We start from the raw sequence: 61,230 nt of genomic DNA on the forward strand, positions 1-61,230 counted from the left end.
GGACCCCTAGCCGTCACACCCGCGCATTCCCGCGCATTTCGAACGCGCGTTCACACTCGGTGTAGGTGAAACGCTCGCTCCACCGGGCAGGCAGACGCGGCTTCCGTGGCAATCCAGGCGCTCACCCAACGCGCGTCTCGGGGTTAGTCGGCGTTCCGCTGTAGCCATGCCGTTGTCTTCCCCCACGACGAAGGCTTCTAGTGGTTGTATTAAAATGACCAAGTATTCAACCAAGGAAAGCCATGTATTACCAAGCCTAGCCACTAATATGCTTCGCATTCCCCAGGCTTAGCCAAGCTGAGCCTCAGCAATTTTTTTTCATAACCTCTTCCTCTATTGAATCAGGGTCAAATATTGTCCACAAAAGCATTCCCTGACTTAGAAAGCTATCGTGACCTTTATCTCAAAATTATTCATGAAGCCTTGTCTCCATAATTGCCTACAGAAGGCGTTGGATGTGATCACTTCAGAAAGGGAAGTTCCGTGCCCCAGTACAGTGGTGAGCAGCCTTGTCTAGAGTGCTCGGGCGGTGCACTTCCTTGCAAACAAATCCAGATTTTGTGGCAGCCTCTAGGGTCCAGCTGCAACGCTTGCACGGAAGTAGCTCCAGATAGCCTCGTAAACAAAGCAGGCACGAAAACTTTGCCCTGTAATGAGGGGCTTCTCTCTAATTTCGGTTTTTGTTACCAAGTGCGCACTGCTCAAGCGCTCTAGACAAGGCTGCTCACCACTGTACAGGTCACCGATGACTCCCTTGTAATGGTGCAGAAATTACTGCATCTGATGCGGTGACTCAGTGGATTTGGCGTTCGGCGCCTCAGCCCGATGTCGTCAGTTTGATCCCGTGCACGGCGGCTGCATTTTCGTCGGAAGCGATTTGCACAAACGCCCGTGTGCTAAGATTTCTGCGCACGCTGAAGAGCCCGAAACCAATCGGAGCCCTCCACTGCGGCGTGCATCAACCAGTCAGAATACGTAGCGATTTAAGGGTTCTGGCGTAACATAGCTGAGGAGTGCAACTGATTGTGGAGTGAGACGTTAGAAATGGTCTCTTCCTGCACCACTGTTGAATAACGAAAAAAAAAGGGGAAATGCCAATTTAAAATATATGACAACGGTTTAGTACCCAAGAAGTTACCGTTGAAAACAAAACCAATTTATAGGATTCATAGAAAGAGGTAGGGGAAAGGAGGAAAGGAAGATATTACCAGCGGCTCAGCAGCCAAGGGAATGGGTCGGCTATCAGGGGCATTTCAAATTCAAATTCTTTATTTACATTAAAAAGTACACAAAGATGTGTCCAACACTGTCTGGACCCGTAGCCGTAGGCTAGTCATGGGTCCAAAAAATGAAATACAATCATACAGACACTCCAGTACAATGCAATTAGAACTTGTAACAGCGGGGTAGATACATGTGTATGAATACAAGTGCAGAAATGGGGGAAAAAAAAAAACATTATACGGAACAACTCTATAATATGAAAAACATCGTCTATGTCCAAAAAAGAAATAATAATAATAATAAAAACGAATGCGCGCAGCAGGTTGAGTAAGCATTAGTTCTTAGTATGTATGTGCCGAAAGAATTTTTTTGCTGTAGGAGTGAAATTTTGAGCGCATTTTACTTCGTGGGGAAGGGTATTCCATATTTTTGCACCAATAAAAGCGAGCTGTCGTTCTCCATACCTCTATCATTATTTTGTTTATCGAAAATTAAGAAATTAAAGAAATAAATTAATGCAAAATAATATCTTGGATTACCTTCATCTTCAATCCGGCTTGGTCTTCCGGTCCGAATCGTCTTGTTGTATAGTAACCGGCCCATGGCCTGAGTTGATATGCAGGCTGATGATGGTAATATGAGAAATCGAAACCGGATCCTTTCCGCCACTTTATTGATTTGAACGTCCCTCCTCCCGGCCAGCTTGCCATTGGTGGGTTCTGGATGGGGCTAAATATGTCTTTAAGAGGCCTTGTTTCCTTCCGCCATGGGGTGCTCCTATTTTAGGATATGCTTAACCTGTTTCTTCGTCTGTGATATTTCTTGGAATGGGTGGTTTGTGCTTCTATGTAGTGTGTGTTTGGAAATATTGCCTTCTTTGAGCTTGTTATGTTTGTAACCTTGAAACCCAAGAAACCTTTGTGCCTCCCGCCCTCTGACCGCGGAGAATGAGGAGCGCAGTGCAAACTAAGACGAGGGCCGTATACATTAGCGGGAGCATATATCCGAACACTAATATACACGAGACGTACTCGAGCGTTGTCGATAGATTTCATCTCTGCAGCCCTCGTTATTGACAGCGCTCTTTTACTCAGTTATGCGCACTCGGAGAAAGGCGGGAGGAACGGCGGAACTGGCAACAATATGACTTGCATCGTATCCGGAGTGAGCCAACTGAGGTTTCCACTTTATAGTAAACCAATTCGCTTTCATGCAAACTTGCATTAACATTGTGTGCTTTGTTCCTTGTACTGACTGATAAATGCGTAAATTTTCACCACCACTGAGCTCGCACTGCTTCAAAAACTGAGCCCCGATAGCTCATGTTGAGCGCGTTAATTAGTACACGTCAAGGAGCGGCGCGTGATACAGCGATTTCATCGCATTAACATATGGGCTGCGCCTTCGATGACACGGGTGTTCTAGTGGTCTGCGATTCTAAGCACTAATAGTGCAGCCGGGCAGGGCAAAACGTTGTCAACAATTTGTAGTCTGTGTGCAGCAGCTTCTGCTCTAAAGTATTGCTAAAGTATTTTGGCTTATTTTCATTACAAGAAGTCTCCTTTTGTGATTAAAAAAGAAACAACCATGGCTCAAATGCTGAAGCCCGACGAAACAAAGGTTCCCCCGGGTAGTTGTTTTTTTTTTTTTGTCGCTCGTTAAGTAGAGCAACCTGTCCATGCAAATTAGAGAGGCAGAATATGATAAATGCCAGACGCGAGTCATGGGTAGAACATGAGGAACAATTTTCTTACAGCGCGGCGTTATGATAGTTTTTCTGGACATGTTTACATATGCGAAGGCACGAACGAAGTTGAGAGACGGTTACAGTCACTTTGCATATCTTGAGATTGCGTAAACATTGATGAAGCCAGTAATGTTCGTGTTCTTGTGGATAGAGGCGTGACGCACCGATATCGAGTAGTCTTCCGATCGCTAATCACTGCGAAACAACGTAAGTACTATCTTTTGTCACATCCCGGGATAATATTAAAACTGCATGGAAGGTTCGCGCCAGAAACAATTCCTTACATCGCATTTTTCATACAAGCCCACGAATACAAAGTTTATGCTATCTCATATGATATCTTCTCCCTGATACAAGCAGATGTCCAAGTTACGGTGTCTTCGTATCACTGACAGCTGGGCGTTTCCACACAGGTAATCCTTATCGATTCACAAGCCTCGCAGTGTAAAGGACGCCAGCGTGAACAGAAACCAAAAGGAAATACATTTCTTACAAAGCGCATGAAAGTCAACACAATGGCCTGGGAACTAAATTTTATTTCACTCTGTCCAATTACCATCGGCTTTCTAGGAAATGCAGTGCTCGATACTAGATAAGAAGATAAGAAGTTTATTTAGACAGGTACAAATATCTGGGAGAATGGCGAAAAGGCAGTGAGATTCCTGACAAAGCGCCATCCCCCCCTTCCCCACAACTCCCGGAAGTTGACACTTGTTCAAACAATGCAGTAAGAGCACCGGCACACCACACAGAGAAAGCTCCAAAGACAACTTTAACGTCTTACTTAAAAGAGCACAATATACAAGTAAAAAGGCATTCTGAAAAAAAAAAGGCAAACTTCTTTAACATGTTTCTTAAAACGACATAAAGCACGAGTCTAAGAACTTAAAAGACAAGCAAATATGCACAACAGAATTTAAATCATTCAAAAAACGCTATCAGTCTAAGTTTGCAATGACAGTAAATAATCAAGGAGAGTGTTCTTAAAAGCAATGGTTGCAGTACTCACTTCTAGGATTTGTCTGATAAAAGGATGTTTGTTTAAGAACTCTGGTATACGATAAGATAGTATTTGGGTACCGTAATTTGTTCGCAGCTTTGTTTTTCTGCATGTATTATTTCGTAAGTTGTGAGAGTGATTTTTCTCCAGGTATTTCTTTGAAAAGGCGGCAGGGTTGGTCTTTCTTTTGACTATAGATTGTGAGGGCTAGTTTTTGATACAATATATTTCGAATGGTTAGGAGCTTATGTTTCCTGAATAGCGGTGCTGAATGACAGAGCCCGGATGTTCGCTGAATGAGCCTTAAAGCCCTTTTCCTTAGCACATGGATGCTGTCCAAGCTAGTTTTGGTTGTAGTTCCCCCTACGAGCAGGCAGTAATGAATATGTGATTGAATTAATGAGTAGTAAAGTTGTTTTAAACGCCAGATCAGCCAATAGAACGCGATAGTTTAGTCCGCACATGGTTTGTATGAATATACCAATCAAAATTTTCATGGAAATAAACTCCAAGAAATTTATGCGACAGAACTCGATCAATAACTTGTCCGTCGAAGTGATAGGTGTTTCACCTATAATTAGCTTGTTGCGAGGTCTAAATATAATGTACTTTGTTTTATTTGTATTTAATTCTAATTTGTTTGCTGTCAGCCAGTGAGATAAATTACCTAACCATTTTTTCACGCGTATGGATCATGAAATAAATACGGGCGCCAAACTTCCACCAAAGTACCTGGTTATCCAGGAATTTCAGGTTTCAGAACGCACAGTAATATTCAGCTTCTTCAGTTATATCAGAAGATGAGTTTTAATACATTTCTGCCTATGCTAGCCATTACATATGACTATTGGTTGGCTTATATAATGTATTTCGCTCGCATACGTGGGCATGAAGCGTAACGCCCGCGCTATATACAGTATATCTCACAGAAGAAGGAAACACCGAGCACTCTGTCTTGTGAAAGTCTTAACATACCCCACATCGACATACGCAAACAAAATGGCGACAGAAGGGTGCAGTGTTTGAAAAACCGCTAAGGCGAGACCATCGAATGTTCTTGGTGCTCTCAATAAGCTTATCAGCGTAACGCTTTTCGGGCGTTTTCAACATTTACAGATATGGTTAACGGGCAGATCGGTTTCTGCGTGCCAAAACATTATGTTTTTGTCCCCTGCAGTTCTTTAACGTGCAACGGAATCTCTGTAAGCAGGTGTTTTTGCACTGGGCACCTTTAAATGCGGCATCCGTGGTCGGAATCGAACCGGTGAACTTGTGTTTAGCAGCTAAGCAACAAAGGCTCGTGTGAGCACTTATGTGTGTGATGACCCAGCATGCGCTCGACAGAAAGTCCCGCGCACGCACGGAGCGACGAAAACAGATTCTATATGCGCGTTTCCTTTAGCATGAAATGAGTTTTCGTCACTACAGCATACCCCAGTTGAGCGAGGACACCATCACTGACCGCTCTCGGCTCTCCGGCACAATACTCTTCTAAAGAAAATACCAATGGAGTAGATTGCGACCACCAAAGGATGCCACAAATCCTTTCACAAAGCAAAGAATGTTCTACCAGCGAGCGACGATGTGATAACAGGCATTGACATGCTACGGTTCCAGGTCAGTGTCAAATAGTAAAAGTGATATTTCGTTGTGACGCAATAGTTGAGCGTCTGTAGTTGTGACTTTGGCCTGCCAAAAGCCGCTTTCCGAGTCCAGTGGATGAGTTTTTATTCTCAAGACTTTTTCGCCTCGTGAACTCGCCCACGGGTTTCAAAGCCTTTTGTTATGTATCGCTCCACACGCTTACCTGCGGAGCAAGCCTTGAGTAATCTCTCTTTTCGACCTCGACGCTAATGTTTCGGTTTTGCTACACGTGCGCATATGCCGGTGAAGAAAAAAGGCAAGAAACTGGATGATTATATATACGCGGGCAAAGAAACGCGGTGCACCGAGACAAACGAAGAGACAAATATAAAAAGCCGCAACAGGAAGAGACGGTCTTTTAAATTCAAAGAGACGGCCGTTTTCCACGCATGAAACAGCTCTTTAGAAGAGCGAGGCTCAACGCGATGCACCGCGCGCGTTGAAAACAGGCAGAGGAGAAACTTGAGGTGATGGAGAGGGGGAAAGAAAAAATAAGGTGAGGGAGAAACGAAAGAGCGCTCACAGCGCGACGACGACGATTTGCGAAGCTTGTTGAAGCGCAAGCCCGTGGGTGCAATGGCTGCTCGGAAATGTCGCAGGCACGCTCGCGCCAAGGGAGAACAAAGAGCTGCTAGAGGAAAGGGTCTCTGCCGGGCCACAGGGCAGACACGCCGGATTCCGATACGGGTCCGTCTGCCGCCGCATAACAAAGGCTCCGGAAGTGCGCGCCACGTAAACAGCCCCGCGGACAGCGATGGGCGGCGACTCCGGCGACGCGTCGGTCGCCAGGAAAGTGAGCGCCGCTGGTCGCCGAGCGGGGATGCCCTTAGCCGCGAAGGTGCGTTTGCGCCGGGGCCTCCCGCTGACCACGAATGACACAAATCAGCGGATGCGGTTCGACGAACTTTCTCGAATGACCGGCGGGACCCGGCGGCCGGACGCCGCCCTCAGGCGGAACAATACGGTCACGCTCGGCGGAACCGCCCCCGGCGAACCACCAACGGAGACATCCGAGACACCCCGCGGCCGTTTCAGATATGCGCTCGGATCGAGCGCGCTTGGGCGCCGCAGCCGCTTCCGCTTGGAGCCCCGGCGATGCCGTCGCGAGGCGACGCTGCTGATGGACGGAACATTGCACGTTTGCCTTTTCAACGCGCAAATCAGCTTGGTGGATGGCACAGCGTGAACGCGTCTCTGCATGTCATGGCAGCGGCCAGTGGTAGGTGTAACCGAGGGCCAAGATGTTTTAACCGCCTCCTTCCCGAGAGGTTGACTTGGATCAGAACTGTTTTGCCTCAAGCCAAGGAGACGCTTCCACTCGTGTGTGAACCGCGAGAGCAGGGCAGTGGCCGACGCCGCATTTGCGCCTCGAGCCGAAACTGCGCCGACAGCCAGCCGCGTGCCCTTCGACCTGTCCGGCGTTTGTCTCGAGAAAGCAGTGCCGTGATTGTAGACATTTCAGTGAAACAATGCAGGGAAAACCTCTCGCTCGGCGACACACTTCTCTCGCGGAAGAGTAAATAAAACAATGGTCGGTGCGTAAGACAATCAGCCGCGCCGGCGAGAGTGGCTCCGGGAGCGACGTTCGCTCTCGCCCACGTCTAGGCGCCATCCCAACGCCGCTTCCTGGCTACTGCTCGATCCACGCGTTCTCAGGTGGGCGCCCGACGCCTCTGTTCGGCCACCACCGCGCCGCGTGATAAATAGGCTCCGCCAGCGAGCGAAAGCCGGACACGAGACAAAAGCCTCCCCACCGCGCACAGGCGCGAGACGCGCTTGTCGCCGAAGCTGCCATGCATCGGCGCACTCTTGCATGGCCTGCACACGCACACTCGCTGCTGAATCACGACGCCCTCGCGCGGCGCTTGGCGCGGCGCCACTTGCGCAGACTCCTGACCCACTCCGACTCGAGCGCAGTGCATCAGCGCTGCACGGATGCAGTCGCAACGGGCGCGCGCGCACGACGCGGATCCGAAGGAGCCACAGCCCGCGCCACAACTTGCAAGAACCTGAGTGGGCTGGCTCCGGCTGTGGGCTCGCAGCCGGCGCCGCCACGCGGTAAACGGTCCTGAGCGTGTATTCCAGAAAGGTGCAGTCATGGAGGAAAGTTTGCGGGATGTCGGATCGCGGGAAAAAAAAAAAATCTCTACGCTCTCAGGCAAGTGAGGTCAATGAAAAGCAGACAGGGCTGATGGGGCATATGCGCGCTCCATCAGCTAGAACAGATACCAACTGATTGGCTCGCGAGGCAACGTAGGAAGAAATTATTTTCCGCGAATCCGCATCCCCTAAATTTTGTCCATAACTGTACACCGGCAGCCGAAGACGAAAGCAGTTTGGTTCGCACATTTCGTAAGCTGGCTCTACTTGACTCTATGCTCAAAGAGCTCCCGTGCCCCCCATACGCCCCACTCGATTCAAGCATGCCCAAGCGAGCGCGTAATGCGACGTCTCAAGCATACTAAATTAGTGCTCCCGAAACTCCGATTCCAGTAAGGATGAACGACCTCTGCCGCCATGAAGCGCATCTGCAGATTTCTTACTTTCAGACATCATTCGACACTTCGCGAGTGGAGGATTGTAAGATGCTGCGTCTGCGTGAGCCAGTTCGGTCGTATTCTTTATGAAGACGAAGGACAGACGGACGAAAAGACGCAACATACCAGGATGCGTTCAAGCTGGCTTTCCAAGAAAACGTCAACCAACCAGTTCAATCGGAAGCAATCCTTCTATGTCGCGGCGCACTAGCATGCTAACCGAGATAATATGAGAGCTTTCGCTACAACACCCCTCGTAGACACATTAGAACGTTTATGGCGCTGTCGGCGTAATGCCTCCGTTTGCGGAAAGTTCTGCAGTGACCAAGAAATGTCTGCCGCACATTGATATTCACTCATGAGGTGATAACATGTTCCCCTGGAATTCGTAGCAGCAGCAAGACAGGGTGACGTTAACTGTAAAAAAGTAAAGCAAGAAACAAATTCATTGATTAGAAAATCCGGAGAGTGTTTGCGGTGAGAGCTGGGCAGCACGCTTGAAAGTGGTTAATTGGCAAATAAAGTTGGTGGAAATGGGCCTTGTAATTTCTCGTGAAATGGGCGTCCTGGAAACGGTTCCATGACGTACTAGGAACGTCTCCATCGCTCAATGTAATGTTTGTTTGATCAATAATATTCATGTATTAAGCTGTTATTCCATGCCCTGCGGATGTTATGCAAATGGGAGGGTATATAAAGACGTCTCTGTTGTTTTGTTACTTCACAAGGTTCCAGTTCTTAAAGCAAATTCGCTTCTGTATCTGTTATGCTGCTTTGATGTGTTTACTATCACTTAATGGACATCCAGCAGTTGTAGCACCCTGCCTGCTGCTCTCGCCTTCTACAGCTTAGATGTGGCTCCTGCGCAGCGGGACCCCCCTTATTCGTGAAGAGATTTAGCAAAGGACCATGGGATTTGTTTTGCGTTCAGAAATAAATCCAAAAGTTTCAGGTACATATACGATGTAGCGATATGACAACTATCACCACATAGATTCAAAGATAATGCAAAGTTCAATATCCTCCATCCGTCCGGCGCAACATCACAGATTAATAAAAATCAGCACGCGCACATACAGGGGTTGCGAGGAAACCCTATATACGGACCCCCCGGCCACCCCTCAAATCCCCAGCGGGCTCTGCATTCAGTGTATACATGATGTCGGAGTTCCGCCGAACGAGTCCGCTAATATCCAGTATTTTGCTGCACCTTAAACCCCTACGCCCTACCTTTTGAAAGAGCTGGACTGTGCTACTAAATAATGTTCAACATCGCTTACTGCCTCTTCTCTCCAATCAAGCGTAGTGGTAGACAACGTTATAGATGTGGTAGACGAATTCCCGGGCCGTTATTCAGAGAAATTTTCCCTCTCTCCCTCTCCGGATGGCTCCTTCCTGGATGCCTTCTCCAGTGTCTGCGCTTCATGAGATTAGCGTCTCGCGACAGCGCTGCTGGATGCCAGCACGCACTCGCTCTTATCCTTGGCTGTGATCCAGTATACGGGGCCCTGACGAACGGACCAGCAGAAATACAGGCCTTCGCGAGATGGCAACGAAATGGAAGGGCTATTTGATCTGTCCACGAAGTATGCTTCTTCGAAAGCTATAAATAGCGTCCGTGTGCCACCGCCGCGCTGGCGTCGTTCCGCGCGTAATGAGAGCGCTCGAGAGGAACCACCGGAGAAGTCGGGAAGTCGTCCGTCACGAAACGACGCGACCGGGTTGTCTTCAGGCCACTCAGTTCAGGGCTCGGCAGGACCTTAATGATGAAGCGCACAGCTCGCGCTCGGCACAATCGCCCGCGTATAAGCTGCGCGAAATGCAAGTGGGGACCTAACAACGGCACGCATAAAATGCGGGTAATGCCGAGGCCACGTTTTCACCTCGCTCCCTTCTCAAGCCGGCGCGCGGCTTGGAGACCGCTCGTTGTTGGACGAATGCCTGGGGAATGCGCACCTCTTGCCATGTCCCCTCTCCCTCCTTCTTTTGAGATCAGGTAACCGCGCTGCCTCGCCGACCGGACGCCGCAAATTTCGCTGATTTGCTCGCTCCGAGACACGACTTGTGTAGTCGTCATCGCCATCAGTCAATACCTCGTTCATCTCCAATTAGCTTGTCCTACGCCAGCTGCGGTCATCCGATCCGCGCAAACCTCCTCATCTCACCTCCCCACATGACTCCCTGCAGCCCACTGCTGCGCTTGCCTTCTCTTGGAATCCACTGTGCCACCCTAAATTTCCCCGCATTACGTGCCCTGCCCACCTCCATTTCCGGTTGATTTCCACCTGCTGAAAATGATATTGCCGGAAGAGGGTCGCAATGGCGAGAACATTGCTAACGTACTGAGCACGCGTTCAGAATCTTGGCGCCAGTAACGTAGGGGATCATAAAGTTTCTTGTTGTGGCCAGAAACGTCCTGTGAAAATGCCAATGACTGAAACAATCAGCAGGTGAATTACTGTTAATACGGTACGACGCACTCCATTTTTCGTGATTTTTGCGCCACATTTCGCGCGTAACATAGGTATAAAGTAGGACAGTCAATTTGTATCGGCGCACGAGCAAGGGCTCAGGAGTCGCAGCCTGAAGCTCTCATGGCTTCGTTGTATAGAACCCCGTGAAGTTCTTTTCACAGACGTAAGCCTACAACCGCTGTGTAGTCACCCTTCCGTCAACAAATGCTTTATTCGTCGAGCGGTTAAATTTCTTGCCAGAGTTTTCCCATGTGATCTTCAGGCATGGCAACACTGGTGCCAGTACTGCAAGTTCCCTGCAAGTACGCTCCAGGCACATTAAAATGAAATCACCCTATGAGCTACTGTGTAGCTTTATTTACAAGCCCCGCAATTATGACAACTGATGAAATGGATTGCGGCGTTTTACTTTTTGCCGCGCCGCGTTTGCCACATCGTTTGATACCGGTTCAAACGGCTTGAGGATTACTGCACTTGAGCAGATAAAGAGATGGCCGTCGGCCTCGCAAGTACATTTTATGTTTTATAAAAGTTCAGCCACCGAACTACTAGCGGCAGATGGTGTAATCGATCAGTTATTGGGGATCTAAATCAATCTGCGCCGTCCACTTAGGCGTGTCGCATAGCCGATTGGGTTGCTTTGAATGTCAATGAAAATAAAACTCTAATATGATGTGATTTTTGTGCGTGATTGAAAGTTGACCAAAGAAAAGTGCAGAATGACAGCAGTACAGGGCAACTTATGCATGCAGTCGCGGCTAATTTGTTGTTTTGACGGAGAGAGAGAATGGAATAAAGAGAGAGGGAAAAAAGGAGCACTATTTCTGTGCCCTGTCCGGCACATCAGTTAAGGTTTTTAGCCGTGCTCAGTGTGGTTGATTGAATTTTTAAATTAGGGAGGTTAGTGCATTGACAGTGGACATTCAGGAGTGCGGGTAGATGATAGAGCAAAAAACGCCTTCTTCTTCATATTTTTAGCACAGCTTATTAGCAACCTGGTCAATTTTTCACCTTTCCGTAACAGCTTGCCAGTAAGAACCCTTGTACTGTGACGCTAGCTTACACCTGTATCACCTGACATCACGAGCTAAGATGGGTGCACGCAGTTTATCTGCAGGGAATCTTTCATAGCAGCCTGAAGGTACCTTTTACATTTTGGTCTTTCTGATGACAGTCACTGCACTGTCAATTTCTTGCCTTGCTTTTCGCTTTTTCTCAACTTTAGTAGACCAGTTTTCCTCCCAGTACCGACGTAATGTGCTAGCATTAGAGGCCGGAACATGGCTGCCACGGGAAGAACAAAACAAAAAGACTAAATTGGTAAAGGCTAAGAATGACTCAGCAAAAATTACAATGACTGGCGCAGCAAAGAGCAAAATGATTAAGCCGAAAATGTACCACCTACAACGGTTGCCGAGCAGAAAGAAATTGGAGGGGACATTTAAGATCCGCCGTAAGGGTGCGACGCGATACCTTATTTGGTTGATTCCCATATATGCAGAAGGTTATTCTCTACTTTACATTCACAGATTCCTGGCTGCCCTCATACCCTCCTGGCACAGTGGTGCAGCGGTTAAGCGGTGCACCACTGCACTGAGATGCCAGGTGCTCCCAGCGCTGGGCCTTGTTCCGCCCAGGTTGCTCTTCCTAAGCGACCAATCATTAATTTAACTGCCACCTGCCACGGTGGACAGTTTGCTCACTATCCGGCGGCCAAATTGTGAAAAAGCAATAATAGCAAGGAAAATACCTCATGCTAATGAACTTTCATCGCGTAATGATAATTGAGCACCCCCGAACGTTTTAGTACAGCGCATATTAGGCTTCACGTAGAGGCGCTGCACGGAGCTTTGAGCAATTACAGAGTGCAATGCTCGCCACTGGTCTCTGCTGCAGTCCAGAGGGGAGAAAGAAGGTCCGTTGACACGCCCACTGGCGGGCGTTGCTGCACACGCGTCAAATACGCTCGGTCTTCGGAAGACACCCGATGCGGACAAAATTTTTTGAGCCACAGCGCCAAGGATAATCGCGTTTTTGAAATTCTAAAAGCCAATAAGCTATCGCTAATGAACAGCTACAAATAGCCAATTACAGCCAGGCGCCTAACGATATATAACTAAAAACTGGCGACTAGAATTAGTTAACTAGCTTGCTATAGTTGGATACAACTCAAGAACGAAGCGGAAAATGCCCCTCAAAGGATACCTTCCAGTCATTGGCGTCGACCGATTGTCATGAAGTCTTCGCTAAATCCTTCGTACCTGCTATAGCGTGTGGTCGCAGGGAGCAGCAGGTGAAAGGGGATTAGCCACGGCTTAATAGGGTTAACCGCGGCGTCATGAAAATCGCTCGACGCCATTGGATGGAGGGTCCCCTTGGATGGGGGCATCTGCCGCTTCGTTCTTGAGTTGTATCCGACTATAGTTCCTATCACCCCCCCTTTTTTCTGGTAGCCGCCAACACAGGTGTAACTATATTCCGCAAAAGCCATCTTTATAACTCTAAAAGCCCTTAAAGCATGGTGGAGGGGTTCATTGATACCCGCTATTCTTACCTGCTGAGTGATCTAACAAATATCAGCTGTGCATACATTGGTTGACATCTTGAGAGCGAGACGTGGAAATGAAAAATTAGTGCTCGTTGCATTGTTGCACAGGGTGCCTTCATCGTCAGGGTAAAATCACATCTGAGAAGCCTTTTGTGTACGTGGAATATGGTTGCTATTGGAAAAAATAACCTTGCATGCCCTTGAAGTTTGCTTCTTTAATAATGCTCCACATGCAGAAGTGAGCATGACAGTTTCATGTGAGCTAGAATAAAGGAACGAGTCAATGAGAATATTCCAAGAGAAGATGAAGAGAACACGGAAAAAGAAGATCGAGAGAAATATTAAGACATAAAGACTGGGACCAAAGACAGGTGGAACTAATATGGGTGCCGGCACACTCGGGGAACAGGGGAAACGAGTTGGCTCACAGTATCGCTCGAGGTTATGTCAGCCGAGCAGTGAGCCGGGTTGAGTCCCCAAATTTCACGAGAGATGCATTCATATCATTTCACGAATACACCGATCAGTTTAAACTGGAAAGGAGGATCTATCCGCCACCAGACAAAAAGCTCGACAAAAGCCAGGAGGTAACGTGGCGTCGGCTCCAGACGCGAGCCTTCTTTAGCCCGTCGAGACTAGCACACATGTATCCAACACAATACAACGCTACTCGCAAACAATGCGGCGAGATAGCCGGATATGACCACATTTTATGGAGCTGCAAAAAGGCGCCGCCACCGGCGGACCTACTACCAGTCCCTTCTCTAGAGCGGTGGGAGGCTATACTGGCCAGCTCAGACCCGTTGACGCAAGTCCGGGCCACTGAGTGGGCTCACAAGGTCGCCAAGAGCCATGGGCTCGAAGCCACCTAGTATAATGCCCACTAGGGCTCAGTGCTGACAATAAACGTTTTCCAATCCAATCCAAAGGCAACCTGCAAGAGAATATTGAAAGAAAAAGAAGTTAAGAAAAGATGGATCGTGTAAACGAGCGCACAGAAACGGTGTAGTTGTTCTTCCAGTTTATTCGCTCTCACAGTTCTCAATCATGTCGGTACCTGTCAGTATCCCATCCTCTTGGGGTGTGGACGTCCTTATTGAAAGCGTGTGTTGTGATCTAGTTTCCATCGAAAGCTCAGTACAGTGTGCTCCGCGCGATGTGTACTTTTGACGTCAGGTGTCGTTCACACTATAGACATTGACACGAAAAGTTTTTGTTGTTGATAGGTTAGTTAATGGCCACCTGGGCGTGTTAGCTCCTCTACTGTGTTAGCAATACTCTCTTAATTCTTAATGTAGTTCGCTGCTTTTCTAGACGTCCCTCTCAGTATAGCTAGCGTTTTGTAACAAAATAATGTACCCCCTTTGCCAAAAGTAACCGAGCAACAGGTTCCTGCTTCTCAAACGTATAACGGAGCATTTACAGCAGCCCTAAAGACCGAACGGTGCCATAATGTACGGACAAGGTCTCGCCTTTCTTTACACAGAATCAGAGCTTAAGGGCTGCCATGAGTGCTTCGCTACGCGGCTTATTAACAAACCACCTGTGCCGGGTTACTTTTGGCAAAGACTGTACATTCGAATAGCATTGAAATAATTATTTCTGATACTGTTACGCTGTAAGGGCGCCAATGATATCTGCGTTACGGAAGCTAGTTTCGATGCTACGAAACTGTCACCAGTACAGGAGCTCTCTAAGCCCAATGAAGTGTTTCTCTTTCTTTTATTTTGTTCGCAGCTCCGTCTACCTCTTTTCTCTGCATCACAATCCCGGTGCAAAACGTGAGCACGGCCATGCTTTCACTTCACGGGTTGCTCACTTCACGCGCGTCGATGTCAAGTGCGCGCGCCAGCTCTGGTGCCGAGCCCGCTACCTTGCCCGGCGGGCGGACGCGAAGCTCCCCGGCGATTCCCACGATGGCAGCGGAGAAAACGAAGAACCGCAGTCAAAATACGGCACACCGCACGGACGCTTAAGCGCGCGGGGGGGACAGCAGGCGAAGTCGGGCGCCCCGCCCTTTTGATGGAGCGTGGGTCCTTTCTTCTTGCGGCAGGTTCGCTTGGCTTCATTCTGGGGCGTCTGGCAAGAAGGAGCCGAGAGCGCGAAGGCTCCGCCGCCATTGGCTGGCGAGGAGGCCCGAGTGGTCCCGCGGTGGGGGGGGTCCTTTGTACGCGCGGGAGAGATCGTCCACCTTGAACGGGGTCTGCCTCGGCAGATGGTGCAGTCTCTCTCGGGAGTTCCGCTCGGTCACAGGCGCCAGGTGCGCGCGGGCCTCCTCCTCCGCCGGAAGTGCAGCTAGCGTGACCGCGGTCGGAACCCCCCGGCATGGCTCGCACGGGAACGCGCCGTGGACGCCGCTCGACGCCCTTCTGACGCACCGGACTGGGGCCTCTGACAGCGCGGTCGGCCGCAATATGACGGCCTCATCGGAGTCCAACGAGTCCGAGACCGGCTCGGACACGGGCTTCGAGACCGGCTCCGATCCTCCCTCGGTGGGCAACCGGGACACTCCGCGCACCTCGCCGTCTCCCGAGGTCGTCAAGGATGATGTGCCGCTCACAGGACAAGTGCTTGATCTGCGCCACCGAAACCTCGAGAGCCTCGTTGTTCGCGGGGCTTTCACCGAGACTCTGGAGCGCCTCAACGTGGCCGACTGCGGGCTACGCAAGGCACCCGAAAGCGTTTGGGATGCCATCAGCCTCGTTGTGTTCAACGCGGCTTCCAACTACCTGCAGGAGATTCCCCCGGAGGTGTCCCGTCTGCACAGGTGAGCTCACGTGCCTCCGGCTCGGTTATGCACTGCTCCGGCGGGCTCCCAAGTCGAAAGCAAACACCTTCCGGACGAGACGTCATCCTTTCGACAGGCGGAACACGTCAGGGCCTTGAGGAAGACGGTCCTCCTGCCGAAAGTTTTACAGGTTGTCACGTATGCGTGTTTGCACTGCTTGGAGAGAGATAGAGTATGAAAGAGAGAAGTACCTTGGCTCTCAATGCCGACAATATGGGTCCGAATTCCGTTATTGCTTACGCTCTGATGCGTGGGACACAGTCTGAACACGGTTTTGAAAGCACCTGCGTGTCAGAGCGTCAGCCATGTGTCAACTTACATTTTCAAATGCGACCACCAAAGGTCCGCCTTGTCTGCCCCCCCCCCCCCCCCCCCCCCCCCCCGTTATCTTTACCGTTTAATCAACTAGGCCGCCACCGTAGCGTGTAGTCCCATTTCGAGAGAGAGAAAAAAAAGAAAATCAACAGCGCATACATAAAGATGTGAGTGCAGTGACTGCGTGCATGTTCTTTTTCTACACTGCTTGAACAGCAGACTCTGTGCTGCGAGACCTGTTCTGCACTTTTCCCTTCACTTGCGTTATCATTCCAGCGTTTGCCATACTAGTACCACACCTCGATGATTTCCCTTTTAAATAATCTTTTTTTATTTTGATGCAGAACAGGCGGGGCGATGTGGATCAGAATTTCACTCTGTACCTAAGTCCAAATCTCACTTGAACGTTTCGTCCATTTTCGTTAAATTTGCACATGCAAATTTCGAGCGCCAGGCCGTGCTGAGTTACTAGAGAGTGCGCCACTGTCGGAAAACTGCAGCCACTTCCTCGGCTGTGTACGCGCACTGTGACTTCTAAGAGGGTTTCTGTTCCTGCTAGATGTACTGATCTCAAAAGCGAAAAGTGTGCGGTATTTGTCGAATGCATTTCACTCGCTCTTTGTTTCATTTTCCCCATTGAATTTAACACACGCTACAGGTTTTGCTTTGTCTTTTGTCTCGTCATCCACGAGCACAAGGCACTCACAAAGCCGATTCGCAGGGACATCGCAGGTGTAGCCATAACGCACACATGACAGACCACAATGAAGAGGGGATCATTTTAGTGGGGTCCGTATACGGCACAGCCCGCGTAGTGGTAAACATAAGTGTGCGTTAATGAACTTCGGTATTGCTAAAATATTTAACCGCCACTGCGAACATGAAGCTTAAACAGCAGCCTTAAGTACGACGAAAAACTTCAGCTTGTGTTCGTAATGGTCCACCTGTGGCTATTCAGGCTAAAATTCGTTTGCGGACACCACGTTATTTCGGGACCGGATTGCGTCACTGCATTAACGCCCTAGCACGTCGCCGTCGTCGCTCGGCATGCGAACACACACTCCTTACATATGGCATGTAACATAAGACTCCAAGACATGAGCCTCCAGGATCGTTAAAGTATAGTCGACGCTTTGGGTCAAAACATCATGGAACTAATAGCGAAAGGCACTCAAGAAGCCTGTTCGCATAAGATGTGTTTGCATTGTTTCTGTAAGCCTGTACCTTCAGCTGTAACAACAAAAAATGTATATAACACCCACACAACTGCGGGCCCACTCTGGGTTCTGTCCCGGACTCGGTGTAGACATATCGTGTAGACACGATAGGGACGGCAGTGGTGTACCAGACCGTGGCTATGAAAAACTTGAGTTTCTCTACCGGTGTGTAGTGCGAAACTGACTTATTTGTATACTTGGGTCCACTAGGAGCTTGATGCGCAAAAGCGAACGTTTGCATTTTGCCTTCACGGATGTGAAAAACCGCTCGATGGCCGTACCTCCCGGCAGCCACCGCATAACGAATGCGACCCCGTCTTCCCGCTCGGACCTTCGCGGACAGGTTATGCAAAACAACCGTTGAAACCGAGCATTCTCGAGGTCATCGCGATATGGGGGGAAGACAGGCGAGCTGAGCATAAATGGGACTATAATTCGCGGCCGTGTGACGGGACGCCTAACCCGAGGTCAGGAAAGGCACCAAACACTGTCGCCGGTGCGTTCATTCCGATTCACAAATGTGCCTCGATCGCACCTGCCGTGTGGTGTCTGAGCTGCGACTCACGAGCGAGCGCACCTCTAGCGTCTTGCAGGCCCCCTCGATGCCACTTCCTACAGGGCTATTCAAATATCCGAACAACTCTGCGGGCTCGCCTTTGGCGCGCCGAGTCACGGCGCCGACCGACCCGTGCAGCTGCCCGTCTTTGGCTACGGTTCACAGGAGGCGGTGGAGGATGAGGAGGAACTCTTGCGGTATTCCGCCTCAAGAGCCGTGAACGCTCTTCGGGCGGAATACGCCGAGAAGAACCCCTCTTTCCGCCGGGAACCGAGGGAAAGCAAACACAGGAGGGAAAAGCAAGCCGAGGAAGAAAAACGTACGCAGGACGCGGGAGACGTAGGACGACCGAAAATAAACAAGGAAAAAAGATGGCGGGGGGGGGAGAGGGGGGGGGGGGGGCTTTGCCGCCGGTAAAAATGACCTTCAAATTGCTTCCACAAGAGTGCAGCGCACGCTGAGGCGCAGTATGCGTACAAACAAACCCGGCGTGCATCGGCGTGTGCCGTAGCGCGTAATGGACTCTCGCGGGCCGCAGACATGCGGGGAGGGGGACCCGGCGCGCGCGCAGGCCGTGCCGAGTTGTGGTCACGCAGCAGGATTCACGGTTCGCGGCGGCGGCCGGCGACAACTGCGCGGCGTGGTGCTGTGCTTCTTTTTCTGCCCCTCGGCCTGTCCACATGTCCCAGTCTTCCTGCCTCTTCTTTCTCTCGTTTCTTTCCGCGCTTCCCGTGCTTCTTTTCCCCTCTGCCCTTCGCTCCTTGGAAGCACAAGAGTCACGACGATGGAGACGACGTCAACTGCGCGCTGCATGCGCCGTGCGTGCAATAGCGGGGGAGGATGCGAAAGCACGCCGCTGCTCGATTCCCAGCTTTGGGCCGTAAATAATCGCTCGAGGCCTTGCGTGTCGCCTGTATGCACACCGCAACGAAGGCGGCCATGGCGCTTCCGCCAGCCACGGCTGCGGCATGCATGCCGTGCGGCGGTCCTACGAAAACACTGCTTTTCCGCATGGCCGGCCGTACACCTTGCTGGCGGTGTAAGGTGAGGGTTATTAAACAGACGGGGGAAAAGCGAATAAACAACCTCGGCGAGACCGCGTAATGCGCGTCGTGTCTGCGTGTTCCGGGTGGGCGTGCCGCGTGGTCACTGGAAGAAAGAGCCTTGTTAAATATGGGAAGCCATTTCCATCGTGAGGCTCGCAGCAGCTCTTAAATTCGATCCCTTCTTAAAAGAGGCGATGTCAATTCCCTTTCTTAACCATTTGGCGGAGGAAAGCGGAGACGTGCTCTGACTAGATACCACTAATTACAGGACAGAAAACCGGCTGTTGCTTCTCAATAATGGATAAAGTAAATTCACTGCATGCAACAATTTAAGGACTTTTCTTCCTCTCCACAGCGCGGCATTTTTTTAACGATTTTCGGTGAAACGATGCGAACGACAGCAAAGCAAAGCAGACGTAGAGAGAAACCGTTTTGGCTCTAGTGAAGACGCGCACATCGACGTACCGCGGCAGCGTGCGATGAAGAAAGAAACAACGTCACTAGTATTGTGAGCGTTACGTGCAGCGAAGCTTATTTCCGCTGAATCAGAAAACCGTTACGAGCGCCGCGCGGACAGTGCACTTCCGGCGTCCTCGCAGCAGTCTGGTGCACCTGTGCATGGCGTCTTCCGTTCGTCTCGCGTTAGACCGAGTGTTTCCACTTGTGCAGGTCGAGAATGACTGCGCCCGTTGCCCGCAAGGCCCATAATGACCGGAATGGTGTTTTAGGCTTTTCTCGGGCAGCATTAAGGGCTGTGCGGCCATTTCTGTGTGCCGTTCGTGAGAAAGGTACTACAGCCGGAAGTGGCAACTTCTTGGCGTTTTTTTTTTTTTTTTTTTTACAAAGAATTGCGCTTTTCGTTTCGTCATTTGCGGCAACGATTGTCGTTTCTGCGAGAAACGCGTTTTCAGAATGACTTGATTGTACACTCAGACAGAGACAGCGCAGGACCGACCAGACAGCGCTGTTAGCAGGCATTCTGCGGCCCCTCGTCTTCGGCGTTTTACTATGGTTCCTAGGACACAGCGAACTACAGAAAGGTATATGTCTCGAACGAAACGTTAACGCCCCCAAACAGCCGCAACGACGGAGTTCGTTATGCCCAGGACAAAAATCTGCCCATGCGATAATATTCACGCTACTGTGATTTACATGTATATGTTTGTTTGACAACGAATGTGTGCCAACACATCCGCGTTACTTGTTTCATTGTCGTCTCAAGCGGCATAGAGCACAGCTGGCAAGGGCTCACATATGGCGCTCAGGTATCAGATATGGCGCTTGAAATGTCTAATTTGCATTGTATGCGATACGAACCATCATAATGCAGAAAAATAAGCTAGTTACATGTTTATGACAGATTAAGTCCCCGCGGTGTTTTTCCATGCTAGTGGAACACTCAGGTTGACCCTGCGTCTAGCGTTCTTATTATTTATGTATTTTTTTTTTTGTAATCAGCTTCGAAAACTCGTGTCTTGTAAAGCATCCGTGACTAGTCCTAAATCTCGTGGGTCAGACAGAATTTCATTCCTCGCGATTAAAGTCCCATCGACGATGAAATATGGGCGGGCTGGAAGGCACAACCGTTATCACGCACAACCGCGCCGGTTCGTGAACAGGGCTGGAAGGCGTTGATTTCTTTCTTTCTTTTGCTGACTACTTTTGCTCGTATCCGCGCTTCTAGTAAAAAAAGAAAAAAAAAACACGAAGAAACGCCCTCCGTTCTCTGTGCAAGGTACGCGAGCCAACCACCGCACGCCTCATTAATTCCGGGCAGCGCCGGAGAGGCCGAAGGAAAAAGTGCGAATGCACCACCAAGTTTCCGACAGCTTCTTCGAAAATGTTGACTTTTCTGGTCCGCGTTCACCGGCGCATACGATGCTAGCGAGAACTTCAGGCGTCGAGTATGCCTGAGCAGTGGAGTGATCGCGTGTGACCGTGCTTTCTCTCACTCGATCGGTCCGGCGACGGCCGCTTGCGCAGTAGTGCACGCAACTAGCAAGCCGCGGTGCTGGCTACGCTTTCGGTCCGCTAAAAGGCTTGGCCGCCTCACAAACCGCGCGCTGGCAGGCTTCGGGAAGGAGCGACCCTGTCTGTTCCCTTCGCGAAACCTTGTTTGATTAAGAGCCCGCAAGGCCGAACGCTCGATCCACTTCTAATTTGTGCGCGTTCCATGCGGGAGAGAGAGAGAGAGAAAGCGGCTGGGAAAAAACAACGAAACGCAACAGCCTATAGGCTCCCGTGCGGAGGGCGTTTACTCATTACCGATACATTTTCCCTGGCTGTTTGCGAGTGCGCTTTGTCTCAGCGCCGGTAATTCGGCTCCCCATATGTATCTCTACCAGTGCAGAGCCCTCACAATAGCGGCTGCCCATCTATCTCCTGCGCGCGTTGTGCGGCTGTAGAGGCGGATCGCAGAGCTGCATTCACGATTGTTTCGTACGCGAAGGCGAAAGTGGGACTCGTTGTGAAACTTGTCGGTGAGAACCCGAGCGATCAACTGACTGCGGGCAGCACCGGAAGGCGGATGAGGTGTGCCCGCGCCCAGCGGCCGAGTAGGCAGCAGCCGAACAGGCGCAGCGATGAAGTTCTCGCTCACTCATTACTTCCCTTCGTCCGGAAAGGCTTCCCTGTTGCGCTTTGCAACAACCACTTGCATATAAACCTGCTGCTGTAAACAATGCGCGGCAACCTTAAAACTAGAGCAGTTAGTCTTACATGAATGAATGCACTCAAAATGATCGTTCAGTATTCTGAGAGCGTATTGGTTCAGATGAAAAAAAAAAAAAAGTCCTCTTCGGAGATAGCCAGCAATTTCCAACACACGCCCTCGTTGGCGAAAAAAACTAAGAACCTCTGTGCGTGATTTCGCGAATGGTGTCACCTCAACTTTTATCTTTTGTTTCTTACGCTGTCAAAAAGCATGCGAGCCTAAGATGTTCAAAGTTGCGGCTGTTTGCATGCGCTGAATACGGCTGCATGAACTCGGGGGCACTGTAATAGCGACGAATAAACAGCGCCCCACGGGATAGACATCAACGGAGGGATCGCTGATATTGAAAATTGGTTTCTGAGGAAAGGAAATGACGCAGTAACTGTCTAACATATCTCCGTGGACACCCGAACCACGCCGTAAGGCAAGGCATAAAGGAGGGAGTGAAAGAAGAAAGGTGCCGTAGTTGAGGCCTGCGGGATAATTTCGACCACCTGGGGATCTTCAACGTGCACTGACATCATTCACTTTTGAGAATCATTGATACTGGGTGCTATTCTCAACGTTTGCCCATCTAGGCGAAAAAAAAAAAAAACAATATCAAATACTAGGCTGAAAAAGTGATCAGTTGCTGCTTCCGTGATTGGTATACCCTCGGGAGCGGGTTTATGGGCAACTCTTGGAGGGGGTGGTTGGGGGAGTGGTCCCATTAGAGCAATGTATTTCTTCGACTTTTTTTAATCGAAAAACGGGGTTCAGCACAGTTTTCACGTGTATAATTTCCAATTTCTTCGAAAAAAAAACTCCGTTTTTCTATCAACGCTCCGTCAAATAAAATGTCCCCCTTTCATTCGCGCTGATTCGTTTATTTGTAGAAGCATGATCGCTGCAGCACTCCTCGCCCCAACCCCGTTTGTGTGTGTAAGTTTGTGTGCGTGCATGCGCAGGTGCCCCTATCGCATAAGAATGTTTTTCTTTCGATATGATCAGGTGCTTCGTGCTCAAAGCTCGTACTAACATAGCTTTTTTATTCTATATTTATCTTAGTACTTCGAGGCAGTATTTTCCCGGGAAAGATGTCCTTAATTATAGCAGTGATGGTAATTTGATGCCTTGTTATGGCGAAAATACAGGATGCATGCGGCATCCAACAGGTACTGCACTGAGTATCTGAACCGTCTGACCTAGCCTCGCCATAGCCAGCATCGAATTATTGGTTAATACAGGGTGTACCACACATACTGAGAACACTATAGAGCATGTGGTTCCGAGGATCTGAGCCTAATGTATGGTCACACTGTCTCTTATGCGAGTAGCCCGCGTCCTGCGCCAGCTGCGACCACCTTATGCTCGCAAACTTCCTGATCTCGTCCGCCCACCTCACATTTTGCGCCCCCTGCAACGCGTGCGTTCTAGTGGAATCGAGTCATTTACCCCCCATCCTAAGTTTTAGAGAGTATGCACAAATTAACATAACCATATCGAATTTCAATGCTAAATCACAGACAGATCGGCCTAAGCAAGCTTTGTACGACCGGTAAATGCGCCGCGAATGGTTAACTGCTTATCGCCTACAAACAAATTCACTATTTATAGGATCGTTATCACAGTTGCCACCGAGATTTCGCGACGAAGTTTCCGTTCCCAATAATTTCATCTTGACTTCATTATGTAGTAATGATAATAAATTAATGAATAAACTATTCATTCGAATTTTGGCAGCATCACTTCCAAAATTAAAGGTGAATCCGCAATAATCGTGCAGTTAGTACTCTCCTCAGAGACAAACAGCAGATTCTCTTCCAGATTTTCCGCCACAGGCATTGACAACAATGGTCGGGTTTGAGCCCAATAGTCGATTATACTTAGAATTAATGGGTGGACGCACAACCGGTGCAAATAAAAAAAAAGGAGGTGGGTAGTTTCCCGCTGCGAAGCTGCAAAGCAGAGTTGCAGACGGAAACCCAGATCCTGTAACTTTTATGCTCAGCGAAAGCACGTTCCAAGCATATATCTATAGTTGGTTGAAAGCGAACGCCTTGGACGCTAGATGAACGAATATGCCCGAGGGGTTTGTCCCAGAAACGTTAGCGAGGAATATTTAGATCAGTACTGCGATTACGTACACATCTGTGCGGCATGACGCACCAAACCAGTGATCTGAAAATGAAACGCGACCATTTTTTCTAGACTGCAAGAAAAAAAAAAAAAAAACGCCGCGTACATGCATAGCCTGCAGGCATCCTGTTAGCCACTGCCACGGTGCAGAAACCGTCAATGCGCAAAAATTCGGACAGTGGGTCTCGTTTAACGAGGGATAAATACCTGTTTCGGTTAGAAGCTGTTTGCAGTACCTAGCTATATGCGCACAAATCGTATCGTAGGTTTTAACTCATTATTCCTCGAATAGACGACTAGTTACAAAAATTTGCAATCTATGTTGCCGTCGTCACGGATAGGTGCAAGCATTGAATGCAATGCAGAAGTGTAGGAAATTGATGGTGGTAGCCGCATTCGAGTTTCTGGCTGCCGCAAGCGCCGCCGCCTACCCGGGTGACCGAGCCGCGAAAGCAGCTTTGGTCACCCGGCTGCTCTCGCGGCTTGAGAAGTCACCGCCATCAGCCGCTTCTTTTTCAGTTGGACAGTGGGCTCTCTCGCCGCTTCTCACTGTTTGTGCTGGACAGCGCTCCGTCAGCGTCCCTCCCTGCTTTCGCTGCCTGACGCGCCGTAGCGCTCGCCCGTGGCCGCCTTCTCACCTTCGTGTGCCGCTACGGGAAGGCGATATAGGCAGACATTCCTATCTCTTCACTCAGCACGGCTGCAACACTACTGAACCGCTGATAATTTGGAAGCCCAGTACGCGAATGGATGCAATACGACGGCATTTTAGTCGCCAGCAACTGCTGTAAGCCAGCTACAACACATAGCGCTGGCCCGATGCATCGTTGGCCGAGTGCATCGTCTGAGGTGTCGGGAAACGAAGTTGCTCTCTTTGCACCGGCGTTGGATTGAATCCTGCACATGGCGCTCTATAGAACAGTTTCCTTCTGCTCCATAGAGTTTCTTACTATTACCTAGAGGGAAAGCTGGCGGCGCTGCACTTCAGCCACCATGGACGCTCAAAGCATCATGGGGCGGTGAGCTACTTGTTGCAGCACAGTTGTAATTTTTTGGGAACATGGAGTGGCACTACTAAGATGTTTCATTCCGAAAACGCTGTTCGTGTGTGCGCAGACGACTTTGGCGCGAACGCAGTGTGCAAAACTAATAGTAGTGAAAACGCGACGACACACGACGCCAATAAAAGGTTTCACTTTTCTGAAATGCCATTAAAAACCTCTTATAATGTTTAAGCAACAATATTTTTTTTTGAAAACATTTTTACTTTTAAAAATGCGCCTGTTAATAACGAAATATTAGTTTTTATAGTGTTCATTACTTGGCCAATAGGAGAGCGAGTCGTCTCTTATTTTGGGCAAACTTTGCACTTAAATGCTTTTCTGCTCGTTTGTTGCAATCATTAGACAAGATATTGAATATTAGGACGTTCGTAGTTATCAAACAGCTTAATTTTTCTATTATTTTTTGGCAAAAAGTTGCAGTTCCGCAACAAGTAGCTCACCGCCCCATGATGCTTTGAGCGCCCATGGTGGCTGAAGTGGTCTCGAGGGGTCGCCATGCAAACTCCCATAGACAGGCTGCCAGCTTTCCCTCTAGGTAATAGTAAGAAACTCTATGTTCTGCTCGGTACCACTCGAATGAAAACTGTCAATGTCTCGGAAATAGTCTTGAGTAAATCTGGCCTTCGTCCTTTGACTACAGTTTATTTATTCAAGACTGGCCCAGATTGCAACTTTTCTGTCTCGGAAAGTTCCGACTTCGTCGTGGTTTGGGGACGATATTCGCCTGATTTTGCTGAGAATGGGCGATATATAAAATCATTTCATGCTAGAAAATACTGCATTACGGAATATGGCCCGGCTACCTTGTATAGCCTGCAGGCAACTGAATGGAATCGTATTCCACATCATCTCTGCGTTGTAACAGAGTAAGTTTTCCCGCGACCTTGCATACAGCGTGACACCCTGCAGCGGCCAGCACGTGCACGCTTCCACCCTCTGCTTTTCACCAATCGAACCGAACTTCGATTTAGGACACAAAAACTTCCTTGCAACGCTCCTCCATGCGACTCGAACAGGCTCCAGCCGCAAAGAAGGAATCGTTCTTTTTGACAAAGCCGTTGTGGATGCATTTTTCGTTCGCGAACAGCCGTAATCTCCAGAACGATACAAAATAACTTCGAAAAGTGTCATTCCGTCGTTTAAAACGAACCTGACCTCTTTCCTTCCGTGCCCGGTTCGTTCTTTCAAAGTCAATATTAAACGGGTGGTGAGGGAAACTTCATCCATTTATTGCTCTCAATAAAATTTTTTTATCGATCTCTTTGTGGCCATGTCGACGTTTTTCCGGCAGCAAAAGAAGCACTTATCGCCAAGAAAATTGGGTTTAGAAGTATTTCCACGAGTCGATTCAAACTCGCGAAGTTCTTACCTTAAAGTACGGGCTGCCCCCAGTTTGAAGTGAATGGCGGTGTTGCGTAACCTCTAGGATACGGGTTAAATTGATGTGGACGCGCTCATTTTACTTGCAAAATTGGCCGCTGATGGCACCGCCTTCATTTCATATTTTGGTCTTTTCTGGCTGATAAAAGCTTCCTTTTTATCAGTGAGGGTGGTCGCTTTGAGATTAGAAGTGGGTACTTTATCGCTACAGGCTAACTTCTATCTGTCTTCAGAGTCCCTGTAGGAATCACCCAAACCCAACAATGGCAGCTGGAGACTCCTGTGGGTACTTATGTGCGCGGTGGCAGAGACCTGCTAGGTCACAGAACTGTGCACTAACTCCCGTATTTAATTGCTATTTAATCCGTCGCTCCTGTGGAGCCATTGCCGGCAGCCTTGCTGACAGAATAACGCAAGACTAATCCCACCTGTAGCTAACAACAACCTTAACCTCAGCCTTATTAGAGACAAACGTCTCACGACGATGCGCATCGGGTAAAAAGAGGCTTGAGTTTCTCTCAGTCCTTGGTCAGAGCGAACAGGAATACGGCGTAGTCTATGAGCAAGAACGAACAATTTCCTTTCGATTTCAGCTGCACTGTAAATGCGGAATCGTAACCGAACCGGTGGCCTAGAGGTTAGAACATCGGCCTCGCATGCGGGAAGTGCGGGGTTCGATCCCCAGTGCCGCCGGGTACCCTCCGGTGTTACAATGCACTCTAAACACAAATAATCCTGTATGTGAGTAGAAATGAAGTAAGCGGACCTCTAGCACACTCCCTTCTACGGGCCCAAATTCCGGAGTAGATTTCGATCACTAAATGTATACAGAATGTTTAGTCTTGGCAACGCAGGTATATTCTCACTGCAAAGCATAATATCTTGATGCAGTTAGCAATCGGACGAAGATGTCCCGAGGTTAACAAATAGAGGAGATTGAAACCTTGGTTAAAATCTTCGTAACTGCAAGAACTTCCCGCGTTTTGAAGAGGGTATTTGTTTCCGCCGCCAACCGTAAGTATTTCGTATTTTCAGTGATGGAAATCTTCCCCATGGCTTGCACAGCATACCATACCAGGACAACTTACTCCCTTCTTTACTCCTTGAATGCGCAGAAGGCGTGGTATACGAAATTCCTTTAATCTGTGGCAAAACTTATGTCGGCCAAACTGGGAGATGCGTGAATGACAGGTTGAGGGAACATGCCAAAAATATAGATAATGCCCTGAAAGGAAAAGATTTTGAAGGACTTCTGGCCGCCCACTGTCTTACGTGTGAAGAATGTTCCCCAGACCTTGCTAGCACCGTCATTAGAAAAAAGAATAATCAACGTGTAACGCGGGAAATCATTGAATCAGAGTTGATTTATAATCGGGGAGAAACATGTGTTAGCTCCGCTTCTATCACTCTTTCTGATAAAGAGCTGGCATATCTGCGCATGCACTGACGATGATGCCGGGTTGTTCAGAGTGCATATATGCTCGCACGATTCGTTAGAAATAAAAGTTGGAAGTTCAGCGCCGTCCTTGTTGTCTCTTCTTGTCCTTGTCTCCTTGCGCTGCTATTTATTTATTGAAGTCATGTACCAACACGCCCAATTTTCCGCGTTAATCTTTACTCCTTCCATGTTTCGAGTGCGCACACACAAGCGTTCCACTGGCCTGGTGCTCGGCTTATCCGCGGTGAAATTGTTGGTAAATAGGCCTCTGACTCACCTCACGTAGACGAAAATACCTTGTGTCGTGACGCCTACTAGCCAAAGCAGCCCCAGCGCCATTACAATCCATCATAATCATCATCGTCAAATACTCAATCGTTTTCTTGCGCTTTCTAAACTCAGCGGTAAGTTGAGCACAAGCGCAAAAAAAAAAAAAACGTTAGAAATGATTGACTGTGGTGTTTCTTACATACTGCGCTGCACATTACGCAATGTTGTCTCCACAATTTGCCACAAGCCCACAGGCATTCGCACGGTTGATACGTATACGCGTAATCTTTAAGATAATTGTTAAGCCGGATTCACCTCAATATTGCTTGCGTTAGTAATAGTGGAAAAGAAAATTTTTTAAAGCAAAATATACAGCTGTAGTTCCTGTACATTATTAAGCGGAATTTGTCAGTGCAGCTCCAGTGACGACCCCACGTGAAACTGTCAGGCAGCATCACACGTGTTCAGCGCTTTATCCTTGTTTTAGTAATTGTCATTGACGGCATTATTAAGGCAAAGTGAAGCGTGGAGAAACCCACTGAACAATCGCGTGAACAAACAATGAAAACGCAAAAACTGTTCCAGCTACGTTTACAAGGGGTTGTGCAGCATGTGTGGCCTGATTCGAACTGCTGAACGTACAGTAAACCAGTTCACGCGCTCCGCGGATTAAAGTAAGGGTGTAGCTTCGACGCCATCTACTTTTGTCGTTTGTTCAGTGCCAGCTGCGAAGACCAGACCGAGCGTTCCAGACAAATGCCATCGTTTCTTCACGCTAGCCCAAAACATGGCCGGCCATTATTCTTTATTCTGCCACCTCGTACAGCATAACGGTCTCTCAGCTGCCAGAACGAGCTCCCAAAGGTCGCGGAAAATGTCCAGAGGACAACGACCCTCCTTCTGGTTCGCAATCATTCTCGCACGGCTGTCGTCCGAAGAAAGACCGAAGCAGACAGCGACGCTACGAAATGTGCTCTAACTCGCTCAGGGGGGCCGTGTGCGAGACCACTGCTACCGCGAAACGTCTGTTCCGCGCGCTCACGCTACAGCTAGCTCGAGCGTCGCCGCAGACAGTGTACCGCACTCGCTTTCGCGCTGATGAGAGCGCTTTGTACCGCGCACCTTGAGAAACGCGGTCGGCGGCTGCTTCGTGTTCGTCTACCCGGCGCGCGCGTGTCCAGCCGCCCCTCGACGGCGGTGTCGCGGCTCATCCGTGGCTCGGCGCAATTTGCCGCCTGACCTCGATGCTGCTGCTCGGCTGGACGCGACCCGCTCACGGGAGCGCCGCACGTTTGGGCCGCGGTACGTAACGACCTCGCGGGGGTCCCGCGTGTCGCAAGTCCGCGACTCAGTTTCGCAAAACCAGATCGCCAAACGTCTCCAGGCCCCCTCTCTCCCTGTCCGAGCTGCTGTCCAGACAGTCGCACGTACTACACGCAGTGCTCTCTCGACGCCTTTGTTTCGGGTCGCGCCGCAATTTGCCTCTATAAAAATACTCTCGCGGGTCACGCCGCGCGAGAAAGAGCGGTCGAAAGTGGCCGGACCTCGGGAGACAGTGCGGTGAGAGCGCACCTGCGCTGCGAGCCATATGCCGCCTCGCACAGGACGGGCGCCGATTCATTCGGACCGAGCCGTTCGTGATCCAGCCGCGCCCTCGCCACGCCTGCCTCGAAGGTGGGCGCCGCGACTCCCGCCCGCACTGCACGCATCCCGTTTTCCCGGTTAGCGATCGCGCGAGCAAACAGCCGCGTGTGTATGCGCGCAGAGACTGACCCTGATGCATTCGCAGGGGCGTTTTCTCCTCCTCGACGCGCCGCAACTCGAAAATAGCCCGCGCGCAGCGGCCGTCCTTCCCTGGCGTCGCTGCGGGGCATTGTTCTCGCGTAGCGAAGCAGCCGCTGCAGATGGAGACAAATGTTCAACAGCCGCGCCAGATCCGCGCACTTGATACGGCGAAGATCGGCGTCGTGAGCGCGCGGCCATTCACGCTCCCGTTTGCTGCCCGCCCCCGGGCGCCGGCTTCTGCCGCCATCCACGGCGGGCGCTCCAGAAGCATCCCTCGCGGCGGAAAGGAGAGCGCGCGCACTCCGTCTTTTTCCTTGCGACACGGTCTGCGGAGGGCCGGCAGCAGGGCGCCGTATTGTACGCCCACGTATCCGTGTACCATATATACGAATGCGTCACCTGGCGATCTTGCGGTAGCCGATGCTTTGTGTCCGCGTAGACTGTGGTCAGGACGCTGAGCACGCGATTGACGACACTCCTTGGCACTTGGTGCCATTTGCGCCTAGCGTGCTTGTGAAAGTGATCGGCATACTGCATATATACCTATAGTTCTGCACTTGCGCCTCCGATTCTCGTCTGATGGATCGCAGCGATAGACAACACACGTCGTGGTCCAGGCGACTTCAAGGAGACGGCATCCCATCCTATCAGTGGCGCAGTGCAGGCAACGACTAAAGGAACAAGCGTGCGTGCCTATGCTAGTCTCAAGAGTCAAATCATGCGGTGCTAGCAGAGTGGCGGATAATCCCACAGATAGTTCAAACCTAGCTTCTACGATCGGATGCTGGCGCAGCTATGCAATGGCGATAAGCCCTGACAACCGATTCGAACAACCACGAAACCTGTCATCGTTTTGTCATCTTATGTAGCTGTTTTAAGTACGTTCGTTAGGGAGGACGCCTTACGCGTGTGTATGTAGAGTGACTATCCATCTCAACTACCAAACGACATCCACATTTCTTTTTTTTTTTTGCACTGATTCATAACGTAGTATGTCTTGACTGAAAAGCCCCGCCTTCACCATCCACCTCATGGAAATGTAGCCCAGGTTGGCCTGAAACGGATAAGGGATGTTTTAAAGGGCAACTGCAGAAGTTTTAGGATTCGAAAGCTTAAAGAGGTCGAGTGCGCGAAACTTGTAGGTAAAGCATGCGAAGTCCTTTTGGGCTAGCTTTTGAAATGGTGACGTAATAGACGATTAAAATCGCGACGACTTGTCAAGCTTCTCCACAGCGCGCAGCACCAAATGGGGGGCGCAAGATGACGCCATCTACGGCACCTGTACATTTCCAACGCATAAACGCTTGCCTTGAAGGAATAAAACCAACGCTACCCAAAGCAAAACCCCCCTGGCGTTGTTTGGCAGCATCAAATGACACACGGCAGCGCGTGGTTGACAGCGGCGGAAATTTGAAATCTGACCGTCCATGGCGTCACACGGAGCTTTTCCGCACTCCTCCGATGCTGTGAGGAGAAGCCTAAAATTTAATAGTCGATTTTAAGTAACAGCGCAAAAAAACCTTGGCACTCTTTACCTACAGCCTATATAGATTTGAATACATGAATATCGCTGAATTCTCAACAAGTGGCTACAGTTGCTGTTTAAGGGTGCAGTGTACGTAGGGACACGCACTGCTTTTTGCCGTGATGCTTAACACAGCCCATGTAGGAGAAGGTAAGTGACGCCAACCAAGTAAAATACAGGAAAAACACGACGTTTCGGGACCGGCTCGGCCCCTTCTTCACGGTGTGACTACGGGCGAGCGCAGCTTGGCTTTTTAAGCCCCTGTGTGGAGGACCTGCGGGTCAATGGCCGCAGCCCATGGACGTAGGATGAGGGGAGAGTCCCCAGGGAACGATTAACATTCTCTCGTGTTTGCTGTATGTGCCACGACTCGAGTAGAAGCCTCCTGCGTGGGTTAGCTTCCGTTTCCAATACAATGGTGCTGTCGAAGTCAATTGGGTGGTCACACCCTTCACAGTGTTCGGCCACGTCGAAAGCCGGGCCCTCTCCTCCTTTAATCCCAAGCCAAAGTTATTCCTCCGTTATGTAGACGACTGCTTTTGTGTGGTGAAAACCTCAGAGATAGAAAACCTCCAGAGTCATCTAAATTCAGTTGAACCGGCCATACAATTTACTGTTGAACATGAACAGCAGGGCAGCCTGCCTTTTCTGGATGTCCTACTTACAAGGCACGACAAAGGCCTGCAGTCCTCGGTGCACAGGAAGCCAACCCACACAGGACGGTACCTACATTTCGATTCGAACCATCCCATCCCGCACAAAGCATCTGTCGTGACGTCATTACTGAAGAGAGCCGACTCCATATGTTCCTCAAGTGAAGATAAAAGGAAGGAGAAGAACCGAGTCATTTCTGACCTCCAAAAGAACGGCTACCCAAGCTCATTCATCCGGCGCATTATCAGGAAGCAAGAAAGGCAAAACAAAATCCGGTCTATTATTTCCTCAGAGGCATGCCAGAAGCGAAAACGTGTTTGCATCCCCTACGTGAGAGGCGTGAGCGAGACGCTCGGTCGCATTCTCGGAAAAGAAGGGGTGCTGACAACGCACAAACCGACCAGCACTATCGGTCGCCTTCTCCCCCGCCCAAAAAACCGGCAGCCCAGAGAAAAGGCCCAGGGCGTCGTGTACAAAATTCCGTGTTCCGTCTGCCCGGCGTCGTACATAGGGGAAACGAAGAACTTCGCGGAAAGGATGAACCAACACAAAGCGGACGTCCGTCACATGAATCGTCAACGCAGCGCCGTGGCCGAACACTGTGAAGGGTGTGACCACCCAATTGACTTCGACAGCACCATTGTATTGGAAACGGAAGCTAACCCACGCAGGAGGCTTCTACTCGAGTCGTGGCACATACAGCAAACACGAGAGAATGTTAATCGTTCCCTGGGGACTCTCCCCTCATCCTACGTCCATGGGCTGCGGCCATTGACCCGCAGGTCCTCCACACAGGGGCTTAAAAAGCCAAGCTGCGCTCGCCCGTAGTCACACCGTGAAGAAGGGGCCGAGCCGGTCCCGAAACGTCGTGTTTTTCCTGTATTTTACTTGGTTGGCGTCACTTACCTTCTCCTAACATTAAATTTCCCAACCAGACAGACTTCTGTCGAATGTTTTCTTTTGAGACAGCCCATGTAGTACGTACGGGCAGACCGCAGTTAAGACTACGTAAAGGCTGCGCAGAAAAATGCTAGAACGTCGTGACGCGCGTGTTGTTTCATTCATTTGTAGGCTGCGAAATGTTCTTCTCATTTATCCATTGCACAGATTTTGTTTCATTGGTACAAGTCGCTTTTTAGTCTTGCATGCTAATTAAAGCCTCAGACCTCTATTCTTGCTACGTCTGCCGAAGAATTTACAGTTTACGAACAAGTTCTAACTTGTAGTCAACTTAAAATGTCTTCTAAATGTGTCCCGTTCACATTTGCGGCGTTAACACGTTCAGATAATCCGGCTAGATTTCGCTGCCAGAATTCTTACAGCTGCTAGCTAATTTATGAAGTACTCAACCATTCACAAAGCTGAAGTGTATTGTGTTCGCAAGCGGAGGAAGTTCTGTTGAGACAGAAAAGGCTACGCCTCCTGTAAAAGGTTTGGTTTTTGGTTTTATTGGGATTTAACGTCCAAAAGCAACTCAGGCTATGGGGGACGCCGTAGTGAAGGGCTCCGGAAATTTCGACCCCCTGGGGTTCTTTAGCGTGCACTGACATGGCACAGTACACGGGCCTCTAGAATTTCGCCTTCATCGAAATTCGGCCACCGCGGCCGGGATCGAACCCGCGTCTTTCGGGTCAGCAGCCGAGCGCCGTAGCCACTTAGCCACCGCGGCGGGGCCATCCCGTAAAAAGGCGCCCAATACTTTTATCAAAGTGCTTTGAAGAACGTCAGTTGCCTCTTGGACCGATGAGAGAAAGCAGCAGTAAGAAAGATGCAGGGTGTAGTGAAAGCAAGATTAAATGGTGGAGTTACGCGAACGGAACCACGTTCCCGCTCGCCCTCTGCGTAGGGGAGAGCTGTTCTGCCAAGGCCACTTTTTGAGGCAAGCATAAAATAATGCGGACAGCACAGCGTACTGAAACCCAGCGCCAATTTTTCGTGGGCCATGTGCCCACTCAACACCCAACTCCGCCAGTGACGCGTTCGAAGAAGCTGATTGTAAAACATCGGTCAATTAGCATGCTAATTTTGCGCCGTTCACGCTTTTATTAGTCTTAGTGGTTATGGCGTTCGTCTCCTGAATCCCAACATCGCAGGACCGAATCCTAGCTGCATTTAGATGGAGGTGTTCTGTGCGATGTCGCCGCACGTTAACGACCCCCATACCGCCACCACTACCGCTTTTATTAGCCTATTCGGCACTCAGATTACGCAGCCGCCAAGAACCGCGGGGCCCCACGCGATTTCTATCAATTTCGTCTTCATTTCTGGCAACTCAAGCAGCAAACTGCTCGCGCCCCGTCGAGCACGCGCTGCTGGGTGCGGCGTTGCGCTGCCGGACCTTGCCGGCAGCATCGAATGGGGAGCGCCATCGATAAGCTGGAACTCGCGGGGGAAATGGCGCTCATGGTAGCGGTGGCGCGTGGCAGCGAGCTTTGAGATAGCACCCGTTTCCGTTCGATTCCTAATGGGACGCGACGACGCCAGCGTGCATCGCGCGACAAACAGACGCACGCGCGTCGTATTCGGGCACACATGCTCTCGCGCACCATCGAGCGCGGCGCCGATAAAAAAGCGTTGCGCGGATGTTTGCACACCCAACGCGCGGAAGGCGTCCGTCGCCGCGCGCGCCGGGCTTCGCGAGTCCGCGCCGGTTGCGCGTGACCGGTTCTCGCCAAGTGGGTCAGCGCCGCGCCGGCCCGCTCGAACGCGGCGGCGGCAGCCGCCGGCCGTTCCAAGTCCCACTCGGGCTGCGCCAAGGCGTCCTAGGAAGCGACGGCCAAACAAAGAGCTCGCATTGTGCCCGCGTATACAGATGCGTGTGTGTCCAACGCAAAGCGAGCGCGTTTGATCAGATTCGGCAGTTTGCGAGCGCGTTTTTCGTGACAAGTCTTCTTTCTCCGCCTCACGGCGTTCAGTTGTGAAGTGCGATCTGTATCACCGGAATGGCGTCATCAAACGACCAGGACCTCTACGACGCTAGAGCAGTCACCGCCGATGGGTGCTTTTCCGGCTTGAAGTGAATAAAAGGTGTTTCGAGTGGCCGCCCTCGTTGGTATTCCCGAGATGCTACTTTCGGCCTCCACTCGAGAGTCCAATGTCGCGCGGTGACTGCAGCGTCTTAGCATCCGCGGCGAGCGCCGCGGCAAGCCAACTAGTCTTTTCTCTATATTTCTCTTTCGAGTGCTCCTCCCAATGATTCAGGGTCGGTCTGTGATTTATTTTCTCTCTTGAAGCTATGCGTAAACTGAAAGCAGTGACCGCCAGCTAGGCTACTCGTGGGTCACTCGAGCTACAGCTGGAGTGATTCGCGCGAATCATGCACTGAGTATACGGCTTCCTAAAAGAAGCCGTACACATTCAGTCGGAGGAGTGCTTCGTTTATCCGACCCGAGTGACGAAGCGCATATATGTTTGCGAGCTCTCTGAGCTTAGCTCATTTATTTCGGAGATGTAATCATAAAATGATCCTACTTAAAAAGTTTGCATCGCGGTGTGTACAGCGAAAATTTCACATGAAGCAATTTATTTTTTGAAAGGAGGACACTGCATTATTAAAGGAGCAGGGTAGGCAAAAATTCCAATATATTGTTACCGGTGAACTGGTTACTGAATGAGTGAACGAATCGTGAACGAAGAAGTGGCGGTGCGCTGGACGACGACGACGTTGACAGTGGGTAGCTGGGCCCTCGGAGTCTGAGCTGAGTGCTGGCCATCTCAGAGCAGCCGCCAATATAGACTAACCGTAACGGTAATACCGTTTTTTTCCTGATTTTTAAATGTATGCTTTTTCCTGAATAATAGTGAGGATTCCACTTGAGTTCGAAGAATTTTTTCAACATGGAAACTTGCTTTCTTCGAAACATAGGTGGTGGCCTACCATGCCCTTTTTGATACCTATGCGCGACATGTAGCTCTCGCGTGTTAGGAAAAAAAAAAAAGCTAATAGATTTTCTCCACGTTTGGCGTGAGTGCTAGTGTTCCCTTGGGAACAATAAAAAGTTGTCTAGCATTCTGTTTTCAGCCAAACTTAGCTCCGGATGGCGCCTGAATTACCCGGAGCACCTCGTTTACTGTTGTGCTGCTTGGGAGCAATTTTACGAGCAACAATGATTTCTTTTCGGCTCTGTGGCTGGACTGTGACAGTTCATGGAGCGACTAAGCCGAAAAGGTGGTTCCAGGAGCGTTTCTTCCGCAGGAACTCAGCATATGTAGTCTTATAATGCGGTTGAACCCTGGCAGTGCACGTGCACGTTAAAGAACCCCAGGTGGTCGAAATTTCCGGAGCCCTTCACTACGGCATCCCTCATAGCCTGAGTCGCTTTGGGACGTTAAACCCTAATAAACCAAACCAAACCAAACGTGTGTCACTTCAAGACAGAGGACCATGGAGAAAGGGCATAAACTTTATTGTGAAGACCGAGTTGCTAGGAGTATCGCGAAACGCAAAAGGTCATGTACACATTCCGCGCACGCACGCGCGCTCACAGAGTTTCTGTCCAAGTCTTCCGTCTTTTCGTCTGCGTTCCCCTCTGTTGCGCTGTAGAATGGATTGCATTCAGAACAATCTGCAGTTTCCGTTTGCATTGTCTACTCCCGTCACGGGACCGGCGATACGTGGTAGATTGAACACGTCACATTCACGGCAACGGCGGCAACGAGCCTGATTCCAGGCAGCGGTGTATCAGTGGAACGCATGACGCGGACGTGAAACAGCCACGCTGCTGGCGGAAGCAGGCGCAGCCGGCCGCGATAAGACGCGCTTTCACACCACTTGTGACGACAGCGGCGTTATTACGAAGGAGAAATGGTTGCCGCGGGTGCTCTTTGCCTCAAGCAATGACTGGTGTAAGATCAGCCTGCCGGTAGCCCAACCAGCATCATTTTTATTGTCATCAGACATCACAGCGTACGGAACCTCATAGGCAACGAGTGATGCGCGATTCTCTAGAAGATAGAGCATTTCATGCGGTGAACGTTCAAATTTGCACACAGTTTAGTGACTCTGAACGCTGCAAAACAACCGTGAAACTAAAATCAACCGAATGTGCGTTCCTTTTTTTTCCTGAAACACTTCGCTCACTGCCTTAGAAGCGCACCCCCCAGAATCGATGCTGACACTTGTATTTCAACATTTACTTAGGCGTCTTTCTGCAGACGACAGTATGAATGAATGAATGAATGAATGAATGAATGAATGAATGAATGAATGAATGAATGAATGAATGAATGAATGAATGAATGACATAGTTGCGGTTCATATGTATTTTAGGTCGGTTATTCTTTCTTGTACAACGCGTCTTTTTTTTTTATTAATTCCGTCCTCGTCTGTCTGAAACCTGCGTATCATGCAACGTCTTCGCCATGACGGAAATAAGAAGGGAAGGACAATACAGAAGGACACCGGGAAGATTTGTAAGCTGCCGCTTTCATGTATACAATATCGAAATGTGAAAGATACAGCTTATACTTAAATTACAAGGAAAGCACACAAGAATTAAGATGTTTCTGACGAAGCGTTTACAGGAAAATGTTCTGTTTTCACGCGAATACAATGATGAAAATTTAGCTCTACCCTTTCAAGGTCGAATTTATTATCTCTCTTTATTGCGGAAATAAATATTTATTCCATCTTTGTGTGGCAATATTTCGGGCCAAGTACCTTTTGAAGTTAGCGATAGTCTAAAATGGCATGTGTATTTTAATCACGTAAATACAGCTGAAGTCAGAACATAGAATTTGGGAATTCAGCACAGATTTTTCGGGAATAACTTCGGCTGCCATTTGAATTGTGGGATTAAATAAATATCAGGTTTAGTAATATCAGAACTATTTATTACACTTCTTCATCCCCAGTGTGACCAGCAACCGGTAGTCATTACAAGCAACTACTGATACAGTGCAAAAATCGCTGATATTAGTGCGTAGCAGGGGCAACGGCCAGTACAAAGTGAGGCGGTGCGAAAAGCATTTGGAGAGTATGCACACGGTGCATAAGAACTTCTCAGGCCCCTGGGTCTACTTCTGAGCCGTATATTGCGACACTTAAGATGCCCATGAGGCTACGAGCGTTCTCAGGGGTGAGAATGATACTTCTTCTGACCCCTAACAGAGATTTCGAGATGGGCGGTTTTCGTAAATGCCACACTGCAAGGCCCAAAAGCAGACCCTATGGCCTACGAACTTTTGACGCAACCTATGTTTTATCGTAAAAGCAATTAATCTTTACGATTGTTTGTACTCAGACACCGGTTCGCATGCTCTTTCTCTGTCTATGTGGGGCCACTAATTTTGAACGCAGTGTCTCTCAACAACGAAGAAAAACGCTCTCCCTGTAAGAGAGAACGTTGTTTCCTCTTTGTGAAGAATGGTGTTGGTGGGCCCCTGCGTCAGCTTGGCCTCGGTTTGTCTTATCTTGCTATCACTTCGCGCCGCCATGCTTGGGTAAAGCCACAAGACTGTTTCTTCCACTATTCAAAATCTTGCGCATATTTGGATCACAGCGGTTTCCATGCTAAATGCAACAATAATACCCTCTCCGTCTGTACTTAATTCAGTTAACCCCTTCACTCTGATAGGCACGCCTGGTTATGCTCTACAGCGCGTGTTGTCGTCTACCCGATTCTTTGTTATTTTCACTTTCTTGACAAAAAAAAAAAATGTGCGGCTGATTAGCCTTTCCACATGTCCCGATCTTGGCCGATCACCTACAGTGTGGGTATGTACCAATAGTTGCTTCGACAACAATAACAGCAACATGAAATGCGGTTGGCCTTGCGTTGGTTTGCGCTCTTCTCGTTTAATTGCTGCTGTTTCTCATTGCTGAATTTCTCGCTCAGGGAGGGGGGGGGGGGGGGGGGACTGTTCCGTCCTTCCTTTTCTTGAATCCGCCCCCTGCACTAATGCAGCGACATGAAAATATAAACAAAGCCGTTTGACAAGAAACAAGCCCCCAAAATCTTAACAACCAACACATATGCGACGACATGTGCGTGGGTTGTACGAAACTGGTTCTGCCTGAAAAATGGGTTCAGACATAAAGCTGCTCTGATGCAGGCTGTGCTTAAGAATGGCAACAAGAACCTTGTCCTGTTTCAAATGACCTATCTGTCCATTCCGCGAAGTCAGGTCATCGTAGCCAAAGATAATGTTTCGGTCATCTTCGACAGTGCTTCGTGTGCTACTGGCTCTGCTGATAGTTTTCCCCGCGGTCCCTTCTTGGTGCGTGGCCTGTCATACTTTTCTTTTTGTCCTCAGCCTGACCTCGAAGAAAAAACAAACAAACGCTGTTAGGCCAGCTTCGTTTCGAAACAACACGGCTTCCGTGGTGGCGCTCTAGCATATCGATGAAGCAATCCGAAGTCCGCAGGCGTTCTCTTAAAACCGCCCCCGTGCGGAGTCGTTTCGTGATCTGCTTCACAAAAGGTCTGGCGCTTCGGCGTTACATGGAATGCTTGTCTTGCATAGGTATATAGGAGCAAAGTCAACGGTGCGTGAAGGAATGCAAAAACAAGCACAAAGAGAGGTCTTGCAACTGTTCGGCACTGCACCGCTTCCCACTGACCCACCGTGTGCTTGAATGGCTGCAGCGAACCGTTAATTAAGTTCGTGCACCTGCTAAAGAAGATAAATATGAAGCAACCCCGCAACACGTCTTGCATAGGGTGATCTGTAAGGCTGATAACTTCGGCGTTAAAGGAGTGTGAGTTCCCTCAGAAATGTGGCCTGGAAAACAGGGCACATAGAACTAGATTTGGTAACGAAACTTGTTGCTGTGAGAGGAGAGAGGATACATGGTTCAACCCGTCGGCGCGCCGTTACGTGGTGTAACTGACGAGGTCGATAAAAACGACAGCCCTACATAGCTAATGAATTGGGTAGTGGTTAATTCGTTGAAACGGAGTGTTTCTTTCGTCCTCTTTTCGTTCGGCACAGTCTCCAGAATACTGCAAGGATCTAGAGGGTGCGCATTTACGTAGTGAAGTTGCTACTTGCATGTATGACACACTGGAATGCGGCATTCAGGTCGATACTAAGCAATAACGCAATAAGGGAGCAAATTACTCATTGGCGAGCTCAACCATACGGCTACAAAGTAAAGCTATTCAGCTTCACAGAAATTTGCTCCATTATTACAACTTTACTCCACCTTGGAGGACTCCCCTAAACATCTGACCAACCCTGTTACCACTTCGAGTTATTGATCGATTCGCTCTCGCCCTGCCATAAGCCTGCCGTCCCGGTTAGCTCTGTTGGTAGAGCGACTGCTCCGGTGAAGTGGTGGTCCCGGTTTCGAACCCCGGATCAGGACGAATTTTTCTTCAACAACGAAGTTTCTATGGAAGCTGTACAGCTATCAGTAAAACGGCGAGTTGAGCGAGTTGGTACATACCTGAAGAAAACAGCGCAGCAACAGGGACAAGAGAGAAGACGGGACAGGCGCTGTACAGCTGTATAGCTAGCTATCGCGTATAGCTATCCTTTGTAGACGTATAGCTGCGCTGGGGTAGATGCCAATGAGCAATTTGCTCCCTTATAACAAATTTACTCCACTTTGGGGGATTCCCCTAAACATCTCACCAAGCAATGACACTTTGCTAAAACCTGCGATTAATATTTGCATCTCGACATTGAACTAGTCAGTTTTTTTTTGTTTTTTTTTTTTGGGGGGGGGGGGGTGAGGAGGAAAATCCTTGTTTTATGTGAACCGGGCACATCTCAGGCAGTGCGCTAGAGCCCGCGGTCACCACCGCTATTCGGGAACGCGGCAAATATACAAGATAAGGTTTGTTTGTTTGTTTGTTTGTTGCGTACCTAAAACGCACCATCATTCAATGCCACATGGTACTGCAGGAAGCAATATAGCATTTCGATCGTGAGCTCCCGAATTCAACAGACTTCGCTCGCAAAACATACGACTCGCGAACTCACCTCAGCAATCGGTGTGTACGTCAGTCCTCTCCAAAGAAGCTGTGCCGTTGCGATAAGCAGAGGGTCACCGCTCTTCAGAGCAGAAACCTGTTTCGCCATCTTCACGATTAGGCCCTATATGGAAAGTAGTGTCATCCGGAGAGCGGAGATACTCACACGAAGCTGAAAGAGGCGTAAACATTGCAGTCATTCCCACTTTTGCACTGGATTATTTCGAACCGAAATACCACAACAGTGGCCTAGTGGTGCGAGCATCTGCCTCACACGAGGAAGGTGCGTAGTGCGATCCATAGTGTCGCCGAGTGTTCACCGGTTTTCCAATGTCTACAAGCTACCTCCTGGTCTGGAGCTCAGATTCCCCGGGTTGAAATGCTTGGCAAAATTGGTCTTTGACCCAGAACAGTTCAGCATGGTGCCCTTTGGCCAAGCTGCACTCGCGCTATTAAAATCAAATTATGGTCATCATTTCGGAGCGAAATGGCTGACCTCAATCCAGTGCTTTGGTGAAACATTGATGATCGTATCTTCTCGGGCAGTCAGTATTTGTTTCGCCTTGAGCGTCGCACTCTGCAAATGCAGACAGCGTGAGGAGCTGCGTCAGCCGTTCTTACTAGTGTGAGGCATCCTGTCCCGACCTGATACGCTCGTTATTCAAAGCTGAGAAGCTCACGATCGCAGCAGAAATTATCCAGCTTTTCCTGGCGATGATTAAGACACTGCGCCCGCTTGGACCTTGCAGGGCGTAGAATTCTGCTTCTGATTGAAGTCGTAGTATCTCGGCTCTCAACGAGCTCACTTATCCACATGCATTCGGGCGCAACCACAGCAGTATATTTTGCATACCGCGCAATCGATTACGCAGCCGCAGCCTTGGCCATCCGCGAACTGAATGCGATATCTGGGGGAAAGGTCGCGAGGCGCGCCAGCCCATTAGCCGACGGACCTGCATAGGTAGGCACGGCCAAGCGCACGCAGACGTCCTTGCTACGGTGTCCCCGTTCCTTTCGGCAATTCCGCACACCCTCAAAGCACTTGACAACGCGCAGGCTCTCGAAAGCGTTTAAATTATTACCAGATGTTGAGAGAAATGATTCACAGGTTCGTCGCGGTAGTAATGCGTGGTGCGTGCAAGACCGAAGACCTTGGTAATCGACAGCACGAACAAACCGCTGCGATATGTACGCACACATATGCGCCCTCTAATACACGCAAGCGCGAAACTTAGGCGCTCGAGAACGCGTCCGTGTTCCACACTACCCCCCCCCCCCCCCCCCCCCCCCCCCCCCCCCCATGCAAACCTTCCAACAGCGGATGAAAGGTGCGAGTCATTAAGAAAGAAGGTCGCGGAATAATGGCAGTCGCCAGCCATTTGCTCCTGTGCTTCGCGGAGTTCGAAAGTGATTCCACGAGGTGCAAACAGTCTCAGCAAACAATACTGCTACCGCGCAGCCATTATGTAAGACACCCATTCATCGTGAAGCGTGTGCCGTTCGCGTAGTGTATACGTATACAATGGCTTGATAGCTGCATCGTCGGACGCGGTATACATACGGCGCACGGCCGCGCGCTCACAGAAAAAAAAACAGCACATATGTTTTGCCGTTCTCCGCATTTTTTTTTTCTGCCTTTCTTCTAAAGAACACTGCCTCCAAGACATCGAGAAAGCCAACGTTGCCGCATCGTGGGTGAAGTCACATTCAAGGTAAAGCGCTGTATTGAAAGCTCGACTTTTGCGATTTCGGGCGCGCGCGCACACATCCGGCACTATAAGTGAACACAACACGCGCACAAATCACCGCCACCGGGTTTATATGTTAGCGCGAACGATGCCAGTGTCGGCCAAGGCACTCGCCTACGCTGTGGGCTGAATCTTAAAAAAAGTTTTTTTTTTCTTTGGTGGCCTTTCATGTTTGTGTTCCATTCAAAACCAGCGCCACACATCCGCGCCCGAATTTGCTAGCGTGAAACGAACAAGTACGAAGACGCGAACGCCGTTTCCGGTGCGCACGGGCCAGCCCGCTCCCGCCGACAGTTCAAGAAACCGCGCAGCGCGAAGGTCGCCAGGTCCGTTGCGTGCACGATCGTAGCTGCCGCCACAGCTGGGGCCGTTGCGACTGGTTCTCGAAGGATGCCGTGTTTAGCGTCCGCCGCAGCGGAAATGGCCTCCCTCTCGTCCACGGCCGAGGGAGAAGCCAACCGTTCACGTGCGCGCAGCCGACGATCCCAGCGAGCGGTCAACTTTGGGTCGCGCGGCAGCGCCGCTGAACAGGCCGGCTGCTCGCACCGCGCCCCTTCGGCCGAATGTGACCGCCCAGCGGCCCCCTCCAAGACGAGCCTGACACGACGCGTTTTTTTTATCGGCTGCGTCCACTGGCGTTTTGATGATCGGGTGGCTGCCCATCAAAATGACAGTACTCGCCCGTATATTTGCAACACACAGTCATTTTCGAACGCCAGCGGTCGTTGCCGCTCCCGGGAGAGACAGAAAAAAGAAGTCGATGGAGTTTAAAAGAAAAAGTCGTGCTCGTCGAAGTGCAAGCGTAGTGGTCCGTGAACGCGTCAAACAATGTTAGCCGCAAAAGAAAAATGGTCATTATTAAAAGGGGAATGAAATTGGCAATTGACGTATTGAGTAACTTTTGCAGCGTGAACGCCCTTGGATTCTTCTTGTTCATCGATTAAAAAAATTTGAGCACAAAGTCGAGACCCGAAAGCACTAACAGTAGTCATTCTGAGTTTCTAGCCACTTTCTATCCTGTTTAACATGACACAATAACAGCTATGAGTTGTCACCAACAATGCGCCACCATCCCCACCGCCACCATAACTGGGCGCTTCGCGTTAAAGGGTGCGTTTAGAATATTCGTCCCATCTGCATGCGGCCTCTTAATTTAGAGATTAAGCCGTAATGTTAATTTTATTCGTCTCGCAGACTTCCTTACTGCTAGGCGCACAGAGGCTTATGAATGAATTACCAATGAATTACCAACTAGCCCCGCAAGAAGTTCTCGAGAAGTGCGGCCAACTGCGACAGTCCGCAGGTCGCCTTGGAGACATGGTATGAGGAGTTATGTAAAGTGCGAACACTCACTCAGAGTATGCAAACAGAGTATAGCAGAAAGGGAGACCGGCTGGATTTCTGATCCGCTTTATTTGAGAGCTACTATGTTTTTACCTGCGGCCAAGCCACCCACTTTCTCACTCGAGCAATACATCTTGTTGGGCTAGTTAGTTTGATTCCATGCTTGCAGTACTCAGCGCACAAAAACGAAGCACAAGAGATGCACGAACAAAGAAGGCGATGCACAAACAGTGAGAAGGTTTGATTCCATGCTTACGGGACTCAGCGCACGAAAACAAAGCACAAGAACAAGAAGGATGACAGGACGTCAGCGCTCCGTCCTGTCGTCCTTGTTGTTCTTGTGCTTCGTTTAGTTTCGTTTATGGGGGTTTAACGTCCCAAAGCGACTCAGGCTATGAGGGAAGCCGTAGGGAAGGGCTTCGGATAATTTCGACCACGGGGGGTTCTGTAACGTGCACTGACATCGCACAGTACATGGCCTCTAGAATTTCGCCTCCATCGAAATTTGACCGCCGCGGCCGGTTGAATTTCGATGGAGGCGAAATTGGAAATTGGAATCAAACCTTCTCACTTTGTGCATCGCCTTTTTTGTTTGTGCATCTCACTGTCTCATTTTTTGCGCATCACCTATACAGATCCCGTCAAGATGTCTATGGCTGGTGGCCACGCAAATGCTCTTTCTATATTTCCGCGGCGGCGCTTCGTCGGCTATGGCTTACCTTTTCCCATAGTTCGTTTCCCGCAGGCGCACGTTACTCTCTGTGCCCGTTCCATTACTGGCAGACTGGCACTACCGTTAACACCTACGACACGGGCTCCCTCTTGCGCAGGCTCCGCGAACTGCACGTGGACTTCAACGAGCTGCACGAGCTGCCCTGCGAGCTTTCGGCGCTGAGCCAGCTGCGCGTGCTCAGCGTGAGCGGGAACCGCCTCACGTCAGTGCCGGAGACCCTCGGCAGGCTGCCAGAGTTGGAGAGCCTGCGCCTGGCAGCCAACGCCATCGCGCAGCTGCCGCCGCCCCCTGCCCTGCAGCCGCTGCAGGCGCTCAGGCGCCTCGACCTGCGCGCCAACTGCATCCAGGGCGTCGCTGACCTCAGTGGCCTGCAGGTGCGGATAACGTCAGGCACGCGTCGCTGTGCCGTTCCCGCCCCCCAGTGAAACATAACCGGAGCGGACACGTAAGCTCCGCCTTAAGGGTGTAACGCGGCAGCGTTAATGGCTTAATGCCCATACATGCGGAATTGGTCATTCTCTACCTAACATTCATGGATCCCTGGGAGTCCTCATACCACTCCTGGCGCAGTGGTGCAGTGGTGCAGCGGTTAAGCGATGTGCCACTGCCCTGCGATGGCAGGTGCTGCCACCGGTGGGGCTGGTGAGACCGGGGTTCGGTGCGTAAGGTCAGAAGAGTCTCGAGGGGTCTCAGACCCCCCCCCCCCCCAACCCCCCCCCACCCCCCAAAAAAAAAATTGACAAGGGATTTGAGACCCCCGTGCTAGACTGTTGGGACTGCATGAATCCGGAGCAAGCAATCATTTTTTTTTTAATTTTTCAGGGCAGTGATGGTCGAAACATTTCTTCTTTATCGTTTAGCAAATTTTGCTCTGATTTTTAGTAAGAAACAACATGTTTAAAAAAAAAGCCAGAGACGGAGAAAAATACTAAGCAGGCAGCACTACACAAAAGGTAGAAGAAAAAGGGAAACCCGCGCCACTACGAGCCAGTCCAGAGTTGGCCGCTCAGCTCCAAGGATACACAACAACAGGCACACTGGCAGAGCGTGGGGGCCGTTTGTTTCAGGACTATGACATAAAATGAGCAAACAACGGCTTTGAAAATTTTTCCCCTAATTATAAAACGATGTGTAAAACAGGCCGCCAGCCGCTTTCTCTCTCTTCCTCTTTATTTCCCTTTCCACCTGTGCTCGAATCACTGGCGACTCCCCTTAGATGGAGTAAACACTGCTTAGGGGCCGTATTCCATAAGCTGTCCATTTTAAAATGGCCATTTCGCATCCATCTGGTCCTCTGTCATTGGTCCCCCACGGCTTCCAAGCGCCTGTGGAAAGCGACCCTGCCGTTGAGTAGAAGACGACCGGACCTTATACCGTTGGCTTCGTATCGCAGCTAATGGGAGTCAGTGGTGGGATCCGGTCGCTAACCACTAGATGGCCGGGTCGCTTTCCACACACGCTTGCAAGGATATACTGCAGCTGAATTAGATTTTGGGCTCTTCGCAACCAAGGATTATTTCCTTCCCAAGAACTTATATGCGGGTACCTCACTCGCATTGCTCCTTCGTGAGTGCAGCCGCCAGTGTGCTGTTTGCCAAAGGTGAATGCCGACATATGGTACCGGGGTAAAAGCAGGCATAAAGGTAGACAATTAGACTGGCGATATCTACACTTTCTTTCATTTTCATATAGATACAACCGCGCTGTCTTGCAGACGAAGTTTTTACATGCAACAAGTAGCGCTAGAATTTTAACAATCGCGTACACAGTAGAGGCCTCTGTAAAAAAAAAAAAAAATCGAAGATGGCCTTATTTATGTATTTCTAACATTCCCCATCTCATCAGTTGCTGACGCCTAATTTTACCCCCACAGTGCTTATAATCCATGTAAATGCAGTTTCGTTGTTACGCTGCAAAGAGAAACGCGAAAACTCGATCTTGCACCAACTGCAGAACCTGCAATCCTTGGATGTCAGCTGGAACAAAATTGAAGAACTGCGGCTACCGACGACGAACCGCCTTCGCCATCTGGACTGCTCGCGGAACTGCCTCCGCGAGCTGAACCTTCCCGGAGGGCGCCTCGAGACACTCTGCTCTAGTCATAACCGTGAGTACCCCTTGGTCTTCGAGGGCACACGCGGAAAGAAGAATCAATCACCCCTTTAAAGAATATCATTAGATCCCGCTAGCCCTAACAAGTGGTAGGATGGAGCGCAATTTATCTGCCAGTTGCAGAAGCCTTCGTAGCCACGCGACGTCGCATCTGCAGGGCATCCGAGAGGTACACCTAAGGGGGAAAGTGTAACATGGGCATTAAGAGGCACGAGGAAAATATTTTGCATTTACTCCGCCTTGCTTCCTCCTCCAAAGGTATCCAGAGGTTCCGCAGTTCAGTTCCTTCTTCTCGGACCCAGATTGTTTTCTGGACATGCCTATTGAAGGTAAACCGGATAACGGACGTCCTTCTGGGAATCCCTGAGGGCTGGACCCATAAATGATAAGCATTTGCCATAACCATCAAATGAAGTGGGCAGCGACACGTGACCTCACTGCCGTTCCTTTAAAAATGCCGAGGAAGGCACCCTTCATCTTGCCCAGCAAGCATCACCGACTAACAGAAAGCGCTGGTAAAATAGCTTTTCTTTCAAGTTAGCCGGCATAAATTAAATTAACCGGCGTAATACATTTGAATTCAACCCAGCGCTGCCCGGTCGCGAGCCCAAGAAATGCCGCATCCGCAGTACGGGTCCGTGTAGCCTCGCGTTCCTCTGAGATTTGGCGTACGCGACAAAACACCGCCTCAAGGCCTGAGTCGTGCGCTCCGATACCACTCGTTGATAAGGTGGTGCAGGGAAACTAAGCACGGCTCCAGGAGCCGGTCCAACAAATCGTACAAGTGCAGACATCGCAGCGGTGCCTTATACATGCATAAATCCGAAAACCGCATTCACCATGCATGCACTGCGCTAAAATAATCGAACTTGTAATGGTACGGGCATACACGAATGCAGCTTTTTTTTCTCCGGACTGTTCCGGATACCACAAGACATCAGTAAGGAAAGTGCTGAGGGTTAGCCCAGCTCTGGAGGAGGAGGTGGTTTCAGGTAGGTGATCGGGATGGTTTTGGAGTTAGGTGCACCTGATGTTGTTGCGTCAAGAACTCTTATTCATGTGTACAGCCCTTGGCTGCGCATAGAAAAAGATTCTGCCCTGAAAATCAATGAACGGGCAGAATGACAAAGAACAAAATGCCTTAAATTTATGACAAAGTATTGGGCATTTGCTAAATGTTGAAAAATAAAAGACAAAGTGCGCAGACTGGAAAATTAGCCGGAAATGGATTATTTGTTGGCATGCTAGAGCAAAACGAAGCGCAGTGTTGCATAGCGTCTCCCTCCAGGCTGGGGCAAAACGTCAGGTTCATTGACTGCGGACGCTCGAGGGTCACAGGCATCAAGAAAAAGTTTCCTGTCTATGCTGGCATTCATATTTAAGACTGCACCGAATTTCGCGTTTAAGGTGACCGCAACCATGGTATTTTCTTTTCCTCGACTGCAGTACCCTCAACGGATATGCGGCGTTAATCTTTTGTGCACAGGAACGGTGTTTACATGATAATGATACGCCGCACGAAAAAAACTTCTGGCTTGTGCCTCCGTCCTGGCACCCTTTATAGGTACCACCGCCTTTGTCGGGATGCAAGTTAGCCACTCAACGGTCTGCTTTAGCATATTTCGTGTGAGAAAAAAAAAAAGAAGAGCGAAAAATATGACCTTCTATTCTTACAGGCCTGCAGAATGTTGACATCACGCTCCCATGCAACGTACTCAGCTACATCGATCTGTCCATGTAAGTCGCATTTAAAATCTTAGATTCGATGAATAAACAAATGGACTGTGTTCTAAATGGCATATTGTTCGATATTTCTGTCCATGGTGTGCATTGGTGTGGACAGACAACTTTGTGCCCTCCTACATTCCTACATAACTTTGCGGCCCAACAGTATATGTGCTGTCCTTGTCAATAGCTCACAGGCCTAAGCGCGCATGACTGCATTTGGGGTCGGGTTGTGTGGTAGCTCCCCTGTGAGGCCCGTATGGCTTCGGCGCTGTATCGTTAAGACGGACTCTTGCGGTACTGTGCTTTAAGAGGACCAGGAACGTTCCATCACGAGGCCAGGCAGCTGCTGAGGCCTGAGAACGTTTGACAAAGGCTGTTTATGTCTCACGAGCGTTTCTCAGAATAAGTATATACAGACGAATTGGTGGTGAATACAAGTAAAAAAAAAAATAAGGTGCGCAAGCAAACACGAAAGTGGGCCGGAGACGGCCCATTTTCTAGAGACGTGATTTCTGTACATGTTCTTCGATCCAATGAGCGCACGACTACGCAGGAACCAGCTCGCGCAGGTTCCCTACTGGGTGCCCCAGGCACGCAGCGCTCAGCATCTGGACTTGAGCCACAATCGCCTCGCCTGCCTTCCCGCCAGGTGAGTCGCATCAGCAAGTGCCCATCGCGCGTAACGGCAGCAACATGCGGGGGCGTGGCCCGATAAAGGAGCTGTCAGAGTAATAATCCCCTCTCCTTGTTTATACCTCTGTCACAGGGTCGAGTAAAAGGTCCTTTGAACTAGGGGATGATGCAGCTTGCAAAAAAGAATTAGTTAAGGGGAGTTCTGTCCGTACTATGTACACGGTCACGAAGGCACTTGAAGCTTAAAAAACAACCAGCCCTTTTGGCCAAGCGCTCGTGCGCGACGATAAGCATTAACTAACTGCGGAAAACACACGCATATGTGCGCAAAAGTGCATCGCCAACGGTGTTGCTCTTGTTTCATCAGCGTCATCGTAGTGTTTTTTTTTCCTTTTTAATGCTCCGCGCTGATTGCGAAGATTGCCTAGCATTTTGAGCAACTGCTGGCTGCTCAAAGGGTTTGGGGTACTCTTAGCCGTCTTTCCTCAAACCTACTTCTATATAGTTTTTTTTTTTTTAATTTTGTCTCTGCGATTTCCTCTCCTCGTCATTACCAGCGTGCTGGAATCAGGTCCGGCGCAGCGTGGGCAGCACTCCTGATGCCCATGCTAGGTCAATAAGACGATATCAGACTGCGTCGTTTTCATCTTTTTTTTTTTTTTTGACGATACGCTCGATGAACGCGCTCCGTTCTCTTCTCGACTGAGGAAGTCGGCAAATGGAGATATTTTATCCTCGGTGACTCAGAAACAGCGCTACTGCTGCAGCCGGAGACCAAGAAAGACGGTGAGGGATTAAAGTAAGTGCAGGATGAGAGGGCTGACGAGAAGTGTCTAGGGTCCCCTTCGCGAAACAAGACTCACAGGTGGCCCGACGCAACGCATTGCGCCATACGTTTAGCGGACGGTACAGCGATCATTCAGTAGGGCAGTGCGTACTGTGTGCAGTAATCCACGAGTGAGCTCCCCTTTTCAGCCAATGTGACGCCCTCTGCTTTTTGCAGCCTGTTCAGCCCGACGTTGTCTCAGCTGGACACGGTGCGACTAAACCACAACAGCCTCGCCAGCTTCCCGGAAAGCATTACAGCACAGTGCCACATCCGTCACCTCGACCTGCAGCACAACTGCCTAACCAGCTTGCCTCCTAACCTCCTGAGGCATGCTTACAGGTATACATAAAAAAGATGACAGGTTTTTCGCAAAGTCAAGCAGAAAAGCTTTCGCTGGCCTTTGTTGTGTGGAGACGATTGCAGTCTATCCCGGCTGCGTTGCTGCAGTCGACACCCTGTTAAAAACACATTTGTAGCCTATGTGCACCTAACTTCACGCGCTGAACAATTAACAGCGTCAGCGAATGCATATGAATGGTGAATGCATATGAAGCATAGGAATGGTGAATAAAGACTGCAGCTAAACCTTAAGTTTGTTATCTGCATGCGTTCTCCTCTCAAGAATGAGTGCACTTGTACCATTTATTCTTCGCATGAGACGCGCAAAAACGGAGTCCTGCCCGAGTCCTTGTGCTGGACGGAGCCCCCTTTTCTCACCGAAGTTTGCATTGCAGCTCCAGTCAACCCAAACAAGTGTAAATCGACTTGCCTTGTAATCTCGCGCGTTGCTTGAATTACTTTCTTTAACTGTACAGCGTAGGTGACATAATACACGGAGCGGGGTCAGCAAGGAGCGGTAGGGCTGCGGAAGTTAAGAAGAGAAGGTTACAAAGCGATGTCCCGTGGGCTACCGGAGCGCCTCACTCCGTGGCGTACTGTTGTTAACAGCAGAGCACTCCTTGTGTCGGCCGGTACAGGCGCGTTCAGAACGCCAATCTGTGGCTCATGCGCAGGTTGCAATGGCTGAACGCTTCCTACAATCAACTGTCGTCTCTGGCGCGGCCCGAGCAGACCAGCCTGCCGCTTCGCTGGCTGCTTCTCACGCGGACGGGCCTCACGGACGAGCTGGTCTGGCCCCTGGTGTTGGCCTGCCCCGGGCTCAAGGTGCTTCAGCTGGCCTACAATCAGCTGCTCACAGTACCAGCCCGGTAAGGCTGCTCGCGGATAGCTGCACTGGGCCGTCCAGGCGGCTTAGTTACTATTTAAGTGTCGCTGTGGTGGATCAACTGCCAGAATAACGCAAAGCTAATCCTACCTGAAGCTCACAACCTCAATCTCCAGGCGGCGCTTGAGTAGAAGCCTGGATCACAACTTTACTTCGGGGGACGCGTCGCGCAGGATATCGGAGCTGCAGAACCTGCGCGACCTGGTGCTGACGGGGAACGCGCTGCAGCGGCTTCCGGAGTCGTTGTCTTCGCTTCCTGCGCTCGAGGCGCTCCTCCTCAACTGCAACCAGCTGGACGTGCTGCCCAATTTTGAGCACATCCGCTCCCTCAAGGCAAGTTTCTCACGGTCGGCTTTCACGTCAATGAGTGCTGCCGGCGAGGCCTGTACACAACGCGTGCGCGGTACGTGCGAAATCGCAACAATCTCTTCGTTCAGAGGGCATCGGTTTCCCGGCAATGCATCCGCAGACTGAACCAAAAATAACTGCTTCTGTAGGCGGATTTAGCTCCGCAGAGATAACGGGAGAAGGAACGCCATGCCAAATGCGCCGTTTGCCGCATATAGGAGAAGAGCCGCTATGAAACGCCTAACTGGATATCCTATTGAGTTTACTAACGTACCTAACTCAAGCGTTCCGGGAGCACTACACCTCGGTGTGTGAACATTTAAATATAAGCACGATGACGCTTGTTCCGGAAGCTCCATGTAATGCTCGGGCAAAAAGAAAACACCGTTTTCAGCATATATCAGAGTGAACATATACATGTGAAGAAAGCGTGACTGGACTTTGGACTTTAGAACACTAGCATTCACCAACGCCTGCAGCTGAGTAGCTTATGGCTCTGTGTACTGTATACAGCGATCCCTTCCTTCCAGTCGAGTCCATCAGAGACTCTCTGTTCGCTTGTGCGCGCAGGCCGTGTGATTCCTTGGTCCCCGAGTTGTAAGAATAAAAGTAGGGACGCATGTGCGTTCCGACGGCAATCATCACAATAGCGATGACTTAGTGAACGCTTAATATGTTCTTTCACTAATCATCTCTTTTCACTTTCGACATGGTTACACGCAGAACAGAAGTGAAGCGACTGATTTAGAGGCCTACCGAGTCCAACAATGTGACGATTGCAGGTGCTGGACGTGTCGTGCAATCTGTTGAGCAAAGTGACCCTCTCGTCGCTGGTGTCGCCGACCTTACAACAATTGGACATTTCGTGCAATCAAGCGCTGTTCGTGGACACGCAAGAGTTCCACGTCCTCTGGTGAGCGTGCACCTATATCCTCGATTCACTTTCATTTTCACAGAGCATTGGAAACGTGTTCACTTCTTGAAGCCTCTTAAATTTCAATATATTTCATGACATAAACGTAGCTGAATTACTTCGGACTTGAGGCATGTGTTAAGTATAAAGTGCCCAGAATTTTCGGTAGCAATGAAGCAAAGGCTGAGGCCGCATCTAAAGCCGGTGAAAGTAACTGTCCACAGAAGCCTGCGAACATATTGACTTGGTGCAGCGTGTTGCTCAGTCACGAAGGCGAGTTGGCTGTGATAGAATCATGAAGACGAGTAAAAATAAAATTTACTGCATAGGTTAGAACCAGTAACGGAAACTGACGGTTTGAACTGAGGAGGTATCAAACAGACTCAAAACAAGGCTGCATTCGGAGAACAAAGGTGCTGTTCCAGTGAGCGCGTTAAAAAAGAAGCTCGCAACGGCCTCAGAATTACCTTAAAAAAACAGAAGAAAACCCTGGCAATGTGTCTGCCGCGCGTTCTCAAATATTCAAGCAGCAAGCGCCCCAGCAGCACAGTTCAGTGCCTATACACGGTTTTGACATTTGTAAGCAAGCGAATATGAATGCTTATGATGATACTAGCACCAGAGCACTTCCAGTATCAGTGGCGAAGCGTTTGAAAAGGTTTGCGACGGTGCAGATGACGCGTGTCGCGCTGGTTATGATAAGGCAGCGGGGCAAGCAAAGCATTCCGCGCAGTGCTTGATAAGGCGCCGGTGCAGGTGACGGGCCAGTTTTCGTTCACATAGGAACTGTCCGGGGGGGGGGGGGTTAAATTCTAGTGTTGCCAGAACAAGAAACGTTCGACAAGACCGTGTATAAAAGGAAGCACTGTACAGAGTCCACAAAGCAGTGCGCGCACTGCTCCCCATCTCAGTGCTGCCAAAGGAAGCAACATTCCAAAACCTGCACGTCGTACCACGACTGATATGGTTCACAGATTTGTTCTTGCTTTCCTGCTTTGAAAAGCATATGCTGGGATGAGGACGTAGGCCCTATTCAGATAACTAGTTGCCCGGATGCAATTTAACGCTCGTGCGGAGAGCGTGTACCTATCTTTTCCTTCTGGGAAGGACAGGTGGTGAATATCAGTGGGAAATAAGAATGTGGAAGACAGCCACTGGCGTGCGCACAAGTGCAGCTGTACGTCCCGCTATGTCCTCCAACTGCAGTATTTGTGTATCTCCACACAACGGTGCGCCAAGCTTCCCGCAGTAGAAGGAGCACGTGACCTCCGCGCAGTGTTACGAGCGCAGGTGGTTCTGCCAATGGGCCTCGTAATGTCCACACGCCGTGTCGTTGCCCGTTATAGCCGGTCGTAATCCTGTTTGCGCGCTCGCTCGCCTGCCCGCCGCTAGCGCGGAAGTGGTGCGCGCCGTCGAGCGGCGCCGTGGTTGATTGGGGACGCCCAGCGAGTCCAGCGCACGCTTCCCTCCCGGTTCCTGGCAGGCAGCCTGGACGAGCGTTTTTTCAGCCTAACGACCACGACGCGTCCTAATCGCGCGTTTGTGTGCTGTGCGAATTTTCCTCGCGGAACGGCGCTTTCGCTCAAGGATGGGGAAAAAGAAACCCGGAAACGCAATGTCACGCTCGTATTACCCCGCGAGAAGAGAAACAGGCGCGCAGCCCTCGACCGAGGGCGAGCTGTGCGCGGCTCTCATGACCGACATCTCGGGACAGTTGTAATGGGTTGCGGCCTTCCTGATATTCTTCTCTTCAAAGCTCGCACGCTCTCTGCTCAACGAAAAAGAAGAGACGACACTTCCGTGCAAAGCCTTGCGCGTCAAAAATAAGAGCAAATCCAAGTTCAAGCCGAGTTATGTAGGCGTTGCGTTATTTGCGCCCTGAACAGCGTTGAAGCCCAGTCATTACTTCCATAGCGAAGCGCGTGGCTCACATAGCGAAAACAGTTTCCCACAGTGTGCGTCGCCGTGTCGACGCCTATATTGCGACTTGTTTTCGAAGGCGGTGGTGTGTGTCCAGTTAAAGTTGCCTGATATAACACATAACCCCTGTCTTCAAACCATTTCAGTTCCCGAAGGAATGTGTCTGTCGTGGACACCAAGTTCTCGGGGCGCCTGGCGCCACCTTTCAAGTCCAATGGCCCCGGGCAGACCTGCCTCGAGAGCCCCTTCTGGACGACCGGCTTCTCGGAAAGCCTCAAGGGTCCTGCCAGGTAAGCGCGTGAGAACGAACGTAACTGCGACTACAACGACGCCCACAAGGCTTCTTTCTTCTATGGGAAATTTTAACTGTTTCGGTGAGGTCAAACAATTACCAAGAGAGTTGTGCCCTGAAACGTGTCCGCAGCCGCGCTTTCGCTACGCGTTAGCCTCGCCTTTTGATTCTATTTGCCTTTCTATAGTTTCGGTTTGGTTTTATGTGGTTTCACGTCCCAAAGCGACTTCGGCTATGAGAGGCGCCGTAGTGGTGAGCTACGGATAGTTTCGACAACATCGTTTTTTTTTAACGCGCACTGACATCGCACAGTCCACGGGCCTCTAGCATTTCGCCTCTATCGAAATGCGACCGCCGCGGCCGGGTCTATGGCTTCATGAACAGATTAACAGAATCTGTGGCGTATTTTATGGCATACCATATTTATACCGCCCAGTGCCGCTGAGTGCCTGCCAGTTTTTCCGGGGCCCCGGGTTTGGTGATTTCCTTCCCTGAGGGGAAATGCTTGGGGAAAATGGGTCTTTGACCCCCCCCCCCCCCCCCCCCCCCCCCCCCCCCCCGAGCAGACTAAGACACGCTAGCCACGGCGCTCTTTGGACAAGCCGCCTTTGCACCGCTGAAATGAAATCATCATCCTCACTAAATTCATGTCTATAATTCATCGCTAGCCGTTGCAAATAATCATTCACATCATACCTCGCTATAGTCCTGACAAACTCTCCACTGCGAAACGGCGAGTCGCTATTTCTCCCCATACCGGCAGTTTGGGCGGGCGCATACGGGCGCCGGCCGCATTGAACGCGGCGGGAACGAGTACAGGGTGCTGCAGGAGGCTGTGGTACGCCCCTCGCAGGCTCTACATCAACCAGTGCACGCAGCCTAGCGGCCACACCGAGGTGCTGGCGGCCATCCTGGAGAGCCCCCAGCGGCAGCTGCTGTCCACCGCCAAGGCGGCCGTCGCGCAGCTCGTGCGCCAGGAACGGCGCTCGGCGGACTCCTCGGCCGTGTTCCTGCAGAGCATCATTCTCTCCACGTACAGGTATCGCCCTCTAGATGGTGATCACGTGCCTGCTGACGCGGATAGGTGTGCCTCCCTGCGCTTCTTTTTGTTACTCGGACACCAGTGGCTGCGCAGTCGACACGCCAAAATCAAAACGTACGGTTTCGTCAACTTGACGGTTTCGTCAATGCACCATAGTGCATTCATGGAGGCATGGGAAGGCATAAACAGTTTATTGACTTTGCCAGCCGATTACATAGTTGACTTCCGATACCTGAGTATCTGCTGTAGTGCGTATAGCCAAAGTATAAATGCAGTAAATGCATAAAAGAACGCACCGCACACAAGAACGGAAGCAATGACAGCGCACAGGTGTGGCACGATAAGACGAAGATAATGACATGCGCTCATAGCGCTCGTGATTGTCTCCGTTTCTATGCTTGTGTTTCTTTTTTTTGCGTTTATAACTCTGTTAACGACCTTCTCTGTCTGTAGCGTTGCGCTATGACGTACCTTCTGCATGAGCTAACCTTCTAGTTATAGCCTGGCTTTATGATTGGATGTCAATTTTAAGACAACAAATACGAGATTCCGTACTCACTGTAACAGAAAAGCCTTTCGGTACGAAAGAAGAACGTGAATAAAAAAAAGCGCACGGAGGGTAATTCGGCTGCCGCTTTAGGATACACTATTAATCAGCGAGCGCCCCAACCCGTTCCGTGGAACACAAGCGCAAGAGATGGCCTGGTTTCGGTTGCTAGCCCGTCTAAGACGCGTCCTCTCACCTACATCGCTTGGTACTTTTTTTCTTTTCGTCACGTCTGTTTCGTCGCCCTATCCATCGGCACTAATGCGGACGGGATGCGGTAAATAATGCGGGCCATCAAGATTAGAGTTTGTAAGCCTGTGTTCAAAATGCTATCTTTTATCGTCAAAGGGAACAGGCGCACCTGTTTATAATTTCCTTCGAGTCAACTGCTCTTTTTTTTTTTTTTCAGCGCCAGTGAAGCGAGTGGCCTGAAGGTTTCACGCATCTAAATTTTTGCATAAACTATAACTTTAGAGCGCCACATTAGAAAGGAGTGAATTATACAAAATGAAGCTCTTTCTCTTTCTCAGAGTCCTCTGCAACTGCGACAAAAATATCCGAGGACATTCATAAATTGCGTCTAACAGCATTTTTACAAGTGGCGTACTTTAGCAGAGCCTCAATGAGGAACAATGAAGTTGGACGCTTCTTTTTCCTTCAGAGGAAATTAAGAGGCCTGTCCGGTTTTGTGGGTCTATATATAAATTCGTCAAATGACGAAACGATTCACAAGCTTGAGGTAGCGCCAAACTGTCCGGTGAAGTGCTTTGATTGTACCGATCAAACGACGCCAAATGTGGGCACTGTCGCGCAGAGCACTGGGCAGCAAGGCCTGCTGCCACCAGCTGAACATCGTGCTGTGCCACCTAGCTCCGGCCGACGCCAGCACGGACGCCGACGGGGCCGCGTACCTGATGACGGTGGCGCAGTGCGGCGGAGCGACCTGCCTGCTGGCACACGCCGACAAGCAGGCGACCATCCTGTTCGACTCAAACGGCCAAACTACACGATGCGTCGCCGACGACTGGGACGCAGCGGTGCAAGTAAGCCATACATACTCCGCTCCATTCTCCTCCGCGTTCCGATATTTAAGCCAGCTAGTCACAGCTGTTCAATTCTCAACAAAACAGGCATGCCGAAAGTAGACAAAAAACCGTGTCAGATGAAGAGGCGCACGACAGCATTTCGTAACTGCGGTAGCTTTTCCTCTCGTGAACGACAATAATCACATCGGTAAAATACGCCGATAGCACAGCATGTGTAAGTTGAGCAGTCACACTCCGCTGGCATGCAAATCGCACGCAGCAAACCTTCTTTTACGGGGAATTGTTCCGCGGCCAGTCGCTTGCGCTCAAACCCCGAGCGATGACTAGAGCACGTTCGAATCTGGCCAAGCTCCGACGTATCCGAATATGATATCGCATATAGAACTCCGGCAACTAGTTGTGAAAGGAGCTCTTTGTAAACACTTACCCATATTTTCTGTATCAGCAGCCGTGTCTACCGCGCAATGATTTATAGATGGAACAGCTTCAAGAACCTTGCTTTTTCATAGTGTAGTAAGGTTAGTTAGCATATAGGTTAGTTAGCATATAGCATCTCTTCCCGGTAGCTTGAGTATAGATGAATTTTAACCCCAATCTGGTCCATGAGTTTCAAACCCAGAAATTCGTTCACAAAAGTCTAATACAGTCGAGTGCGATCAAATGATTACACCGTTTTCGTCTTGGATATAAAAATAAACAAACAGTTAACAGAACCGTTTTGTGTTCAGTCATGCTAATGAGCTGCCTAGCAGAATTAAGGGCCATGCTGTGCTGATGCACGGTAGTTACCTTTAGGGCCCCTGTTTTCCGTTCGGTCTCGAATTGGTTCAGATTACGGCTGCGCATTTCGTTTAAGTTGCATTCGTGCATCACTCGGTTTCAACCTTCACTGTGAAGACAGAAAAACGGTATTCAACAGAAAGTGTGTTCCGTATTTACCCGAATGTAACTCGACGACAATTGTAACGCGAGGCTCGACTTCGTGGGCGCTTAAAGGAAAAAAAACGAGAAAACAGGAATGCAACATAAGGAACGACGCCGCAGTATATAAAAATACGAGTAGAAGTCTACGAATAAGAGCGCCTCAACAAAAGGCTTTCACGCGCCCTTTCTGTTTCAAGAGAGCTGCACTGAAGGTTGTCAGATAAGAGCGACACGAATAAGGAGTCCCGCCGCGCCGTCAGCGCGTCAACCGTGCGCTTTAGGCGCTTCGTGGAAAAACGAAACTTCTCCCAGTCGCTCAGCCCAGCGGCGAGTCGTGCCTCCCGAACGACGGTGGCCATTCTCGGCAACATTTAAACGAGTTGTCGTTATGGCGGCGCCGTCGAAAAATTGAGCGAGTTCTATGTCGCCGAAAAGTATGTCAGATCGCGATACCGAGGAAAGTAGAGAGAGCGCCTTTTCGCGCACAAAGCTTTCCGTGCACCCGAAGCAGATTACTGCGATTAGCGTGCGGAATCAGCGGCGCTGCGAACGTTACGGGTATTTGCCGCACCTTCAAGAGCAAAACGAACGCCTTTACGATGTCGCGCGTATTCTATCGCGTTTCTTCGGTACGATTCGTCGAATCCGCGTTCGGTACGCAAGTGCGCAGTCTCCGGCGAGGAGCTTCTGACTGTTCGACTGCTGCTCCTATATGTGGTGACTGGTGTCTGAGGCTCGGAGTTTCCGTTGGTCGACGAATGCGGCACTCTTTTTTGTTTTTTCGTTTCCCGAAGTTAGGGATCCACCCGCATGGCGCATCAGCCAATATGCCAGTAGATACAGCATAGTGTGGTTTTGTCACTGCGTAATATTCGACCTTAACGCGAATATATGACTATAACACGAAGGGTAACTTTTCAGTTCTATTTTCGTTAAAAAAAAAAAAAAAACTCGCGTTACATTCGAGTAAATACGGTAGGTGAGTTCTAGCTGAATATACAGGATACTTCACATAATATACTGAAGCCATACGCCTACCTAGAGCATAGCAAACTTATTTTTATCTTGACCATCATCAGTTTGTTCACAGTTAGGCAGTGTACAGTTCGCAAAAGAAAGCTTTCGTGCACAGCTATGGGTTCAGTATTGTTGTTGCATGTCGCAGGAGGGCTTCCAGTCGCACGCCAGCTCGTCGTGGCCGTCGACGGCTCGCGGGCCCCCTCCGTGCGAGCTGCCGTCACCCAGCATCCGGCACGTGACGCTGAGGCCAGACGACAGGCTCGTGGTGCTCTCTACGGCTGCTCTGGGAGAGGCACTCGCCCCCGACGCCGCGCTGGCCGAGGCCCTGGACGCGCCCAACCCGATGGCGGCGGCCAAGCGACTCAACCAGGCTGTCGCGTCGCTGGTGAGCGACGGCGGCACTTGCGTCATCGCCATCGGCCTGCAGCAGGCGGCGGCCACCACGGGGGGTCCCGGAAAGAGCGTCCACTTCCGCATCACCACCGACATCGACGACGAGCAAGCGGACGAGGCCGAGGCCTACAAGGCTTGGGAGTACATGCTCGCGCAGAACCACAAGATGCTGTTCAACCGAGAGCTCGAGACGCTGCACCGAACCCTGGCCAAGGGCAAGTCCCGACACGCGGCCATCGCCGACAGTGCCATCGTCTCCTCTACCGGCACGGCCAGGCTGGGAACCAAAAAGAAGCGCTACTGCTACGGACAGACCGGCGAAGCTCTGCCATCCAGCGTGGCGTAGTGTGCTGGGCACATACTCTCTGCACCTCGCTATGATTTCAACAAGCTGAAAGAGGACGAACTATAACGAATCTCCGGTGCGTTATATAGCTGTGGCCTTTGCATTGCCGCTGGCGCAACGAAAAATCCGACTGTGCGTGGTGACCCCCTTTAACTCTGCGTGTGCAGCACTGCGATGAATATGGCGGCAGATACTGCATAGACTTGCATGACATATCGTAGTCCACGATAATGTGCATGATGTTCTGCGGCGGTATACACAGCTAGTGTAATGCATGCATGCGCTGTCATATTGTGAATCTACACCAATCGTGGAAATATTCTGTGCAGTATACCGACAAATGGTCGGAACATTGAAATAAAGCCTCGTTCTTTTTTTACGAAGTTGTCATTTGTATTACCGATTTTTCACGTGTCACAGCGCCTGCTTAAACGCACTATCTGTGCCCTCACAAACGGACGCAAGGCCGGACCCCTTGTTATGAAAATGCAAGGCACAGAAAAGAGGGCGGAGGGGGGGAGGGGGGACTTGTCAACTTGTGGAGTCATGCTTCTATTAATAAATGTTTCCTGCGAGTCATCGTGCGCTTCTGATAAAAAAAAAAATTGAATACTTTAACTCTGTTTCCGCTTCGCAATTTGTTTTCACAAATCCTCGTACATTTGTACACAAGGGACAAATGTATAAGGCTTCACGTTACGCGATCACGGCAGCTTTACGCGATCACCTTATTGGTGACAGATAAAGGTCAGCTGCAGCAAGATCTTTTAATAAATGACCTGGAAGAATAAAGGCCAATACTGCGGTGTTCCACTGACTGCCGTACGAAATATCTAAACGCAATTAACATCTGGGCTATACAGCAATAAACATCGCTTTAAAAAAAAAGACGGAAAGGGCATATTTATTATAGCAGAAACAAGGTCTGCTGTTTTTTTCTTACTTTCAAATATTTGTTGTGTCTCTGAAAGTTCATAGATTCAGCGCTCATTAAAGGTCTTTCACTAAAGCCTTCGTCTCCGTTTTCCCGTCTTGAGGAGTAGTGCTAAGTTCGATAACTGCTGTTATGCGACACATTAGGTGTCGTAGTGTCAGTATTCCTACCAAAAGTAAAATTAGCACATTT

The 61,230-nt window shown here is 50.0% G+C and overlaps 1 protein-coding gene across 1 annotated transcript; it reads left to right on the plus strand.

Annotated features, from left to right (window-relative positions):
• The first annotated feature begins 15,360 nt into the window (after positions 1–15,360).
• LOC149350931 (PH domain leucine-rich repeat-containing protein phosphatase 1-like) lies at positions 15,361–60,474 on the plus strand. The gene is made up of 13 exons (XM_089580088.1): positions 15,361–15,941; positions 44,884–45,160; positions 46,740–46,893; positions 48,575–48,635; positions 49,180–49,275; positions 50,263–50,427; positions 51,102–51,296; positions 51,487–51,646; positions 52,444–52,574; positions 54,641–54,784; positions 55,640–55,825; positions 57,190–57,418; positions 59,511–60,474. Exons 1-13 carry the CDS (start codon positions 15,589–15,591, stop codon positions 60,102–60,104), a joined length of 2,745 nt encoding a protein of 914 aa, XP_089436214.1. The 5' UTR covers positions 15,361–15,588; the 3' UTR covers positions 60,105–60,474.
• Positions 60,475–61,230: the final 756 nt, after the last annotated feature.

Source organism: Amblyomma mixtum, chromosome 3 (assembly GCF_055824585.1).
Source record: "Amblyomma mixtum isolate Tamu chromosome 3, ASM5582458v1, whole genome shotgun sequence".
Classification (NCBI taxonomy): domain Eukaryota; kingdom Metazoa; phylum Arthropoda; class Arachnida; order Ixodida; family Ixodidae; genus Amblyomma; species Amblyomma mixtum.

Coding starts and splice junctions, on each gene's coding strand:
- LOC149350931 (XM_089580088.1), top strand. CDS start 15,589: ATGACGGCCTCATCGGAGTCCAACGAGTCCGAGACCGGCTCGGACACG. Junction 46,894..48,574: donor ACTCTGCTCTAGTCATAACC/GTGAGTACCCCT, acceptor CTATTCTTACAG/GCCTGCAGAATGTTGACATC. Junction 51,647..52,443: donor AGCACATCCGCTCCCTCAAG/GCAAGTTTCTCA, acceptor TGACGATTGCAG/GTGCTGGACGTGTCGTGCAA.